Consider the following 54,765-nt stretch of genomic DNA (forward strand, 5'->3'; position numbering starts at 1 on the left):
CCAGCAAACCAGTTATATAAAAGGATTTTTTAACAACTTAATAAGAACATACTTGCAACAAACTAACAATTATGACATAATTAACCAAGCAACTACCTAGTGCCAGCCAAGAGGGGTAAGGTTTGATTCAAAAAGATCATAAGATAAGCATGCATCATGGTCCTTTTCCCCTTCCACATTGTGAATCCCTTGGGCATACCTTACCTATACATGGCTTAATTAGACCAAAACCCTTTTCAAATCACAAATTACAAAAAGAAGGGGAAAAGAAAAAACAAGAGATAATGTCCAAAATGAATGTGTAGCAGCCTCCAGTTTACAAACCCAGTGAAGAGTTTTATTAGTACGGTGCAATGGGTATAGACTTTGACCTTTGGTAGCATCCATGACACAGTGGTCATAAAAGAAGACAAGCAACACAAAAGCATAAAGATCATATTGCCATGTACGTAAAATATCAACAAAAGCAACAAAAATACAGTAATCTGGTCACTGTTATATTTGCCCTTCAAACCTAGTATGTGAATATATAGATATGAGCAACATTATTTGACAACCACATACATATACATGGTATGACATCTGAATAGCGATTTTTGCTCAAATTGACAATGTCAAGAGCCACGGTACAGCTTCTCCTCATCCCAGATGGTGTTAATCTATTGGCCCGGAATCACAGAAGACAAAACTTAGTACTGTAACCGAAAGAAACATGATTAAAAGTTAAAACAAATAACTATTTGGACAATTACCCCCATCTTTCTGTCTCTGTGAACAGACACCTAATATCAAACCTAGTTGTGTAACTAAAGCCTTCATGCCCATCAATAAGAAGTCTGGTTTAATATTCTCTACTTTGTGCCTTCACACTGCAAATGCAGAAGACAATTATACACAGATACGTTCTTTCCTAGATTACATTTAAAAAAATAAATAAAAGGACCCTCTTCCCAACTTCCAGACTTTTCTTAAACCAATTCTATCACAAGATTGCAGTAAAACAAAGTAAGATTGCCAGCTGGATATTAAGTCAGCAGCCAAATTTCAGTATGATTTGTGCAACTTCATAAAGTCTCGAGAAATGCAATTTCATCATGTGAAATCACCACAAGGGCTTTGAATGTACAAGCCAAGACATATTATCATTTTACATACTCCTCACCAACTAAATTGGCCTACATTTCTAATATTCATTACCTCCATTTTAAGGGATTAAAAGGATAATACAGCATAAGAACTTATTTCAAAATGTTCTGCACCATTATTGTTGCATCAGCCCCACAACCCTAACAGCTAGAGAGGTAAGAGGCAATCACCAATTGGGCCAGCCACCAACTGCTACCTTAGTGCCTTTCACTAGTTCTTCCTTCAAAAAGCAGTCTTTCACCGTTTCAAGTGGTTAACAATATAATAAAATTTAAAACCTTTGAAAAGTGGTCTAAATCCCACGAACTTATAAAAATAAAAAATGCAAGCATGAAATCAGAACAAGAAGAAGTCTGGTTTTTGTGTACATACATGGTGAGTCATAATAGAATTGACAACAAACCTCATTTTTTTTTTTTTTTTTTTGGTTAACAAATTGAAAAGCACATTTTTGTTTGTTTTTGGCAACTTGAAGCACATTACTACAACTTGGACCCAAAGATTTACAATCACATATTTTGTACTTCCAAAGGCAAAGAATTTTACAAAAACAGATATGAAGCAATTAGAAAATAAATATAAAAATTCTAAAAATAAATTATTCATCACAAGCTCCAATGAAAATAAAATATTAAAAGTTTAGGTAATTTCAATTATTACTTTCCTTTTACAAAATAATGTTTCAACAATCCAAATTCAAATAAAAGAAATGTGCAAAGCTAGTAATCATTGGTGCATTTTATCAAACAGATGGAGTGCAGAAGAAATGAACACAAGAATAGGACATAAATTCCTAAATACCCAATACAAAAATTGTTCAAGATACATCATTCCATCAAAGACTAATCATAATCATCAAAGAGATCAACATGGTATCAGAGGAATTTCAAAAGAGAAAAAAAAAAAAAAAATCAAGAACACGTATGGCAGAAAAATTCACGGGCCAAAAAAATCTGTGAATTTCAAGACTTCCATTTATAATTTGACACTGATACAGTGAAGCATCAACATCAAATTTATGAAAATACATAATTACACAAGTCAGGTGAAAAAAAAACCTAAGATTAGAGAAGAGAAAAGAGAAATAGAGGTTAAAAAAAAATAATAATAAATAAAACTTGTCCAACAAACGTCATTATAAGTCAAAGATCAGATCCAAAATACAAAAAAAAAAAAAAATCTAAAATATCAAACTGGGGTGGGGTACTTCAAATCAAATAAAGAGAGATGAAGAAACCAAATTATTAAGCCCAAACGAAACCAGAGAATGCACGATGATGAATTCTTGTAACCCCAAGCCTTTAATGTTGATTGGCTGATACAGGTTAAACCTTACAAAGCAGAATAGGTAGAGCCATAACTAGTACTTCTAAAATGTGTTTTTTTTTTTTTTTTTTTCTGAAAAGAGGCTATTTGTGAATTCCATTTTATATTTTAAAATTGAAAGAATCAAACATGATCTGAAGAATGTTTGAACACACCTTTTACTTCACAATGATCTCTAACTTAACTTTAAGAAATTTGCATCCTTTAATCTATATCCTCAACAATCAAGTCTTTCATCTTTGTTTCTAATTTACTAAAATCTAAACCTACATGTACTCTATTTTAATCCTACTTATTCAAAACCGTTTAAATAAATTCAAAATTCAAAATTGACATTAAGATGACCATTTTTTTTTTTTTTTGTCAATTCATCCTACAAAAACAAATTCAATGATCAAACAGTTAACGGGGAGAGGCACATTACCATAACACGTAACAATCATGGAAAGCACTAAAAAGACCACCATCCACCACCTACTGAGAAGGGTTTAAAGGGGGCAAAAAAGTAATTAAGTTCAATTAAAACCCCCATAAACCGAGACTCAGCCGCTTCTTCTTCTTCTTCTTCAACAACAACAACACTACTTTCGGCTGCCCAAATGCAATAACAATGCAGTTCATCTTCCGCCAAAAACCACACTCTCAAATTCAATACCAGCAGCAGCGCCGAACCTTGGTGATGGAAACCCCAGCCAAATGGGTCAGAGACCGAGGCCTCGACCACGCTGTGGAGAAGGAGAAGCACTTAAAACCCCTTCTCAACCTCAAGAACTTGCTCGTCTCCGAGCCTTCGAAGTCTGCACCCATCTCCATCATCACCCAGAAACGTGACTCCCTCCAAATCCCATTCCGCCCCATCGATTTCATCCGCAAATACCCTTCCGTTTTCGACGAGTTCCTCCCCGGCGGCGTCGGAGTTTTGCCCCACGTCCGCCTCACCGGCGAGGCGTTGAACCTCGACGCCGAACAACACTTGGTTTATCAGAGCGATACTTATAAGAAGCAGACAGCCGATCGCCTCTTGAAGCTCTTGATGATATCAAAAACCAACAAAATCCCACTTAGCATCATCGAATGCTTGAAATGGGATTTGGGTCTTCCTCATAATTATGAAAAAACCATAGTTCCGGAGTTCCCTGACTATTTTCGAGTCGTAGGTGGCAGAGACGAAGAAGATGGTGTTTTGGAGTTGGTTTGTTGGAGTGATGAGCTTGCGGTTTCGGTTATGGAAAAGAAGGGTTCTATTGCATTCCCCATGCAATTCTCGAGAGGTTTTGAGATGGATAAGAAGGTGAAGAAGTGGGAAGATGAGTGGCAGAAGTTGCCTTACATTTCTCCATATGAGGATGCTTCTCATCTTCTGCCAAAGAGTGATGAATCGGATAAGTGGGCGGTCGCGGTTTTGCATGAGCTGCTTCATATTCTTGTGCCAAAGAGGACTGAGAGGGATAATTTGCTGTTGCTTGGAGACTATTTGGGGCTTCGGTCGAGGTTTAAGAGAGCGTTGCTTCAGCACCCGGGTATATTTTATATGTCCACTAAGATTGGAACCTACACTGTGGTTTTGAAGGAGGGTTACAAGAGGGGTTTGCTAGTTGAGGATCATCCGTGGATGCAAATGAGGAATCGGTATATTCACCTCATGAACATGGTGAAGGAAGGTGGTAAACCGGCGGTTAGTGTGCCGGGTGGAAGTAATGAAAAGAAAAAGCAGACAGTTATTGATGAAAAGGAGAGAGCAGAGGAAGATGAAAGTGGGGAAGAATATGAAGGGACGTTGTCTGATTCATCTGATGCTGAGGTCGAGGATGCTAGTGACGATGAGTATGATGATGATGATGAAGATGAAAACGAGAGTCGGAGAGGTGTTCGAAAAAATGTTGCAGAGAATAGAGGAAGAAAAGCTAGGAAAATGAATTTGGATGTGAAGGGGCCTTCTAGAAAATCTGAGTATGATGATGATGATGAAGAAGATGGAAACAAGAGTCAGAGAGGTGTTCGAAGAAATGTTGCGGATAATAGAGGAAGAAAAGCTAGGCAAATGAATTTGGATGTGAGGGGGGCTTATAGAAAATCTGAGTACAATGATGACGAAGAAGGAAACAAGAGTCAGAGAGGTTTTCGAAAAAATGTTGCAGATAATAGAGGAAGAAAAGCTTGGAAAATGAATTTGGATGTGAGGGGGCTTTCTAGAAGATCCGAGTATGATGATGATGAAGATGGAAACAAGAGTCAGAGAGGTGTTCGAAAAAATGTTGCAGATCATAGAGGAAGAAAAGATTGGAAAATGAATTCGGATGTGAAGGGTTCTTCTAGAAAATATGAAATCGAAAGGGAAGCTGGAAAAAGACCTCGAAAGACGAAGGAAGAAGTTCCATCAAGAACTAAGATGCATGATGGGAATAATGCCTTGGTGAGTTCACGTGAGAGGTCAAGTGTACCTAAACGCAGAGGGAGGTCATTGCCAGACAAGAGGACTTCTACATAGTGATGATTCTGAGAACTTGCTGCAACAACATGTAAGCAGGTTTGCTTCATGTTAACGATTGTCTTTATCATGAGTTTGCAAATTTAGTTTACTTGCTTAGAATGTTTTGATATTGTGATTGAGTTAATTGATTACATCTATAGTAGAGCTTCTATAAAGATACATACCTACAAACGTAGTGGAAATAAAATATGATACAACGAAATCTTAATATCAAACAGAAAGATAAGTAAAAAAGCAAGAGCGGAGATCCTATAGAAACCATCAACTTGAAAACCTTTTCTCTTATCTGGTTCCCAACACATCTTATCGTCCCCACTCCCCCTTGATTGAGGCACCATAAATCGTATCTTGCTTAGCCCTTATAAAATTGACATCCCAATGAAGAAAACCATCGGTAAACTTTAATATATCAGCTACACTATTATAATTACTTATCAAAAAATAAATAAATAAGCTACACTCTCCTCCTTCTCACGGCTAATCTTAAATAATTTTGGAAAAAATCTTGCAAGAGAATTCTCCCCACATTACCGATCATGCCAAAACTTCACCTTAGATCCATCCCCGACCTCTACTTGAATGTAACATGTGAAAGTGGGCCAACCCTGTCTAACATTCTTCCACAAACTTACTCCATAAGGGCCAGGAGTTGGTTTGGAGCACCAACACCCAACCACCACCCCCCCCCCCCCCCAAAAAAAAAACATCACAACCATACATCACTTCTATCACTTTCCTTCAAAGTGAATCCCTCTCGATCCCAAACCTCCACAACCACTTTCCTAGCAAAACTTCATTGAAATACCTCAAATTTCTGATAGCCAATCCACCTGCTGAAAGAGGATCATAAACCTGATTCCAATTAACCAAATGAAATTTCGACTCATCCCCCAAACCACTCCATAAGAAATTTCGTTGGAGCTGTTCAATCTGGTTAGCCACCTTATTAGTAGTAATGGGAAATAAAGAGAGGAAATAGGTCAGCAAATTAGATAGAATACTTTTAATTAAAGTGACTATACCTCCCTTGGATAAGTAAACCTGTTTCCATCCCGCCAATCTCCTTTTCACCTTCTCTTCCATATTGTCTTCTCTCTAAATTTGGCACCCAGAAGTATATCTAAATATTTCATTGGGAGCGAACCCTGCTTGCAGCCTAAAACATCCACCAACATCTCAATATTAGAAGAAAATTTTATTTGTCTAAAGGTGGGAGGATTACCCTTCTATACGTTTTACATTCTTCTGGTCATAAAATATGGTGTAGTGGGAAGGGATAAAAGTTTGTAGGTAGGATATGTATGAAGGGCGATGCTTTAAAAAGTTATTTATTTCTGTTTAAAGATAAAAATAAGCTCATCCAAACAATCCAATGAAATTCCTGAATTGGAAAAAAAATTAAGGGATGGTGGAGAACAAAAGAACAAAAGCTAACCTCATTTGACACATCAAATACTCCATCCTGAATCTTCTTGTAAATGGTAGCAGCTGTTTTTATGAATGCCTGCATAAAAATTATTTACTATCTAAAACTGAGAAAGGTAACGGCAAAAATCCAAACCTCAATTCACATATATTGTTGAAGATTCTGAGGATTTTGTTACAAGGCACTTTCCAACATATCAGTAATATTTATTCTTACCTCAACATTCTGAGCAGTTTTAGCAGAAAATTTTATTTGTCTAAAGGTGGGAGGATTACCCTTCTATACGTTTTACATTCTTTTGGTCATAAAATATGGTGTAGTGGGAAGGGATAAAAGTCTGTAGGTAGGATATGTATGATAAATTTAAGTAACATTTAGTAAATTGGAATATGGCATGTACAATTATTCAGTCTACAGGTATGGGCCTAAGAAAGTTGAGCGCTTTAATGAAGCTTAGTAGGAGAAATTGTTGTGGCTATGCTGAGAGTAGCAGAGCCATCTTTTGAGACATACTACTGGTGTGGAATATGGGGAAACCTGAGGAAGTGGTCATCTGTAATGGTGAGATGGCCACTTGGTTTATGTTTGTGGAAAGCCATTAGCAGTGGTTGGGAGTTGTTTTTAGGATTTGTTCAGTATGTAGTGGGGGAAAGTAGCTGGAATCATCTTTGGTATGACCCCGCAATTCTGTTCCTGATTTTATTTCTAGTATTATATACTTATGTTGAGGTTCAAGGAAAAGGGATAGCCGTTGACCCCTCACCTTGAATTCTCGGGTGAAATGATTTAAGTGTCAAGGCTTTGGACATGTTGCTGCCAAATGCTCCACTAGGCCCCTTGTCATGTTTGAACAAAAGAAGGAAGGTGATGAGGACGACCTAGAAGAAGAAGTCTATGAACCTGACCTTACCCTTGATGATATTGATGATATAGAGTGTGAGACACTCGACATGGTTGCATTCAAATGATACCACCTCGTAACAAATCTCTTGAGAGTAGTCTTGAGAAGGCAAAGAGTGAGAACTCCATTTCCCATTTCTCCCAATTTGCATATGATAGTCCCATCACTAGAGGCAAAAGTCCATTTGGGGTCAAGCCTAGGCAACCTTTAGGTACACTTCCTTTTTCATACCAAGATAGAACACTTGACTCCATAGGAACATGTAAGCATCCAGAGGTCAGTAGACAATCTCAAGAAAGTAATAATCCATATAAGAGTCAGGCTAATTCAAATTATAAGAAATTTCAAGAATTTCAAGTTAGGGATTATGTCATGGTTTCAATAAGGCAACTGCAAGCCTGTAGTACTAGACCACTCAAAGTGTCAAAAAGGGTTGAACCAAACACGTATTAATAATTTTCCAACTGATTACAAAGGTAGCTCCACCTCTAATACTGAGAATTTGGTTACTTATAAAGGTCCAGTAGTCTATCACTTTCCCCATGACCTTGTTAAAGCTCCTTTGACTCATCTAACACCACAAAACATCTTACCAGCACGTAATGATAATATTGATGCTATTTTGGATGAGCAAATTATTCCTGATTCGTTTTGTGGAAGGGGAGACCAGAATCGGACTGTACCTGGATAACTAGAGAAGAGTTGCTGTATTATCCAAAGCTATACTTGCCAGGGTCGAGTCTTTCCCACCCCAGGAGAGTTGATAAGGACATCAAGATGCACCAAGATTAGTGCTAATTTAAATTTCAAAATTTGAAATTTCATTTATGTCAGTTATCTTCTTTTTTTTTTTTTTTTTGAGAAACAGCACTGTGGTGCAATAGATTAAGAAATACCCGCTAAGTTAGCATGGTAAGAAGTCATTACACCAGATGGAATATCTTTTATCCATATTACACAATTTGTCAAATTAAAAGCTAATTGAGCCAAATTATGTGCAACTGTGTTGCCCTCTCTCTTAGTGTGAGAGTAGGACAATTTTGAGAACCCAGAAGATATATCTAAGGAATCCTGTAGCAGTGAACCAAACGGGGCTAGTCCAGTGTTCTTGAAATTCAGCGCCTTCATCACCAGTAGAGAGTCTCCCTCTAGAACGGCATCTTTAATATCCATCTCTCTAGCAAACTCAAGGGCTTTGTTGGCAGCCAAAGCTTCGATTTCTACTGGCTGGAGCTGTTGTGAAATCCGGGCAGCCATGGAAGCCATAACAAGTCCCTTCCTGTCACGAATGATTACTCCCAGTCCAGAACATTTGTCCTCGGCAAAGATGGCACCATCAAAATTGATTTTAAACGTTTCCTTGTCAGGAGGTTTCCACCGTGCCCTTCTCCCCGGTCTACTGGGGAGTGGTGCGATTTTCAGCACTTAGAACTCAACAAAGCTGTCGTGAGCCCACTGTGAGATTTGGTTAAGGGGACGATGGTTTTGTTGAGTTCATACCTGGTTTCTTTGGTGCCATATGGTCCAAATATTGAATGCAAACAGTACCGGATTCCTTTGATGATAAAAAACCAAGGCCAGGAGCTCGCTGAAGCTTAAAAAGCTCCGTTGGCTCCGACAACTCCACATGCTATTTTCTCCCCAAACTCCGCCCAGCATTTTGCAACTCCGCATCGCGTGCAAAGCGTCTTCAGTTTCTTCCTTGCATCGATCATAGCACTGCTCTGTAATAATTGTTCGCCGGAATAGATTACACTTCGACGGGAGAGAGTTACGGCTAGCCCTCCAAATTAGATTTTTTATTTTATTTGGGCATTCAAGAGCCCAAATCTTCTTCCAAAGCCCTATCTCACGGTCTTGATTCACATCCACCTGAAAACCAACTTCATCTTCTTTCCAGAACCGGTAGCCGGTTTTACAACTATACCTCCCATCATGCTCCCACGGCCAATACATAGAGTCCTCCGTGTCTTTTTTAGCCAACGGGATTTTCTTTATTTCTTCAGCTTCTTGTGGTGCAAAAATTCCATCTATCATCGCAGTGTTCCATGTTCTAGTTTCCTCATTAATTAAGCAATCCACTGTGGCTTCTTCCATTGTTTCCACCATTGGAGAGAGTATCTTGGTTGGATGTTTTCGGGGCAGCCAATGGTGTTGCCAAATTTATATGGACTTTCCATTCCCCACCCTCCAGCAAGCACCATCTAGGATAACATCCCGGCCATGTAGTATACTTTTCCAAGCGTAGGACCCGAAACTTGTTTCCTTAGATTCTAAAAGAGAGTGATTAGGGAAGAACTTTGCCTTGAAAACTTTGTAGAAGAGGGTTTCCTTATTGTGCAAGAGCCGCCACCCTTGTTTCGCCAAAAGGGCGTCATTAAAATGAGCCAAGTCGCGAAAACCCATACCACCTACCATTTTTGATTTAGTCAATTTGCTCCATCGGATCCAATGAATTTTCCTTTTATTTCCCCTTTGCCCCCACCAAAACTTCTTTATCATTGCCTCAATGTCGTCACAAAGACCCAAAGGTTATTTGAAGCATCCCATAATATAAGCAGGGATAGCTTGGATCACGGATTTGATTAAAACCTATCTACCAGCTTGAGAAAGCAATTTACCCTCCCATCCTTGGAGTTTTCTCCAAACCCTTTCTTTTATGTAATTGAAACTAGCATTTTTTCCTCTACCTACAAAAGAGGGAAGACCCAAATATTTCTCATAAGACTTCACTTCTTGGACTTGGAAGAGATTCTTTATGCTTGATTTTGCTTCATCTGTGGTGGATTTACTAAAGAAGATTGCAGTCTTATCTTTGTTAATTTTTTGCCCTGACCAAGACTCATAATCACCCAATATCTTCAACACATTATGGCAATCCTCAAAGATTGACCTATAGAAAAGCAGACTATCATCTGCAAAAAACAAATGGGTTAGCTTAAGGCCTCGTTTGCACAAGGAAAAGCCCTTGATATCGCCATTCCTCGCCGAGTGTTTTATGAGAGCATGAAGTCCTTCCATACATAAAAGGAAAAGGAAAAGAGATAGGGGGTCTCCTTGCCTAATTCCTTTCTCAGGGTGGATCATCCTAATTGGCTCCCCATTCACCATAATAGAGTATGACACCGTTTTCACACAACTCATCATGAGAGCAACCCATCTAGCACAAAAACCCATTTTCTCCAAAAGCCTCTCCAAATACACCCATTCCACCCGATCATAGGTTTTACTCATATCTAATTTGATAGCCAAAAACCCATGTTTCCCTGAATTATGTTGTTTCATATGATGGAGGGTCTCAAAACCAACCATAATATTATCTGAAATTAGTCTTTCCTTAGCAAAGGCAAATTGATGTTCAGTAATTGGGGAAGGTAAAAATTTCTTCAACCTATTAGCTAAGACCTTAGAATAAATCTTATAAAAGACATTGCAAAGACTAATAGGGCGAAATTCAGACATATGTTCAGGATTAGCTATTTTAGGGATAAGAGTAATGAGTGTATGGTTAATGGGTTCGGGTGGGATACCTGAATTCAACCATGAGAGAATGGCTGAAGTAACATCATGCTGCATCGTCGCCCAAAAGTGTTGATAAAACAACGGAGGCATACCATTAGGACCCGGTGCTTTTAGAGGAGCCATTTGATTCAAGACTTCCTTCACTTCCACTTCTGTAAATTCTTTCATCAAGTCCGCATTCATCTCATCGGTCACCATGCATGGGATTTTCTCAAGAGAGTCAGCATCAAGAATCGGATTGGAGGTGGAAAAAAGATCTTTGTAGTAACTCTCCATCACGTGCCCTATTTCCTCTTGATCGGTCAACCAAGCTCCATTCCGGTCTCTTATTCCTCTGATCAAATTCTTTCTAAATCTCTTTGTAGCCTTACTGTGGAAGAAAGCTGTATTGTTGTCCCTTTTGCTTAACCACAACACCCTAGATCTTTGACACCACATCCTTGATTCCCGGTGTCAGTTATCTTGATTGAGAATTTGGTGGAGTGCGTTTTTATGTTTTAATTACTTCCCTTTATGTACTCTTTGAAAGCTTATTTATTTTTGGCTCCAATAAACTTGTAAAGGAACTTGGATGAATAAAATTTTGAATTGGAAAATTTCCAATTATTGCTTAGGTGCTGATTCCTAAGTGTCTTTGCTTGGTGCTGATGCCAGGCAGCCCTTGGTGTTGATTCCTAGGGCTTTATCTCAATTTCCCCCGTTTATTCTTCATTTGATATTGTATGGCATAAAAATATTTTTGCCATCTAAAAATGTCCCCTCAAGATTGTTTATGCATGCATTTTTGGTTTTTTCTATTTTTGGCTTAACATATGGTTAATTCACAGCTTTTAATTGTGTACCACTACTTAATCATAGGCTGCCCCCCAAAGATAGAAATCATCTCAATGTTCTTGACGCCAAGTAATTCTCTTTCTGTGCAAAATTGCAACCTAGGAATATACAACAACAAAGTGTTAGTCCCAAATTTTTTTGACTAAATTTTTGTAGTCACTTGTGTTCCACTGTAGTTCACCCCTTTCTCTATCTGGAGAAGGAATGTTATTTTGATCTCTCAAATTGGAATACACATCTATATAACAGCACATACCAAAAGGAAACCCAATAAAATATAAAATTATTCGCACTCATTTAAAAGAATTGGAACACAGCTACTCCTGGTCTTGGGTGCTCCTTCTGTATTGCTTTTTAGTAATTTTGCTGATTGTAAAGATCAGCTTCTAGTGGAAAACATCTAGGAAACTGGCAATTGTCCATATCTTAGGGATAGGATACCTTATATCTTAAGCTAAGTGGGCTCAAGGACTGAAGAGAAGAAACAGAAGTTTTGTGGTTTGCTTTGAATTTTCATGATTACTCTTGAACATGCTATGACCAATTTTTAATTGGAAATGAACATTAGACTTGTAAATTCTGTGGTGAGTTTGAAATTATGTTGGTGGATTGACTGATCTGCAGGTTTGATCTTTTCTTATTATTAAGATTTGGTTTAAAAAGTATTTTTGAAATTCATTGATTGTTTTTGTTGTCACAATATTGACATGTGCTGATATAAAACAGTTATAGACATGTCTAATTGAGTAAAAGCATTGACTTTGGGTTATTATTATTATTAAGAAACCTTGGCATATCATGTGTAGGTGATGTTATTGCCCAATGTTGACATAGTATGTACTCGATTTTGTTATAACCAATGTGCTTTAAACGTTAATTTACTTTTGAATAAGCATTAAAGTAATAATTTAGAAGTTTAAACTACTTGTACATAATGGTTTTTTTTTGTTTTGTTCTAGGTTATGGTTGGTGGTGATCACTCAGGTCATTGTTGGGTGTTGGCTTTCTTGGCAAATGTTGACTGATGCATGATGCAGCTTGAAATAGAGGGTGGTCAGATCAGGCATTTACTGGTATGGTTATCTTGAAGAAGGGGAGCCAGTTCACATATTTGAATTTCAATTTTGGTGACTTCACCGAAGCAAGCAGATCAGAGGATTATGCTATCTCAGAGAAGCCATCTTCTGGGAAAAGACTTCCTGAAATTCCATAAGTATTGGTGGATGCTAGGGCTGTTTTGCATGATCTTAGTGATGAAAAGCATGGCAACTAGGAAGTCAATACAATTTTGGAGGGCATCTTGCAGGTTTTGGGTTTTTTAAGAAGTTATGAATTTTGTAAATTTTTCCTAGAATGGTTGAGATTCTTGCTCATGAGGCAGCTAGAGCTTCTTATGTTTTTCAGACAATACATTATTGTTCGTTTGTTGTTGTTGTTGTAAGAAGTAGAGCTTTTAAATGTGGAGCTTTAGTAGTAGAGCTTTTACGGTATAGAGTTTTAACTAAAAATCTATTTAGCATTTTGAGTGTTTAACAAATTACAGTGAATATTGATTTAAAATTTTGGATTTTGTAGTGTTTCATTGTAAAAGGTCCAAATCTCATCTTTTGCCTTTAGTGTGTTTGGCACTGTTGCGTGAAGTAGAGCTTTAACTAAGTTTAGTAGCGTTTAGGATATAGAGTTTTAATTGAAAAGCTCTTTAATGTTTTAAGTGTTTGGAAAATTATAGTGAATAGTGCTTTAAAGTTTTAGATTTATAAAGTATAAACTGTTGACCTGTTGAAGTCTTCACTAACTAAGACTTTGTTTGAGTGGTCTCGTAATTGGGGTTTTGAGGTATTATGCATGGTACTTCTTTACTTGATTATCTTAATTCTGTTAACTTTTCCCATTAATCTGTTTGTATCCCCTTTTTTTCTTTTTTTGTGCAGTGAGTTTACTATTGTAAACTCATTGCACTTTTCTTATCAATAAAGTTTTTACTACCTATCAAAAAAGAACTTTAAAGATCTTGGATTGCCAGTCATCTCAATTTTAGACTGAAAGTATTTTTCGGCACAAAAAGTGACGAAATTACCAAATGCTTGGCAGTTTATGCTTTAAAGAACTTTTAAAGTACTTTTCTAGTAATGCTTACACAAACCCTCTAGAAATTGTTCTTGTAAAGCTTGTGTTATGCCAGGCGAGGGATGCGAGTATATAATTATAATTACGAGGTTTAATGCGATGGGGGATGCTTCTCCATAAAATTATATGTCGAAAAATGCGTGCAGCTTTTTTGTTTTTCTCTTTTGGTTTTATGTTAAAAAAATAAAACATTTATTTCATAAGAAGGAAATTACAAAAGCAGATAATAAAAAAAAATGGAAGGTCGATGCTCTGGAACAACTAGCTTGCATCCAGTAAGTTCCTGACCTATAAATAGTTCATATGGATATATGTTTCTGCCCAATCATTTACCAAATGAACGGATGGCAGTTTACCTTTGAAATGGTAGGAGTCTTTAAAATGTGTTTCCAACACTTCAAAATAAATAAATCTAGTGGGACTGCTAAAGAAACTTCTTTGCCTAATTGTTTTTGAAAACTTGTCTGAAAAGCCAAAAAACTTATCCCTGTCATTGACTTATACCTGTCATTGACAATGTATAAGTAATAGACTTTCTTTTGCCACCAAGAAAATCCAAACCAAATTAATTTAGGACTTTGAGGTAATATCTAACAAATCTCCACCTTAACTCAAATTTACAAAGAGTCATAAATTGAGATAAACTCTATAACAGTTCTGTGTTTTCAACACTTCAAAATAAATAAATCTAATGGGACTGCTAAAGAAACTTCTTTGCCTAATTGTTTTTGAAAACTTGTCTTAAAAGCCAAAAAACTTATCCCTGTCATTGACAATGTATACTTTTTCTTAGTGTATAAGTAATAGACTTTCCTTTGCCACCAAGAAAATCCAAACCAAATCAATTTAGGACTTTGAGGTAATATCTAACAAATCTCCACCTTAACTCAAATTTTACAAAGAGTCATAAATTGAGATAAATTCTATAACAATTCTGTGTTTCCAACACTTCAAGGGACTGCTAAAGAAACTTCTTTGCCTAATTGTTTTTGAAAACTTGTCTTAAAAGCCAAAAAACTTATCCTTGTCATTGACAATGTATACTTTTTCTTAGTGTATAAGTAATAGACTTTCCTTTGCCACCAAGAAAATCCAAACCAAATCAATTTAGGACTTTGAGGTAATATCTAACAAATCTCCACCTTAACTCAAATTTTACAAAGAATCATAAATTGAGATAAACTCTATAACAATTCTGTGTTTCCAACACTTCAAAATAAATAAATCTAGTGGGACTGCTAAAGAAACTTCTTTGCCTAATTGTTTTTGAAAACTTGTCTTAAAAGCCAAAAAACTTATCCCTGTCATTGACAATGTATACTTTTTCTTAGTGTATAAGTAATAGATTTTCCTTTGCCACCAAGAAAATCCAAACCAAATCAATTTAGGACTTTGAGGTAATATCTAACAAATCTCCACCTTAACTCAAATTCTACAAAGAGTCATAAATTGAGATAAACTCTATAACAATTTTCCACCTTAACCAGAGAGCAACATAGTTCGTCAAATTTCTCTTGGCATAAATTGAGCCACCAAATACAAATCTCCAGCTTGATGAGACTTCTCTCAAGCTACAAATGTTTCAAGTGCTAAAACTAAATAAGAACCCAACAAAAATACAAAGTGCAAATCACCCCAAATTACCTCTAAATGCACCAACAAACACCAAATGCACTTGAAGTTGAAGATAGAGCCAAATCCAAATTAGAGCCTAACAAAATGCATTAAACTTCAAGAAAACTCCAAATCTACTGGAAGATGGTGCCAAAAGTCTGTCTATTAATTCTCTCCCAATCTTTCTTTAACATATTTCTCCCCAATAATCAAATCCACAAACCAGTAAGCAAAATCTCCAGAGAGAACAAATCTAAACATCTAGCAAGTGAACCTTGGCTTTGATACTGGTTTAGTAGAAGTTCATATAATAATATTGATTGTGAAAACTATTATTGACATTAGAAAGATCACCAAAACAAATAATGGGAATAAAGGAAAAAAGAGAATACCAAGGATTTATGTGATTCAATAATAGTCTACATCTATGAGGGACAACGAAGAGAATATTTCACTAACAAATTGGGAGAATACAAATATGATATAGAGGTAATCTCACATAACCCAAAGCCCTTATACTCCCAAATGGCACTCTCCCTCACAAATACAAAGATTAGGGATTGCAACTAATGCTTTGTTTGTTTCAAAATAAAATATTTTACTTGTAAAACATTTTCAGTAAAATATTTTCAGGTTTTTGGTGTGACGTGTACAATTTTTCAAACAAAAACTAGCGGCACAGTCACTGGATCTGCCAATGCCAAAGGTTCGGTGATCAGATTGTTGTTCCAACTGCCAGACCAATGGCTTCAGCAATCGGACTACTGGCACCTACCATTGGGGCAGAAGCTTCAAAGACTAGAATGTTGCCATCAATTGCCTAGCACACTAGACCAATGGCCTACTGTGTGTTTTTGTAAAATGTTTTACCAAGTTTTTAAAGATAAAACGTTTTACAACTTTTTATAAATGATTTTACGGTCAACGAAAAAATATTTTACAAGTTTAATTACATTTTACATGTAAACAAATGCCTGAAAATATATCTCCAAAAAAAAAATGCCTAAAAATGGAAAAATATTTTATAGAAAATAGATAGTTTACTTCTAAACAAACAGAGCAAGCAAGACACAGAAATTCTCTACATTGCACAACAGCATCAAAGAGATTTCTCTCCAAAACCAATAAACTAAAGCCAAATACAAAATACCAAACTACAGTATCACACACAAACCAATATTCTACTGCCTAAACCAAATAACAAACTGTAGCACCAAATAACATATTCCCCAAGACCCCAACCAAATACAAATTGCAAGTTTGCAACACCACCAACAGACAGCTTCTCACCAACAAATCCAAAGTCTATCCATGGGGGAGGACCTTTATGCCAAAGCCACAAAATCTAATATGCTCTTTTGTTTTTTCTTCTAATGTGGATTTTTTTTCCCATTAAGATGTTGATATGGCCTTTCTTTAAAAAAAAAAAGAAATTAATTATATTTTAGTGACAAATAAATATTCTATTAGCCACGTCATCAAATTTTGTTAAAGAGACAATGACAAGAACTGAAGTGAAACATTATCCAAGAACTCAAGGATGAAAATAAAAGATAAGAATGCACAAAGGATCAAAATGAAACTTCCCCTTTAGGGTACAGTCCTAAGAGATAATCATAGGATAGGATAGGTAAGAAAATTCTGAAAATCCATAACTTTTAAATGAATAAAAGGAGTGTATAATCCTATAGGGACATAAAAGAACCATATCCCTTTCTGCGGATCCCATACTCGAACAACTTTCAAGATAAGAATAAATTGAAAACATGGGATCTTTCTTTTAATTTACATACATGTGAAATTTTTTTTTTACTGTTTTTTTTTTTCAGCTTGAAAATATATCATTAAAGTCACAACTTGAAGCAGAGGCTTTGAGGTTCATTGGTAAAATATAAAGTAGGGCACTATTTTATTATTGGAATTTGTAGCTTTAAAGTATAATTGGTTAATAAAACTTTGGTATCCTTGAAGCCAAATCTGCCAATCATAGAAATAGAATCCCAAAAATTTCCTTTATGTTGGCCCTTTTATAGGGCAAGCCCACGTGACCTAAGATCTCCTCTCAAATGTAAAATCCCCAACCTCCGAACCAAAGTAAACGCACCACGTAGAAGCAAAGGACGCATTATACATCAAATCAATGGCAACTCAAAGGAACAAAAAATTGACCTCTCTTCTTGTCTTCTTATACTTGAAGCCCCTACATGTATGTTAATGTCATGGGGACTTTTCTTTTTCGTAATCTTTATTTATTTATTTACATAATTATCACATCTTCATTTGCATTTAAAGTCCGTTTAAATACAATTTATTTTACTTAAAATTAAAAATTAAAAATTAAAAACTGAAAATACTGTAACAAAATAATTTTTAAATGGATAAATAATATAGTGGGACCCATTTTAAATGAAAATTTTATCGAAAAAAGAGGTTTGTGGGTCGCGTACAACAGTACAGTGCATGTGAAAGCTAACTTCTCAAAAAAAAGAAAAGAAAAAAACCAAAAACGCAAACGCGGTCATTTTCATCCATATCCAAACGCTACCTTACTGTTATTTTGATAATATGGATTCATTAAATGATAAATAAGTTACTCAAATCTTAAATATATAATGCAATTAAAAATATACTTGCATGGATATAATGATCATTTGCATTGTTATATGGTGAATTGAAATAATTTTCTTTTGAACCCAATAGAAGGAAAAATTCTATCAATTAAATTTTACATTAATTATAGTTACAAAATTGATCGTAACCTAAGATTACAACCTTACTCAATAAAATAAACATTATTACATATTTTGAAAATGTAACTGTTTAATTGTATGTTCTTTATGCTTTTATTACACATGTCAAATTTTGTGTTAATCAAATAAATGTGATCTATAAGCTTATATTTTATGTATAATTTTAAACTACAAAAACTTGCAATTTAAACAATATGTTGATGACATAGCTATTAATCTTTAATTTTTGAAAAATTATGCAAGTATGAAGGATATAAGAAGAAAATATAATCTAATGATTGATTTGTCAATTTTCACCTCAAATAAAAAAGATATTGAGTAAGGTTGTATCTTAAGACAACAACCAATTTTGTAATTAAACTTTGTCTTTGTTGTAATCAAAATAAGGATTGAAGCATACATAAATTAGTAATTTTATGATACGTCTTCAATTTGTAAGTTCAAAGATTTTTGGGCTAGTTATGAGATGAGATTGGAAGTTGGTTCTTATATCATTTGGCAGAAATATGAGGATGGAAATTTGGGATCTTTGCCACAATTTTTAGTTTTACTATTCAACAACCTATCGATCAAATGTTATTGCTTTTAACTAGACCAATGATTGAAGCTTGTATCTTTCTTTATACGTTGGGAGCAATAGTTGGTGCTCAAGTGTAGTGTTGTTTAGAAGGAAAAATATATAAGTTTATAAAATAAAATAAAAATTGGGTCTTTTAAGAAACAAACACACACCAACATAAGCCTTAAGTACATGATCTAAACACATATATTAAAGACTAGGTGGACTTCCTAAAATAACCCCAAAATTTATCCTTAATGACAAATTAAACCTTAAACTTTTAAGTTTGTCATTTTAAACGCCAAACTTGCTTTTTTTTTTTTTAGAATCAACACCACCAAACTTTATAATTCATGTGACAATCTAAACACTTTATCCATATATATATCTACTAATTAAAATTCATTAAATATAATTGTCACTCTTTCTTTCTTTCTTTCTTCTTTTTATTGATAAGACGTTGTCACTCTTTCTTACATGTGTTTAAAAGTCTCTCTCTCAAAATAAAACAACACTTTTTTGATGTCCAGTCTCTCTAATTTGGAGAAGAAGACAATCACCCACAGCCGAACATGGCCTTTTTGGATGTGATAACTGCTAATAAGAATTTTCCTTCCACTAAATAGGGACTCGTTTGTGATTTTTAACAAATATGGACGAGGTATTTAAATTGTCATAATTTATAAAATTTAGGGTTTAACATGACAAAAATAAAAAGTCAGCATTAAATTTGTCACCCCCGATATAAATTTAGGGTTTTTTTTTTTTTTTTTTTTGGGACTTTACCCATAAAATTATTCAGTATTGATTCCACATAAAAATTAGGGATTTATTATGTGGTGAAATTCTATAAAAGTTTAGATTCTTATATTGTTTTGTTTAGCAGAACAATAAGAACTGAGGCACAGCTATGTTATAAGGCTGTCGCAAATTCTAATATTATTTTGCCACATTGTTACCATTTAACAACTTATTGATAAAATAATATACTGTTTAACTGACCAAAATTTGCATTTGTCGTGGAACTTTTGGAACTAAATTTGGCAAATCAAAGAAAGTTGGCTGCTGTTCCTCATTGATGAAAATAAATTGTAAATGTACTCTTAAATAGAAACATAGAAATTTGTATATTTTTACTTGAAAATAAAAGTATATCATGTCAAACACTAGAGGGTGACTTGGATCGGCCTTAAAATTCATCATTTTGCATAAAAATAGCTACTCTAAAGACTCAACCCTCAAACTTATTCTTGACATCCCGAATATTTTACCATTGTAGCATGAATTGTCTCCCTGCTATAAACTGTAAAATTATGATTGGATATCGGGTCACTCTTACATAATTTGATCATTTCAGCTAGCAACCACTTCATTCATGCATCTGCACATCCTCAAGTAAGAGGAGGTGGTGACTTGACCACCTCATAATAATAACATTACGGCTATATGTTTTTCATTATCATTGGATATCTCACGTTTGTAATTGCATTGCTGCCACCAGCAGCCGTATGGCTTATCTAGATGTCAATGTAGCATCTCAGAATTAACATCAGTACTATGTGTCTAGCTTGCTGTGTTATTACTAGCTAGATATTCCTTACACTATACAAACAAGCAATTTTTTTTTTTTTTTTTTCTGTTCTTTTTTTCGCTGCACTAACATCATGTGTCCTTAGAGAATACCTTTTGATGCCACCAAACAATCCTCACACATGTTGAGAGCTGTATGAAAAATTCTAGCATTACTAATATTGCTGGATGTTCAATGATCTAACTACTTCCCTAAAAGTAAAGCTATTTCGATTCTCTTTGTATATATTGCCAAATTCCTTTTCTATATCGTCTTTTATAATCTCATTTCATTTACTAATTACGTTAAATTATTGCTAATTAAAAGGAAAACATACATGTTCTAACAATAAAAAGACTCCAACAATTGTTTTACAATTTATGTTTATTAATCAGCACGACCATGCATGCAACAGGGAACTGAGGCTGCAAACATGCTCAAATTGGAGGCATGGATTCAAACAAAAAAAAAACAAAAAAAAAGCTATATAATTGAAATCAGTTTTATATTCTGAAATAGGATTAAAAAATTGTTTTCACTGATTAAAAGAAAAATTACAACTTTTTTTTTCTTTCTTTTTGATGGTTTTGTTTAATTGAAAAAAAAAAAAGGAACAAAACAAAACATATCACATTCACTCGTTTCATTTTGAAAACCAGATGCTCAAAGATATTCCATTCTCCAAGATGGGACATTGAAAAGAAAATAATTTGGGATTGAAAATTTAAGGCAAAATGGTTTATCTAGAACTTGTGCTATGAGCACCACACAGCCAAGATGTCTTTTATCAACAAAAACAAAACAAAAAAAGCCACACAATCTGAGATGTCATAATCTAGGTGCTGCATAAAGTGATTTATTTTTAATTTTTCCTGCCGGACAGTTCCTGCATAAAGTTACTTCAATGTGGATCATCCCCATCCATTGCTTTAGTTTTTTGGAGTGTAGAGAGCCCACTTCTTCAATGGTCATTGCCAATAATGCCCAACATGAATATCTTTGCGATTGTTTAGCTGTTGAAACTTGAAACATCAAAAAGAACATCAGTTCTAAGCTTTTGATTGATTGACGTATAAAAGTACCAATAGGACAATTGATGACAGAGTAGCACCCTATCAATCTCCATAAATCGACAATTTATTGCACATACCCGACCGCTGCGTGTGGTGGTGGTGGTGTGGCAACGCTAGGTGGAGTATGGTTGTTTTTTAAATTGGAAAAATTACATTTTATCCTTCTAATCCATATCTTTCTTTACTTGCTCCCTAAACTATGAAAGTTGACACTTCCTCCCTTAAATTACTACCATGTAACACTTTGCATCTCATCCAATGGATAATAATTTAGGAAAATAAATGTACATTCTCATAGTTTATAAGATAAGTGTAAAAGATGTGTAGTTTAAGAAGGTAAAATGTATATTCTCATAGTTTAGAAGGTAGATATAAAATATTATAGTTTAAGTGGCATAAAATGTGATTCTCATAATTTATGGACTAAGTGTAAAAGGGGTATAGTTTAGGATGAAAAGTGTAATTTTCCCTTATAATTTTAATAAAAATTATAAATTATATGTAAATTTTACTAATGATCCTTTAATAAATTTTTTTTTTTTTTAAATCTTGACTTTATTAAGTTTATATATATATATATAAGAAATACAAAAACTCATTTAAAAATTTATGGTCTCATTTTTTTTTTTTTTTTTTTTGTATATAACTCATTAATTTTAGGAGTATTTAAAACATTTTTTTCCAAAAAATGTAAGAAAATCTTCTTACTAAAAACGTTTTAAATTTTAAAACTTCAAACACATTCCATTTTGCATTTAGAAAAGTTAAGGATATTGGAATGCATGGGTATATATATATATATATATATATATATATACACATTAGAAGAAAAAATGTTATAATTTTTATGGTTCAGAATTAATTTGGAACATGTTCTACTTTGTCCCATAAGTAAAAAAGAAAAGTTTTTCATTGAGTTTTGTCACTATTATATTTCTCTTATGTATTTAGTATATGTTCAAACATTTAAAGTGATATTTATTATTTACTTCATCCAAATTTAATTGATTTATATACATGAGTTTTCTAAACTATTGCCATACTCCAATATGTAATATATAATTATTTAAAAAATATTGATTTAAAATGTTTAAAGATATCTAATTATGATTAATATAATTTAAAGGATGATTAAACATGTGTTGTGAAAGAATTTTTTTTTTTTTGAATTATGTAAAATTGAGTTTATGAAATTTTGTTATATACAAAAAATATATATATTATAAATAATAAAAAGACATGTATTAAGTAAGTATGCACATATGTATATGTGTCTGTGTGATTTGGATTTAGAAATTATATACATACACACACGTGCGCTAGTTTAGGATATTCAGTTGGTTATGTATTTTAACAATTTGTGCCAACTTTTAAACCTCACAAGCATCAACACTTTTTTCCCCTTAAAGAAAAAGAAAAGGCTAAATCAATCAATTTTTCTATTAAGAAAAATGTTGAAAACTTGTTTTTTTTTTTTTTTTTTTGAGTAAGACATTCCTTTTGTTTTGACTAGGAGAAAAAGTTAATGGATGAATGCATTGGTTTAAGAAATATTCTCAAAAGATTTTATGGAAAAAGAAAAAAATAATTTATTTATTTTACAACTTTTTATATTTCTCATAAAACTTTGTATTAAAACTTTCTTACAATTTTTCAATAACAAATACTATCAGAACACCTGTGAACCATACCCACTAACTAATATCCTAGGAGTCCTTTTAATTTTCTTACTTTCAATTCATTTTTACTCTGAATGCATATCTTTTAGTGGAGCAGATGCAATCGGAAAAGCCACGTTTAATAAAAGTAGTCTTTATGTCATCAATTAGTTGAGGTATGGTTTGGTACCCACACCACACCGTTCTGTAGGCCACTTGGTAGAGCCAAGTTTAGGCATATGAACCATGCATCTTTTGTCATCAATGTACCAAAGTTTAAATTTCTGCTTTATTTTTTTTTTTAATTTTATTTTATTTATCATTGTCCCTTTTTTGACTAGACAAGAACATTATGTTACCCAGGTAGTCCCCGATCAAATTAAAAAAAAAAAAAAAAAAATTTAATATATAGAAGTAGAGATTTAAACTGTGAAAAGACCATGAAGTACCAACTAATAAAGTTACAAGGCTCTGAACAATTTTAGTAACACTACGTTTCAACATGAACTAAGAGCTATATTTCCCTCTTTGATGTAAAATGACCTTAAGATGCATTTGCTTGTTAAAAATGAGAATGAAACTGTTTCATAACCAAATGCATTTCTTATACACCTATTGTAAATAAATAATTTCCTTTTTACTCAGTTTGGTAGCATCTAAAGGGATTTTGTGGGTCATCAATCGTCATTCAATATCTTCAAAGTAGGGTTATGTTAAGAGTGGTGTGGATGTGGTTCACCTTGAGTTATTTTTGAATATGGAAAAACCATTTTTAAAAGGAAAATTATTGATAAGTAACCATTTCTTCTTTTTTTTTTTTTTTGATAAGATAAGTAACCATTTCTTATTAAACAAAAGGTAACAACAAAATTGGTTTCAATCCAATTTTATTAATAATTTGTTCTGGAATGAAGTTGTAATCAGTTTCAATCCATAACTTTTAAAATTCAAAAAAAAAAAAAAAAAAAAAAAGGTACTCAATTCATGCATATGGTCATTGTCCCCCCCCCCCCCCCCTCCCCGAGAAAATTCTGGGTGAGATGGGCTTATTAGCCATTATCTCACTGACATGTGGAACCCACGCACGTAATACCTTCTCCCCCCCCCCCTCTCCCACCCACACCTAAACTCTAATCTTGTACGATATGGCAGTACCTGAACAATACTAGAACTTACCACTACTCAAATCCACAATTCCCATACTCATAGTTGTGATAAGTTACAAGAGTTTTCTACCACTAATCTACGCCCTCAGTAGTACCCGTATTTAGCATGGCCTAAGTAGCATTTGCATTAATCAAAACCGAAATGTAAAGCCATTGGATGTTTCAGCACAAATTGCATTCAACATCAACTATTGCAAATTCACACAACTAGGAGTTTCATAATCCAAGTTCTCATCAACACTAATGGCATTCAACTTATCACATTTTAGACACTCCCTTGGCATTGGACTTGTCATTGCCCCCACCAACTTTCATCTTCTTTGCTCGTCTTTGTCCTTAGAATTAAGATTAGGGCTTACATGTAGTCCACCAATGCATTTCCAGCAGCCATGGCATTAGGTAAATCACGATGCCCCTGCCTTCATAATTTCATTTGTGCCTAAAGTTGCAAACCCCACAACATAACTTGTGATTTGAATTTTTGTATGTGCTAACAAAATTTAAAGAAACTGTTATTTAAGATGATGTCAGCATAAAGTTATCTTTACCAACTCTTTAATGTACGATTTTATAATACGATACGATTCATACGATACGCACACTATATCGTACGATTCATAAGCACTTACGATACGCCGATACGATACGAAACTTTTTACACACAATACGATACGTATCGTACGATACATATCGTGTATTGTACAATACTAACAACTATAATTAGCGTACTATAGAGAGAGAGAGAGATATATATTTATATAAAAGGTGAATAGTTACTTTTTTTTTTTAAATTTTATGAACAGGCGAAAATTTACTAGTTACCATTTGGCAAGTTTGAGAGTACAAATTCAATCTACCACAAAAGGCCTTCTTCCATCACAAATTATTTTTATATTGCTTCTGATGTATGAAATGTACTAACAAGTGCACATTTGGAGGTGGTATATTGCTATATTGCTATATTTTAGCTCCTCAAACACCAAAATGATGCTCCAACAATGGAGCTAAATCTATTTTTTTTAACTCCATTGCTACAGTGCACATCTATAAATAAATGTGCACTATTCATGAAAGCTAAAAATATATATATATATATATATATATTATTTTATTCTACCGGTGATTAAAATAATTCTACTTGCACATTTCTTTTTCATTCTTTTATCCGTGCCTCTCTCTCTCTCTCTCTCTCATTTTCACTCTCATCTCATCTCTGACTCTAAACTCTAAAACTCATCTCTCTTAATTCACCCTCTTAACTCTGGTGATTAAACTCTGGTCTCTCAATTCACTCTCTCAATTCCGGTCTCTCAACTCCCACCAAAACTTGACGTCACCGACCCACCAGCCGTCTTAGCCGCCCATCTCTCTCAGAACCACGCCGCCGATCACCTCAGACCCATGTCGCCATCCATCAAAAACCCACGCGGCCGATCACCTTAGACCCACGCCGTCGATCAGAGTGCTTGCTCGTGGATATTGGGTAACTGACTGGGAAATCCATGGAGCTCGTCGACATTGTGCTTGTTTGTGATTGGTGATTTTTTTTTTTTTTTTGTTTGTGATTGATGATTTTGTTTGGTTTGGGTTGAAGAAAAAGATTGGAGATTTGGGGTTTTTTTTTTTTTTTTTTTTGCCTGCTGTGGACTGGTGGTGGCGGTGGTGGTTGTGGCTGATGGTGGAGGTGGTTGTGGTTGGTGCTGTGGATTTTTTTTTGGGTAGTGGGATATATTATTTTATTGTAGTGATTATATTATTTTATTGTAATGTTTATATTATTTTATTATGTTGAAAGTTAAAATAGATTTACTACTGCACCATGTGTATAGATAAAATAGATAAAATAACTTTTGGTAAATCTAAAAAGCTAAATTTTTAGCTTCATTGCTATAGATGCTCTTTTATGCATCGAATGCATGATGTATTTTTTAGCACATTCGATGCAGCTATTGGCCCATTGCTTTCAAATATAGCTTCGAGCTCTCTGACAGATATACTCATATTAGTCATATACACCCATAACTACAACAACCGACTAAATTATAGTGCTTGCCCACACTCTTGAAAGTTGAAACGATCACAAAAAACAAAGTCACTATTTAAGGTGCAGCAAAATGTAGGCCATGCTTTCTTAAAACATGTAAACAGTTGCATGGGGAGTGCTACATTTTTTTCCCAAGAAAATTGGTTCCATTACAGTTAAAAAGCACCCCACCACCCCAAACACAAAATTCAAAGTATCAGTACCCATAAAGCAACTAACCAACAAAAAACACATCCCAAATCCCAAAATTAACCCCATACATTTTTCTTTATGGTTTCTCTAGCAAACATTATAGATGTTACCATTTACCAATAACCTGTTGCTTTCTTCATCATTGTCACATTCTTCACCATTAGATGGACACATCTCTAACCCAGTGAGATTCCTAGCCTTCAAAGCCTCAGCCTCCCAATTTGTACGTACCAGTACAACATAAAGGACTGAGAATACACAGGCTACCTGAGCAGAAAGGAGGCCACACCACAACCCACTAAACCCAAACTTGAGCCAGAAGGCTAGTCCCACAGCAACAGGAGTGCCCACAAAGTAAAATGACCAAAAATTGATATGGGCACCCACGGCGGGCCGCGCTGTGCCACGTATGATGCCACAGCCTGTGGTTTGTGGACAGTTGCCAAGCTCACAGAGCCCCATGATAGGCATAACTGAGGCAACCAAGGCTTTGACTTGCACATCATTTGTGAACAACCCTGCCCATCTTTCCCTTAGGATCACAGTCCATGTCACATTGATTATGCCGATTACACCAGCAGACCCCAATGCAACCATTGCTGCTAGTTTGGCTTTGTATGGCCTACCAGCTCCAAGTTCATTCCCTACCTGCAGACCATGTACTGTAACAAATTAAGAATTGATCCGATGATAACACCAAGGATTTCATCATTTACTTAATCATGCATACAGTCCAAACATTTTGGGACCCATGAATGGGATATATGTGGGAAAAGGCCAACTTTTGTTGGATACATGCTTTTCGTATTGTCAAACATTGAAGGAGTTTGAGCTTTAGTTAGTAAAAATGTAAAATGCGTTACATCTCTCTACTACCTTTGTCCAATCACATTACTTGTGTGACTTATCCAGGTCCGTATATGTGATGCAATCACATAACGGCCAAAACTAACGTAGTTCAAGCGTTCAACCCACTTCCTTACCCACACCCCCCCCCCCCTCTCCCACCAAAAATAAAAAAGGGGTAACGCTGGCTCCAGTGATTGATAAACACATCGAACATGTGTCTACATCTTGTCGACTTTGCACACTGGAGCACTAGAGATAAGTTATTTCCATAAAATGGCATAAGACAAATGCCATCTATTAAAACTTAATAGACATGTAAGTCTATTTTGATTAATAATTTGATGGTTAAATATCAAATAAGTGTGAAATACTACTCCAATAATGTCAAGTATTACCCGATTAATAACATAATAAAATAAAATAAAAATCATACATGAAGTACTAAAATAAAAATTTTAAATCATAAAGTCAAAATAAAAACAACATGAAACTTTAAACCCTAAAATATGTAGTAGTCTTTTAGGTTTTACATATAGATGTCGCCATCGAACCAAGACCCGACCTCTCTCTTAGCTAGAAAAAATTTAAGCGAAAATAAGAATAAAATACAATAGAGGTGATTGAAGTACTTACTCTGGCAGAGACACAGCCAGCAAGGGCCATGGGGACAGTGTACATCATGCTAGTGGTCTGAATAAGAATCCCAGTAGCAGCTACAGCCAGAGTTGGATTTGGCAAGTACCCAGCCATCACAGTCACAATCTCATACCACCACCACTCCAAGCATATCCCTAAACAGCTTGGTACTGCTAGTTTCAACAAAGGTCCCAATCCACACCACATTCCTTTCAAATCAACCACGCTATTAATATTATTCCCCACTTTCCACTTCATCTCCCCTCCTTTCCACCAAACATACCCTCCCATCAAAACCACCATATTCAAGTTTGTCAGCACAGAAGCCATAGCCACACCTGGCACCCCAAGATTCATCACCCTAACCAACACTATATTCAATGGTACATGAAAAGTCACAGCCAATAAGGAGCAGTACATCATGGGCTTAGTCACACGCTGTGATCTTAAGAAAACTCTTAGTGGCTGCAACAGTGTGTTTGTCAACAAGTCTGGGAGAGAGTAGATACAGTATGTTGCAGCCATTTTAGTGATTTCTTTGTCTTGGCCCATGAACAACATGATGCTTCCTAGATTGACCCACAAAAAGCTGATGGGTATTATGGCCAACAAAAGTATGAGGATCATGCGCTGGAGGGAGAGAGACAGTAGGTCCCAGTTTTTGCTACCAAAGGCTTGGCTACACACTGGTTCAAGTCCTGAAGTGAGACCCACTAGAACTGAGTAGCCTGTGATGTTGGTGAAGCCGATGGAGAGAGCTCCTCCTGCTAGCTCTAGACGGCCCAAGCGGCCTAAGAACAAGACTGACACTGCTGTTCGAAAAAAAGCCATGAAGTTTGAGGTTGTGGTGGGCAAAGCCATAGACCATAGCTCTTTCAGCTCTTCTACTACCTGTTTGCATTATTATACATCGAAATGAAGCATACACAGAAAGAGAGAGAACTGAAAGATTTGAAGAAAAAAAACTTTTTTTTCTTTGTGGGTTTCTTTTACCTGTGAAGCAGAGGGGGTTTTGCAGGAAGAGAAATCGGGGTCTTTCTCTGCCATTTTTTTTTTTTTTTTTTAGGAAATGGTATCAGCAGGACCTCCTAAAATGGCATACAATCTGCAAGGAAGATTCAATCAAACAGTAAACCAAAATGAAACCCCCAAGTTTTGATTGCTTTCTGAAATGGCATGTAGTAGTCTACTTCAGTATAAAAATAAACAAACAACATAAATCCAGAAGTGCTTTCTTTATAATGTCATTCTAGATAAAAATTTATCAATATTATAGGAACCAAGGTTTGTAGTGTTTATAAGAGCAAGAAATCCATAAGAAATTAAAGATTGTACAAAAAAAGTTCCGACCTTTTCACTTCCTATTTCCTTCTTGGTTATTCTTTGACTGTGGGAGGAGGTAAAGGATATAAGCGCAGTTAAGAAGGAAGATATAATGAAGATATAATAAGGAAAAAGCTAAAAAGAGTTGGTGGGTTTGAGTAAATTCAAGTGCCAAAGGAGGAAAGGAAGTAGACTTGTTTCAAACACGCTCTGTTTTTGCTTATATGCAATCTTTATGTAGTAAGTAGTAACATAGGAAAAAAGGCTAGGAGAAAGGAAATTAAGCAAAAAAGTAAGCGAGTACTTTGATAATGGCGGCGACTGAGACCTATATTCCTATAGTGTAGGTTGGGCTGAGGAGGTGGAAGAAAAGTTTGAGAGAGAAAGGGACAGTGAGAATGGAGGGCAGAGTGCGTTTAAAGAAGTTTCGCTTATAAGAGAGAGAGAGAGAGAGGAGATGTCAGTGGAAACAGGACGCAGTTGCTTTCCTTTTACCTTGGTTTTTAGTTTTCACTTCGTTTTCTTTTTTTCTTTTTTCTTATAAGAGAGAGAGAAGTTTTTACTTTTTATTTTCACTGGTAAATATACTCATACACTTCTTTCTCCAAAAAATAATAATAATAATAATAATAATAATAATACTCATACACTTCATGGTATAAAGAATCGCCACATCTCGGTTATCACCCACTGCTTCCACTATCCATACTTAAAAGGAAAGTGGAGGTTCCATTTAGGTTGTAGACCATTGGCAAGAATCCAAGGGTTTTTTTTTTTTTTTTTTTTTTGAGAAAAATTCAAAACTAACTTGAGGTAATATTAAAGTTCCAGTTAGCTCAATTGATAAAATTTTTAATAGTCGAATAAAAGATTAGGGGTTCAGTTTCTGCTGCTTACATAAAAAACCGATTGATATCTTGATTTGATGATAAAGAGTTATTATTGGGTGCGAACACCATAAGTTGAATCTCTCTAAAAAAAAATTAAAAAAAAAAAAAAAAAAACTTGAGGTAATGCTTGCTATCATTTTTCTTTCTTCAAAAATATCCAATTTAATCCCTAAGTAAATGTCACTTTACTACGTTTATTTTGAAGTAAATTTTTTTTCAGAAGATGTTTACTCATTTTCAAGTTTTTATTTGTAAGTAAAATATAGTCAAACTTGTAAAATATTTTGGTTGGTCATAAAATTATTTATAAAAAGTTGTAAAACATTTTACCTTTAAAATTTTAGCAAAACATTTTATAAAAACACATAGTGGCTTCCTTCACCCCCATTTGGTGGCTAGGTCATCAATTCGATGGGCAAGTTCGTTGATGCCAACAGTCTGGTGGCTAGATCCGTTGTTTTGAAGACTAGTGCTGATGGTTCAATCATCGGAGCCATCATTCTGACGACTGGTGTCGAAGGCTCGATAACTGAAACTGTCGTTTCCAATGGTCGGAGGCACCATTCTAGCCATCAGTGATGGTGATTTGATCACCGAACACACCATTCCTATGGCAGTCACCAATATTTTGATTGCCAGAGCTATCGTTTGGGTTGCCAGTTCCAGCAATTCGATCACCGAACCTCTAGCACTAGTGGCTCTGATGGCCGAGTCACCGGTTTTGGTAGTTTACTTGAAAAAATTTACTTTTCATACCAAATACCTTAAAATATTTTATTGAAAATGTTTTACATATAAAATATTTTGCTTCAAAACAAATAGAATGTTAAACTATTCATGTATATAATTACCAGAATGCAATCATTGTGACATATGCAGGCAAGATAAGTTGTTCAAAAGAAGCATAAAACAGAAAACTTAAATCAGTGGAGTACTTTCAAATGGTATTATGTATCACCTGTGCTTAGGAAGTAAATTTGATATTTTTAAAATAAGTCTTGATAGTATATGGTATTAGTCCAAAGTTCAGAGGTGATTTTTGAATTTTACCTTTGATTATATATTTGTCCTTCAACTTTTACCCTATATTTCAAGATAATCTCTAACCTTATAAACGATTTGAGTTCTTAATCTTTTAAACATGCGTCAAAAAATCCTTGACGTTAACTAGGGATGGCCGAGTATGACCTGGCAAAAGAAAACACTATACTATAATCAAGCACTACTACTTATATGAAGCCCTAATCATAGTTAAAAAAAACAATTAAAAAAAAACATATATATCAGTTGTTGTAAAAGAACACATGCTACATTCGTGAGGAACAAAATTAGGGGATCTCACAAATGAAATATATATATATATATATATATATATATATATATGCTTGTAAGTTGTAGCTATAATTTCTCGATGTATTCCATTGGTATAATTTGTCAGTGTTACATATTCGAGCTTTGATTATTGTACCACGTTTATTTTTCAAAATTGACTTGGATAGATGACTTGGTTGTGTCTCTTTACAGTTCTAAGTTACTAGATTTTATGGTTATTATGTTATATTTTTCAATTATAAATAAATAAATAAAACTCATACAACTGCTATTGTACCCGGGTAGCTTCTTGGACCAAAAATCGGCATAGTCTTGGAGTAGATTTTACTCCAAGCTGGTATAGAGGGATTCCCACATCAATGATAGTATAAAGTGATTTGGTTCAACCCTCGATGGACAAAATGAGGAAGCAAATAGCTAGACATGTATAGTTACTAAATTTGGATCGAATGTTGAGCAAGTCTATAAGTTAGGTCACTGGTTCAACCAGTAGGTCAATGATTGAACCATAGGGTCAAATAATTTTTTTTTAATTATATATATATAGTAAATTTGAGAAATCATAACATGAATATATAAATTTAAAAAAGAAGAAGAAGAAAGGGCATATGTCTAAATTAAACTCGCCATTATAATTCAAATTCAAGGTTTCACAAGCAATAACATTAGAAATTCTATAAAACTCAAAAATAGAATAAACGAATGTCATAAGATCGGAACAAAGTTTTTGCTAAATAAAATCTTGTTATAGGTTTTAAATTTTTGTATATTAAAAAAAATGCAAATATCAAACTGCGTGAACAAAAGAAGTGAAAAAGAGTTAAAGACTTAAACTTAAAGCAATAAACAAATAAAGTACGAAAAAAACGTAAACAAAAGAGGAGAAAAGAAGGTTTAAGCAATAAACTATATAACTTATACTGATATACTTATACCTATACCTATGTACTAACTGACTACGTGAAATTGAAAATTGCATTTTTTTTATTAAAAAAAAAAAAATTAGGTTTTCTCTTATTTAAATTATCATATTATCACACATTAAACAGTAAAAAATTCAATGGAATGGATCTATTAATGTAATTTTACACAATTCACAAATCCAATTGGGTTATTAAAACCCAACTAGGTCACATGGTTTGCTCAAAACTTGCCAGGTTTTACCGGTTTTGACTGGGTTTTGTGCACATCTAATCCAATTGATGACTCAGATCGGTTTATGTGCCAGGTCACCAGGTTACCGATCCGACCGGCCAGGTGGAACTGGGTTTAATAACACTGTAGGCAAGGAATACCATCAAAATTATTGTTATAATCACTTCAAGAGATAGGTTGGGCTTTAAGTGGATCTCTTCTCTTGAAGAGACAAATTTCATAGTTAAGTGGACCCATCATTTAAAGACAAGATTCAAGAGGATCAATTTTTTCATGGGTCCGATTAATGTATTGCCCTAATCATTCATTTTATGAAACTTTTTATGGAAAATTAAAAAAGTTGTCAAAAAAGTTAGTCACTGTTTCATTTTTCCATAAAAAGTTTTCTAAAACAGTTTATATGTATGTACTAAGGACAAACATTAATAAAACCATTTTTTCATAATGGCCTCCTTAGTATTAGCCAGAGCAGCACAAGCTTAAGAAACTTATAATAGCTTATAGTAACTTATCTCTTTAAGAGACAAGTTCCAAGCTAGGACTCGCTTCTTAAGAGAGGAGGTCCAAAATATGCTATTTACCCAAATAAATTCTGAATAGTTTCTATTTTGCCAAATAAGTGAAATAACTGAAGTCATGAGTTGAGCATAATTTTATTTTTAACTATACATAGCATAATGATGAATATAATTGGACATATGATTAGTACATAACATGATAAGGCCATTCTTTTTTCTTTTTTCTTTTGACCAATCTTCAAATTGGGTGGAATGGGCATCTAAAACCTTTTTATTCCATAACTTAGCCTCCCAACTTAGATTTTGGATTAATATTCCTTATAAATGTAATTTTTCTTTTCTATATTGTAAATAGAAAAGAAAGCAATGTAATTTTCTCTAGATTGTAACTAGGAAGAATAGCTGTTCAGGGATATTCCAACGGAGCACCGTTGAATCAAGCCCGACGCCACTAGTGCCGACAAAAGATTCACCTGCAACGAAGGATTAAGACCCAACACTTGAATCGGGCTTGATTAATGTAAGAAATAATTATTTAGGAACGGTTATTTAAAATTTATTCCTAAAGAGTATTAATTAATGTAAGAAATAATTTTGTCATTACATCAGCCCCATACATGTCATCTTTTTTTATTGTTCTCAATATAATTAATCATTTTTTTTCACAAAAATAGAATGCAAAACAAAACCAAATAAAAAAGTTATTTTTCAAATATGATGGCAATGGGGCGTGGCGGGGCCGAAGGATGAGATCTTCGTCCCCACCCCGCATGGATTTTTCTTACCCCATCCCCGCCCCGCCCCGCCCCGCCCTGCCCCGCATGACTGGGAAAATTTCTTGCCCCATCCCTGCCCCTTAAGGCTCCGTGAACACCCGCCCTACACCGTAAAACTTTATTTCTTGTTAATTTTCCTTACAACTATTACCATTTTTTCAAATAAATTGACATGTTTCAATAATAAAAATATACTTGAAATTATAAATAAATATATACTATCAAATCAAACTAATTTTTAGCAAAAACTAAATAATATTATCTAAATGTTTAACAAGACAATATGACAACAAAAATCTCATATTATGACACAATAAAATAATCCAAACTCCTAATACATAACAAAATAAAAATTGCCTAGTTCTTCAAAAAGAATCTCCACTTTCTTCCATCATTGTGACACCACTTTCTTCTTCATCATCATAATCATCCAGGATATTTTGGAATTTATCTTCAATTCCATCTATGGTAGATGAAGAACCTAAAAAAAGATAAAATAAATTCAATCAAACAATTGAAAAATATAATAAAGAATGTAGCAACATAAATCATTGCGTAATTAAACTAGTAAATTTAATTACCATTAATTTCAGCCCATAACCAATTTTGATCACACATTAATGCCTCCACAGTCTTTTGATGAAGTTTACTACGATATGGACTTAACAATCGACCACTTGTGCTAAATGATGACTCTGAGGCAACAGTTGACACTGGAATGGCAAAGATATCCCTTGCAATACGTTGCAAAGTAGGATACTTTGGCCCATTAGATTTCCACCATGCCAAAATATTAAAATCCACAGTTCTTGGCATTAAATCATCCTCAAGGTAATGGTCCAACTCCAATTTAATATTCCCACCCCTTTTTTTCTGACTAAGATATCTTTCAAAGTCCATAAGGGAGTCATCAACTTGCGGATCCTCTCCCACACAAGGGCCATGAGTACCTTCCTACCCATTCTCCCAGAACTGTAGTCACGAATCATTTCATAACAAATATCTCTAACCCTTTGAATTTCATTATCAGCTTCATCACCATAAATTATTGCAAAATAATATTCTAACAATTCAATCTTATATCTTGGGTCTAAAATGGTTGCCATAGCCATAACACCATGAATCACATTCCAATAACAATCAAATTTTTCCAACATTTTAAATGCCATACTCCTAATCACATCATTTGCGCTTGTAAACCAAGAATTCAAAGCTATTTTTATTTCACACACCTTAGGAAAAAAAAGATTAGCTGTAGGGTATGAGGTACCTGAAAATAGCTTTGTAACCTTGTGAAACACTGCCAATCTCTCACATATATTACTTGCCATCTCCCATTCTTCCTCCGTTGGAATGCACTTATAAGATGACTCACATATGTTCAATCGATAAAAGACATTTTGATACTTTATAGCAATAGAAAGCATGAGATAGGTAGAGTTCCAACGAGTCTTATAATCAAGGGCTAGTTCTTTGGTACATTCAACATGTGCTTGTCGAGCTGTCTCTTCGAACTTCTGCCTTTTCTTTGTTGATGCAGTCCAAAATCCCACACTTTCTCGAACCTTTTCAATGCATGATCCAATTACATCCAAACCATCCTGAACAATCAAATTAAGAACAAGTGCTACACAACACATATACAACATTGATCCATGCATAATAAGTGCACCACGTTGAAACTTATCTAAGATAATTTTTATAACTACATCATTGGTACTACAATTGTCCATAGTCACAGTAGATAACTTCCTATCAATATTCCACTCCAACAAAGTATCTAGAAGGACACTAGAAAGCACTTCTTTCGTATGTGGAGATGGCACATAAATAAACCTTAAATGAGAAATTTAAATAATTAGAACCAACAATGATATAAGTTCATAAAACATTTGAAAAGAATTTAATTGAAACATAAAAATGAATATATACTTTAAAAAAAGTACCTCATAACTCGGCTTTGTAATCTCCACAAACCATCAATGAAGTGTGTTGTTACAACGATAAACCCTCGCTTTTTGTTTTGTGAAGTCCACATATCAGTGGTAATAGAAATTATACCCTGATTCTTTTCAATTTCATGCTTTGATTTCTCCATTTCTTTCTCATAGATGCTCAAAATGTCCTTCTTGATTGTGTTCCTAGAAACCATCAAGAACAATGGTTGAAGAGAAGTTGAATATTTTTTAAAACCAATGTGGTCAACTATAGAGAGGGGATACTCATGCAAGATGATCATACGAGGAAGTTCATTTCTTGATACATTTTGATCAAAATTATAAGCATTCACACTAGCCATTGAATCCACTTTATTTTGGTCCCTTGCCAAAAATTTTTGATTCATATCCCTAATGTCTTGAAACTTTTTCCTCGGACTTATTTTCACGTGGTCATGCAAATGTTTAGTGCCATAATTGGATCCCCTTACTAGCAATTTCTTATAATAATTGCACTCAGCCTTGTCTTTCTCATCAACTCTCTCTCTCTTAAAATGATTCCAAACAATTGATTTGTACTTCCACTCTTCTTGAATTATTTCATTGCTAGGCTGGACTGGCTGGACATCCTTTGGCATATTCAACAGAGGTGATGATGGGGTTGCATTATCTTCATCTACTATCAAAGGAAATTGATTGCTGCTAGATGGATTGGAGCTACCAATGTTTTCATGTGAAGTCATTTTTTTCCTGATGTTAATTTAGCAACTTAGTAATGGACAAACTATATTTCTCCAGTAGAGATAATATAAAATAATGGGAACGAAAAAAAAAAATTAAAACAAATCTCCTTGGCAATGTTGTTAAACAATTAAAATATATTTAGCAACGTCGTTAAACAATTAAATTAAAAATCATAGCACCCGTAGCACATACACAAATGGGTATTCATATTTCATTGGCCTAAAAAACACTAAAACAAATCTCCTTTATAGTAAGTAGTTAGTAGTATGCATTAGTTAATTCCTCCCATTTTGTGACTATTTCATTGAGAATGGGACAAAGTCTCAAACCTGTACCTTATATTTTTTAATAAAAATACATAAAACAAAATTAAATTGTATATAATTTTTGCGTGGAGAACAAGAACGAACAGCTAGAGCTAGTAGCCTAGTACATGATTGATGCCATCATATTGGCAATCAAACCAATAGGGAAACATATCCCTGACCCTCATTATCTTGTTCTCCAAAAATTAAAAAACAAAAACCCAGCTTGTAAAATAGATATGGATTTTAACAAGCATAAAGAAGCAGTGTTGTTAAGCAGCCAAATGCCCACACAAAATTACAAAAACAATGACACAGACACATATTTAGAGCCACAGACCCGTACCTCATTAAAAAAATTATATTATGTTCGTGATGAAAAGTAAGTTAAGAAAGACCGTATGAATCATGAATGAAATCAGCAATTCAATAGTATATAAATTTGTTTCTAATAAAGACAAAAAAGAAGAAGTTAAAATTGGTACCTTATTTCCAACTTTGCTAGAGAGAAAAAAGAGGTAGAGCCACGTTAGGTAGAATAAAATAAGCTGATGATATTTTTATTTAAATAGTAAGGTTTTAGGGTATGATAAAATTACAATTTAACCCTTATTAATGCAGGGCAGGGTGAGGATGGGGCGGGGTGGGTCTAATAAGTGTAAACCCAGCCCAGCCCTGCCTCATAGTGCGGGTCTAAAATCTCGCCCCACAAAGGGGGAAAACCTGCACGGGGCGAAGCAGGGATGGGCGGGTCAAGCGGGGCGGGGAAAAATTGCCATCCCTATAGATTTGATTTGAATTCATACATAATTTTTTTTTTATCAGACATTTTGCTCTATGAAACCACCACATCATATTTGAAAATTATGGCTATTTTAATTCATTTTAGTTATTACTTATTAAAAAAAAAAAAAAAGACATCATTTAATATATTACCATAAAAAATGTATTTATTTTTTAAAAAGAAGCTAATTATCTAATCATGTATGATACAAGTTGTTATTTTTATTGCCTTCAATGTCAATTAATTATTTGTTCCCAAAAAGAGAATATAAAACAAAACCAAAAAAGGAAGTTATTTCAAACATATAGTTAGATTAGATTTTAATTTATGCATTTTTTTTTAGACATTTTCCTTCTATGCCTTCAAATCTTATGATCCAATAACATCTTATGCTATCTTCATATTTTATGAAAAAAAAATTATATTAATTAGAGATTAACTTTTGTAAGGACATGGTGTAAAGCTCATGTTTTACCACTCCAATCCCAACATGCTACATCATCTTATCACATATTTAAGAATAAGTACAACCACACTCAATCAATTCTAATACTCATATATAAATCTAACAAAATTAAGAGTTTATTGAGATGTTATTAGATGTGGTATGGTGTATTGAATTCTAAGTGAAATGCTAATGTGAACTTTTTTTATTAGATGGTGTAAAACATGAGTTTTACACCCCATCCTTACCGAATTTGAACTCAATTAATTAATTCTTGCTACTTATCTCAAAAATAAAATCCTACACTCTATTTTCCATGGACATTTGCTATTATGAGCCAATGATTTAATAACAACTTAATTATGCATGTAATTCTTCTCTTTTGGTAGTTATATTATCTTTGGATATAGAAAATTTTTAAAATCATCATTTGATATTTATTCATAAAATATTTAAAGCTCGTCTATGATTTCTTATAAAATTAAGGAATAATTTTTGGTGCACTACCATAAGGTTTTTATACACTTAAAAAATATCAGCCTCGTTGCACGCACTCTATGGGTGCTTTGAGACTTTTTTTTTTTTTTTTTTTTTTTGATATAGTGCCATATGTCATAATGTTCCATTCATCTTCATTTGAGGTTACACATTTGTCTACTAATATTACACATTTTCAAACTGCTTATACAACTAGGAATGTCATGAGACTAACTCAAAAAAATGAACACCGAAGTAGCATTAAAATCATATATTTGTATGTGATTTGTTCATTTTTTTTAACTAATCACATGACACTTTTGGTTATATATTTATATTAGCAGTTCACAAATGCATAATTTTAGTAGAAAAATGCGTAAAACTCAAATAAAGATAAATAGAAAATTATGAATAAATGATTGATTACCATTTATGTATGAGAAATGATATATACACAACATTTTTACAACAAATTTTAAGTAGCAGGTTGTTACTAGTTATTATTGTTGTGATAAAAAAGTTTTCAATTTCAACATAATAAACGGATCTCAAACAGACCCTTAGTGTTAAGTTCAATTTTAAACTAATAACAACTAATCATTTATGATTTGTTGTGAAAATATTGTGGACGTAACACCTCTCTATTTGTATTCCTTCACTATTATTTCCTATTTTTTTGCTTTATGATTTAACTTGAAAACAGTTTTAATTAGAATCAATACTTCACAATTTTCTCAATTAAACAGTTTGATTCTTTTTTTCAATTAAACTGCTACTCCTAAAACTCTTAAACTCACATTTTCTTTTCTTGTTAAGGCTCAACTCCCCCATTTCCATTACTCTCTCTCCCCTGACAGTTTCTTTAAATTTTTCTACCTTCTCATTTATTTTTTCTTCCTTTTTTATAATTTTTTATTATCACGCCAGGAGTGAGCGATGATAAATCCCTTTTTTTTATTTTATTGAAAATGTAATATGTTGTCTTGGAAAGAGATTCGTGGCAACCAAGGGATCAATAGATGTAGCCTATGACCTATGATTTTTTTTTTTTTTTTTAACTGTAAGATGACCTATGAATTCTAAACTCTTATTGATGATTCAATTGAAAAAATTATCGATAGCTATCATTGCCAAGGGTGCGCGGTGATAACTCCCTTTTTTTTTTATTATTGAAAATGTAATAGGTTTTCTTTGAAAGAGATTGATAAAGAGATTGATAGAAACCAAGGGATCAATAGATGAAGTCTATGACCTATAGATTCCAAACACTCTTATTGATGATTCAATTGGAAAAATTATAGAGAGCTACAACAACTTCTCGTTGGACCTCTGCTTTGTACTTTTTTTTATTTATTTTTAAATTGCCTAACAATTTTTATTATGGTTTTGGTTTATATTTTTAGGCTACTAAATTATTCATGTTTCACCAATGGTGTCTATATTTCTTTTTATATTTTTTATTTTTTTTTTGAGATAGATAGAATTTAACTTTAACCTAATCTAAATGTATATTGTGTGAAGTTTCCTCTTGAAGACTTGAACTCCAATCCTTACCCCCCCCCCCCCAAACATCCCACAAGTACTTATATTTATAGATTGATCATCACGCCAAGGTGTGCGGTGGTGGTGTCTATGTATCAAAATAGAACTTGTATAAACATCTTTTATAAATGGTAAAAGCAAATTTCTGTAATTAATATTGAACACATCATGAAACGGTGATAAAAATGTGTTGTTTGGGATATTCATAGTCTATTAGTTTGGAAATATGTAGTATAGAATCTAATCATATATATAAACAATGAACATTACCCCAATGATTTGGTTTAGTGGTTCCTAAGGTCTTATAATATCAATGAGATCATGGGTTCAAAACTTCTTACTAACATATTGGGGTCGCCACATGGGATTCCTCTTTGTAATAACCATGTACATGTGAGACAAGGAGATAGTCAGATACTCGAAGAGGTCTGATCCCTAAATACGTACCCTCATTTGTCAAAAAAAAAAAAAAAAAAAAAAAAAAACAATGAACATGAAAATATATAACATAAAATCTAATTATATTCCCAAATAAATGTACAAAATGTCTCCTCAACTCAATTCCCTCCTAAATCAAATGTAATTAAAAATCATTTCTTTGCTCCAATATTTTTTTTATATATTATTTTTGGGTAAACTACGAATTTGGTCTCTATCCTTTACATCATATATCAATTTAATCTCTAACATTTTAATTGTGTCAATCTAATCCCTAAACTTTCAGTACAAAGGTTTCTCCTCAAATACCTCCTACATTACAAAAGAGTTTTCAACATAGAAAAAACTAAGAAAAACATATAATATGAGAAAGAAGCATGCAGTAATAATTTCTTTTTTGAGAATCTGCTTCTCATTTTTCTATTAAATTAAGAAGAAGGCTTATCAACCAATACAAGAACGTTAATGTCTGGTGGAACATGCTCCATCCAGACTGTTAAACCCGAACAAAACCTAGCATATATTTATACTTTCATATTACTGCATGCTTCTTTCTCATATTATATTTATACTTTCATATTACCACATGCTTCTTTCTCAAAGAAGGAGGTCGTGATTTGGTGGTTCACTTAGTGTGCGTTTGCCTAAAAATTATTAGGCGTTTTGCATTTTTTGGCTGGGTCTCACGACACTGTTCACGACCCAGCCCAACTTCAAAAAATGCGCATAAGCAAGTTAGTTGTGGGTCTCACGACATTATTTATAATTTAAAATTTATTTTGTTACAGTGTTTTCAGTATTAAATTTTTAGTTTTTAGTAAAATAAGTGATATCAAAACAAACCCTTAGAGAAGGAGAATCTTTGCGTTTACACGTTTATGTTCATTAACGCTTAAAAATAGTGTCAAAGGCTTTACTAGTGGCATGACTTGAGACTTTGTCTTAGCTAAGGAAATAGTGGCGTAATTGGGGGACGACGTGTCCTTATTTACCACATCACCCACTCAATTAAAACATTCAGGTGATCATGACTCACAAACATAAGGACTAAAATTCAAACAATACCTATGAAATTATAGGAGAGTAGATCAAAATTTTGAAACTATAAAGAACAAAATCAAAACTGACCGAAATTTGGAGGATGTAATTTCACAATTTAGTCTTTTTATTAAAAAAAAAAACCAAAATTTCACTTGGCTTCTTGTCAGTGTCAATGCTTGATTTTCGTTTTTTTTTTTTTTTTTTTTTGGTATGTCATACTTTTCCATCAACTAATTGATGATATGGACTCTGCTCCTAATAATAACTCTTTATTATTAGAGACTTTACTAATTGGGCTAACTAAAACTCTCAACATATGTCACTTATTCAAAATAATACTAATAGACATTTATCATCTCATAAGTCTGTCAACATCATCATAGGTCATTTTTCTTGAATTTAGCATTTAATTTAAATCTTTCTATTAATATTCTAAATAATTTTAATAATTTTATTCACTAACCAATGGTGGTAGCCAGCGTTGACGACAACGGTTGGTGTTGAAGTTAGAATAACCGAAAGGTCGGAATGGCTAGCGGTTAGGACTTTTAGGAGTTTAAAAAATCTAACTGTGAACTGACTAACCTTTATATATAAATAATTTTTTTTTTTTTTTTATAATAAAATTTCCTACGTAGAAACTAGAAAGACGTCGTTTTGAGGGGTACAGATAGAATATTTTAGATATGTAGTTTTTTTTTTTTTTTTTTTTTTTTTTTTATTATTATTATTGATGGTGTCACAAATAATCCAAGTCCATAACTCGTCCATATGTCTCGTCCAACGAAAAAAGCTACAATAGGCGGAGAAAATTGTAAGCGTACTGGCGAACCTCGTCCATATATGGACGAGCAATACCTCGTGAAATCTACTCATCATTTATGAAGGACAAGCCTTCCAAGATGGTCTCGTCCATCTTCCACTAAAAGTGGACGAGCTCATCGTGGAGGTCTCGTCCATCCTTACTAAGGATGGACGAGTTCATCGGCCCGTCCGACCTAGGTAACTTTCACAGCGGTTATGGAAGTTACCCCCAATTCTCCGGACTCCTCGACATTGGGAACGGTTACTAAACAGATAACCGTTCCACACACACACTATATAAGGCTTCTTCAATGAAGGGTAAGGGGATTCAGACAATTTCATTTTTTGAGAGAATACTTCTTCGTTACAGAAAGTTCAAAGTAATTAACTTGATCATCGGAGGATTTTTGGCCGGTCCCCACCGGTCCCCTCTGATTCTGTGTTCTTTGTATTACAGGAGATAGCCCAAAGATCAACGTTCGAATCTTGTCAACCCACTGATATCCAAGGAATCATCAATTATTATTATTATTATTATTATTATTATTATTATTATTATTATTATCATCACTAAACTAGGGTTTTTAATATGTTTGTCATTGGCTCTCAAGTTCTATTGACCTAAGGACAGGTGCTTTTCATGCATGTTGTTTATTTTTGTAATTTTTTTTGTTAGTCCATGTTGCTTATTTTGATCTACTGCCACTCATTGTTGTGCGTTTTTGTGTATAAATTTTGTGTGTAGTGTAGTGTGAGACTGACTTTAGGGATCATTTGATTTGTACATAGTATGTAGTATTGAGTTACCTTTGTTTCCTTTTTGATAATTTGAAAGTATTATTTCAAAAGGCCAAACCAAAAGCCCTACTATCGAGAAGGAGACAATGCTCAAACAGAAGCTGGCCGGCTGCTTCTCTAAAATGATCTTTACAAGATTTGCGGCTGCAAATCCAAAACAAAACACCCCCACATGCATAGAAGAATTTAAGGACCAACTAGCCTGATCGAGTTGTTATTTGTTCTCATTTGAATTCACTATTGGCCACCACTTTTTTTACTCAGCATTAATAGTTTGGTTTTAATCTGAATTCATTATTAACATCACTTTTTTATTAAGTATTAACAGTTTGAAACGATTTTATTGTTAAATTGTTGTGAAAATATTGCATTTGCCCCAATTTTATTCCCAAGCTAATTCGTGAGAGTCTATTAGGATTCCAACTAAAGGACAGAGACTGTACTTGAGTTAAGTTTGTTCTTGATACCAGCAAATTGTATTGGAAGCGAAGAAAGGAACCTCAATTACACAAGAACCAACTATCTATAACCTAAATAAGTGTGATGTATATGTTGGATAAATGATTTATTGACCTTTCATAAGGCATCAAAAGTAAACTTGTTGAATTTCCATCTTTATTTATTACATTACATGAATGTGACGGGGATATTTTAGCATTTAGAAATAGTCATGGTTGCTACTTTATGTAAAAAATAATAAAAATTAAGTTACAGTGCAAATTTCCACCGTTTGATTTTGATTTTCGTTTTAATTTTCTAAATTCACAAGTTCAAAATGGAATTTCCTAAGACTTGGATATATAGGTGGTTTTGTATTTTTGTTCTACTTCTATGACTATCCCAATTTACTAGTTTGTGTCAAACTTCCTAATTGTTAATGTAATTTTACTATACTATATGATTTCCCTTTGGGATATATATTTAATGGATTTTGACAATCTAGTGGATTCGGTATGGGCGTCAGAACTAATTATTTTGCTTTCATGTTGGATGGCTTTTTGTGATTGTGAGTGTTTGTGTTTGCAAAATTTGTTGCTTAATTATATTTGTTTTGACCTGCATTATAAGTTGTATGTATGTTTAATTGGCTCATTAAATTTGTGTGGTCACATGTGGATGCCATATTTATTTGAAAATTGATTAAATTCAACCTAAAGTGGATATTGATTTTGGATGTGTGCTTTTCACATTGGCGTGCTTATTCTCAAGGACAACAATTATGAATTGTTGCCCACACTTTAGTACTATAGCACCACATTCTACTTTAGTTCCTTCAAGTTACACTTTACATTGAGCCATCTATAATATCTTCATAGTGAGCAAAAATATATGTAAGCCTTCCCTTTCTCTCTCTCTCTTTTTTTTTTTTTCCTGAAGTAAGCCTTCCCATTTCATTGTACATAATTCACTTATTAAATTATGTTGAAGCTATGAGTAAGTCAGCAAGTGTAGCTAAGGTTAATGACAAAAATGAAAATCCACATTTTTCATGATTGCTAATCAGATGAATCAGACTTGAACCGAACATAAGTATTTACCTAATTTATTTATTTTTTATATAAAAAATGTCCAAGGGTACTTTTAAAGTATTTTTATAATATAAAATCATTTATATACTAATAAAATTTGTCACTATTTAAACACAAAATATTTTTGAGATAATAACATATATAATAAGAATTAACCATTTATTTTAGAAATTCTTTTATAAAAAATTAAAAAAACTGTCAAAACAGTTAAATTTTTTTTTTTTTTCATAAATTTTTTTTTAAATAATTTATTAATGTACGCTCAACAGGAGCACACGTTAATAAATTTCATAAAATAAAGAGAATAGCAGTACATATTCACGATGAGCATAAGAAAGTGGAGTCATTCTTATTATCTAGTGGTTCCAAACCAAATTATAGTGATTTATCAGGCTGAATAGGCTAGCCCCATGAAAATGATACATGATTTAAGTGATTTATCAGGCTGAATAGGCTAGCCCCATGAAAATGATACATGATTTTACAGATACAGAGTAGTACTATTGTATGCTACAGAAGAATTATTAGTACATGTCTTTAAAGATATACAATTAAACAGCAAGAAAACAAAATAGTACGTGTAGGATATAGGTTGAGCCACACATCACACCAGACATTTAGCCGCCTGTGTTTATTCGATTCTGTGGTCCTCAATGTGTGAACTCAAATGTGTCAGTACTTATTATGGGCGTCTTTACTCTTGATAGCAACGGGAGGCTTGTCCAGTCCTCTCAGTGCGTTTTTTTTTTTTTTTTTTTTTTAAGAGAAAAACTTATTTTGACAGACATAAAAAAATCCTCCAATTTTATATTATTTTCAGTCCTTAAGTAATAAAAAACTGGTCTAAACACACACGCACAGTTAGTGAGACTATATAACAAACACTTTTTTTTAATTTTTTAATTTTTTTTATTTTATTTTCATGATTTATTTCCAACTAAATGAAAATTAATAGATTCTTTTAAGTTAAATTACATATTTGATTTTTCATTTTATATTTGTTTCAAAATCATCCTAACATTCTAAAATATGTCATTTTATTCCATTTACTTTCAAAAGTATCATTATCATCGACTAATAGATAGAAAATGGTTAATGGCAAATGGAATTCATATTTCATGTCATGATCATAAGTTTCACATCATAAAGTGACTTCTTTTTCATAAATTTTAGTTACTATGTCAAATATTTTCATTTCTCAATAATAGTAAGGACTTTTATGTAAATATATTTTTAAAATATAAAGACCATTTTGAAGTAAATGTCAAAGGTTGGGACCAAATAAACAATTTAAAAACTCTTTTATTTATTTAGACCATGTATAGAGCTAGGACTTGATTCAATCATCATCTATATTTTGAAAATTGGATAGTCTAAAAAACTTAAAAATATAAAAACTTAAGGTTTGAAGGTTAGATTGGATTTGCCTAGAGATTGAATTGAGATGACGTCATAATTTAATAAAGTATAAATAAGTAGAATAATATAGTAATTACTATAAATTTTCACTAAACAAATCTAAAGCATATTTTTACAGATTTTTTTGCCACCATGAAAATTAAAATATAAACTTGTCAAAAGACTCAAAACCCCATGAACGAGGATGTACAGTGACAAACATGGCCCAAGCCCAAAGATGGACTCATGCACATTAAAAGAGTTTGAGGAGTATTTGCATTGTTATGACTTACTAGTCGCTAACTCGTGCGATGCATGGAAAAACTATTAATTATTAAAAAAAAAATCCAATAATGAATGAAGAATTTAAGCTATTACTTAAATAAATAAAAATAATAAAATAAAAAAAAAACAATGAATGAAGAGTTTAAGCTATCACCTATGCAATTTTTTTTTTGTGCATTTCAATTAGACTTTAGACAATAATAATATGGTTATTACTTCTACTATTTTTGGGTTGAAATAAGTTTTTTTTTTTTTCTTGAATTGAAATAAAGTTATTTGTTTACTATTTTTTTTTAATGTCGGAATTTATTTACTGTTATAGTTAAGCTAAAATATTTAAAAATGATTATCTAATTATTTATTTAAAAGAAATATTTTTATAAAATGATGTAATGGCAGTTTTGTGAATAAAAAGGCATGTGATGGCATTGTAAAGGAAGTACCTTCCTAGAAACTTCTTTTCTACCCCTCCCAAGTGTCATAAATGTCATCTCAAATTTTTTTTTTTTTAAACTCTTTTCATCCCTCTTCTTAGACTACTCAAGCATCTGCAAATCTATATAACACTCCTCCTTCATCTCATCTTCTTCGCTCAACTTTTTTTTTTTTTTTTTTTTTTTTTTTTTTTTTTTTTTTATAAATCAGTTTTCTTTTCTAACGTCCACACCATCAAATCCAAAAGAAGCTACTCAGTGAAAACAAATTCTTCATTTAGCTCAAAAATTCATATTCTGTTTGGAATGACAAAATTTCAACTTGAATGCCGGTACAGGCCGAATTTTGGAACGGAATAAAATAGTGGGGTTACCTATACCATGGTTTTGAAACTCAGACCGTTCAAAGAACTGGAGAAGGAATAGGTTCAAGATTTTCAAGGTCAGACCGAGGTCGAACCATGATGATATCATAATTAATTTAATAGTTATTTAAAATATAGATAAATATAATAAATTAACATAAATAGAAAAACTAACCAAAATAATTTAAATAAATATAAAGACAATCATTCAAATGTATTTTCTATATCATAACTTTCATTATGATATATCAAAAATCAATGGATTATTATTATTAATTGTTAAAAATAATAACAATAACAATAATAATAATAATAAAAAAAATTATTAGTTTACATTATACTATCATGATAAAATAGATTTATATTATAAAAAAAATGAATGTCTATAACGTTATATATTGTAAACTTTTTTTATAAATTTATGTAATATTATACCGATTTAATCTATAACATAAATTCTAATTTACAATAACAGTACATGAGTGGTTGTTGAGAAGACCAGTACATGAACTTAATATACGAATATGTGGGTTTGTAGTACCAATAAATAATGCAATTAAATATTTAAATGTCCTATAAAAAATGTAATTAAATGAAAAAAAGTTTTAAAAAATTTAAAAGCAAATGAATGGTTGAAGCGTGGCCACATGTCTAACTTTTTCATGGGGAAGGGGTAGCGTCTGCCATATTGGTAGACAGCTTTATTGGAAAAGAAAAAATCTAAGACTTTTGATTTCTTTTGGTTTTGGGCACCAATGATAGAAGAAGAAAGGAAACGCCAAAGAAGCAAAAGAAGAATAAATGCAGAAGAACGGAGAAGAAGGAAAAATTGGAAAAGAGAAAGAGTTGATCGGGTTTTTATAAGGAAGGGGAAGGAGTATCGGGGAGAAATAATTATTAAAATTAGAATTTTTGTTTTATAATGTTAATGTTTTAAAAATAATGATGACGTGGAAAATTGTGAGAGTTTCAAAAGTTTCGGTTTTATATATATCTATAGATGATGGAAAGCAACCAATAAGGAATGGCTATAAAGAAGAAGGTAAAGTGAGTGTATGATGTAGGAATCCTAGATGGAATGATAATTAAAGATCACTTATTATTGCCCCTCACATATTCTTCTTCTTTTGAACTATTATGCTCTACTTGCCTAATTAGATCAATAAATGACCTATTTATAGGCAGCTATTAAAGAGATGGGGGAGTGTCCATAAGGGCCACCATAACATCTCCCATCTTCAGATGGATGTAATTTCTTTGGGGTTATCCCCTATTTAATGAAATGTCCTATTATCTTGACTATCAAAAAAAAAAAAAAAAATAAATAAATAAAGAGATGGGGATTATTTTATTAATAATATGACATGTCATCAATCGTAATTATCAAATTGTTAAAAAAAAAGTTGACCATTGATTTAAGTTTTTATCACCATGATAAGTTTATATCAAAAATACCATGCAAAGATTTTATTTATATAAATACGATAAGATTTAAATCTATAATTTTTATTTTATTATAACTTGTCACATCCTCCCTTAAAAGTTACATAGCTTTTGAGGGGAGTTGTGGTGTGCTTTTTGTGTTAGAACCCCTTTCCCTCTCCCTTGTGTGTGTGTGTTTGTTTCTAAAAAAAAAATAATGTTTACTTTATGATGATTATTTTTAATCATTAAACCAATTAATACACAAATTATAATTATAATAATAATTATTTTTGTATAAGTAGAGAATTAGAATCAGCCATATTCAAAAATAACCAAACAAAATAGGAGTCAAGCAGTTCCTATGGCGAAAGGGAGCATGATTTTTCAATTCATATTTGCTTTATATTTTTAACCTTTCAATGTCAACTTTTGAGGGAGAATCAACCACAACTTTTTTTTGTTTTTTTATAAATAGAAATGATACAGTAATATATTGTTAAATTGAAGCCAGAAATTGCCGTTAAATGAGGGCCGAATCAAATCCTTATTCGGTTTAATAATTTAATCCTCATTCTCTTTCTTTTATTTATTATTATTTTTTTTTTTTGGGGGGATACCAGCTAGAAGAGGATTATAGGGAATTCTATATTTTTAATTTTTTATCCTGTGCGCAAAAATCCTCTCAAGATTAATTCTTAGAAAAGAACTTAGGGTTAATATATGATGAAGTTATTGAGAGAAACATCATGGCCTACCGATTAAACCATCGACTCTCAAATTTTGTGGTGGTATCAATGGAGGTAGCATAAGCTATAACACTTAACTTGGTGGTCAAAGTAGCCTTGCACAACAATCACAATAGAGGGACAAAATGGGCTTCTGCCCTTTTCAGGTAAATTAATTAGCCTTTTGCCCTTCTTCCCAAACTAAATAAGGAAATGCCCCTCTTTTGAAAATCGAGTATTTCAAAATCGATTATACCCTATAGTGACGTTTTTAAGGACCTATAGTGACGTTTATAAGGACCTATAGTGACGTTTTGTAACTTGATATCCATGAAATCGAGTTATAGGCGATTTTTATTGCCTATAACTCGATTTCATAGATATCAAGTTACAAAACGTCAATATAGGTTCTTAAAACGTCATTATAGGTCCTTAAAAACGTTACTATAGGGTTCCAGAATTTTTTTTTTTAACTCGATTTCCAAAAAAGGGACATTTCCCTATTTAGTTTGGGAAGAAGGGTAAAAGACTAATTAATTTGCCCAAAAAGGGCAGAAGCCCATTTTGTCCCACAATAGAGTTATTATCATGAGAGATGCAAAAAAACTTAGCAGAAGGACTCAAATAAGAACATTGGCTTGTGCATTGGGAAGTCATTTAGATAGTTTTAGATAATTAATATTTATCATTGTACCATTTGGTTGAGTTGGTACCTCCGCAAGCATTGGGGGAGGAGCGGGAATAGTGAAAGTTCTATCAAGCCAGCATTGGGAAGTCATTTAGATAATTTTTGATAGTTAATATCTACCATCGCACCATTTGGGTGAGTTGATACCTCTCCAGGCACTAGAGGAGAAGAAGGTAGGTGTGAGTTCTACCAAGCCAACATTGGGAAGTCATTTAGATAGTTTTTGATAGTTGATATCTACCACTACATCATTTGCGCGAGTTGGTACCTCCCCAAGCATTGGGAGAGGTTGGGGAGGGCGTGAATTCTACAAAGCCAGTATTGGGAAGTCATTTGAATAGTTTTAGATAGTCGTTATCTACCATCATGCCATTTGGGCAAGTTGGTACCACCCAGGCACTAAGAGCATTCTCATCAGGTATGCCAAATGCCAAATATTTGGCATTTGGCACACCAAACATAAAAAATAGCCCCTCATGAGTCATGAGGTGTGCCAAATGCCAAAAAATTTGGCACACCTCTACAGTACCGTCTCAAATATGAGACGGTACGGACATCAATGCTATAATTTTTTTCTTATTTTATTCACTTTTCTCTCTCCTCCCAACACATCTCTCTCCGTCTGCAACACAGCTCTCTCTCTCTCTCCTCTCTGGTCTCCATCTCTCAGTTGCTCCCTATTTCTGCGCCTCTTTTTTTTTTCTTTTTTTTTTTTCTGAGAAGGCGATTCCGATCTGAAGCAGAGCTCGCCGATTGAAGCTCGCCAATCTAAACCTCTGCTCGCCGATCTGAAGCTCTGCTTACCCAGGGGTAGTCACCGATATTTGCTTGTCGTCCTCCATAGTCGCCGATCTTTGCTCGTTGTCCTCTATAGTCGCTGTTCTTTGCTCGTCGTCCTCCACAGTCGCCGTTCTTTGCTTGTCGTCCTCCACAGCTCTCTCCACCGATCTCATCGCCGATGGTTGGTTGAGTTTGGTCATTGATTGATCTATTGGGTTGGGGTTTTGTTGAAGATTTTGAGTTTTTTTTTTTTTTTTTTTGGTTGAGGTTTTTGGATTTGGAATTTGTTGGAGGATCCAGTGATTGTGGTTGTAGTTTGTGGCGGTGGTTGTTGTTGTGGTGGTGGTTGTAGCGGTGGCTGTTGGACTCGGTGGCGATTGGGCTATGCATTTGTATATTTGTTGTGTTTTGGGTAAATATATTATTTTAATATGTAAGAAATATTATTTTAATGTATAGAATTGAAGTATAGAACATCTGATAAATGGTATGTTGTAAAATGATTTTTTTTTTTTTTTTTTTTTTAATTTTGTTTTATTTTATTTTCATGATTTATTTCCAACTAAATGAAAATTAATAGATTCTTTTAAGTTAAATTACATATTTGATTTTTCATTTTATATTTGTTTCAAAATCATCCTAACATTTTAAAATATGTCATTTTATTCCATTTACTTTCAAAAGTATCATTATCATCGACTAATAGATAGAAAATGGTTAATGGCAAATGGAATTCATATTTCATGTCATGATCATAAGTTTCACATCATAAAGTGACTTCTTTTTCATAAATTTTAGTTACTATGTCAAATATTTTCATTTCTCAATAATAGTAAGGACTTTTATGTAAATATATTTTTAAAATATAAAGACCATTTTGAAGTAAATGTCAAAGGTTGGGACCAAATAAACAATTTAAAAACTCTTTTATTTATTTAAATCATGTATAGCGCTAGGACTTGATTCAATCATCATCTATATTTTGAAAATTGGATAGTCTAAAAAACTTAAAAATATAAAAACTTAAGGTTTGAAGGTTAGATTGGATTTGCCTAGAGATTGAATTGAGATGACGTCATAATTTAATAAAGTATAAATAAGTAGAATAATATAGTAATTACTATAAATTTTCACTAAACAAATCTAAAGCGTATTTTTACAGGTTTTTTTGCCACCATGAAAATTAAAATATAAACTTGTCAAAAGACTCAAAACGCCATGAACGAGGATGTACAGTGACAAACATGGCCCAAGCCCAAAGATGGACTCATGCACATTAAAAGAGTTTGAGGAGTATTTCCATTGTTATGACTTATGATGGAAAGCCACCAATAAGGAATGGCTATAAAGGAGAAGGTAAAGTGAGTGTATGATGCAGGAATCCTAGATGGAATGATAATTAAAGATCACTTATTATTGCCCCTCACATATTCTTCTTCTTTTGAACTACTATGCTCTACTTGCCTAATTAGATCAATAAATGACCTATTTATAGGCAGCTATTAAAGAGATGGGGGAGTGTCCATAAGGGCCACCATAACATCTCCCATCTTCAGATGGATGTAATTTCTTTGGGGTTATCCCCTATTTAATGAAATGTCCTATTATCTTGACTATAAAAAAAAATAAAAAAAAATAAAAAATAAAGAGATGGGGATTATTTTATTAATAATATGACATGTCATCCATCGTAATTATCAAATTGTTAAAAAAAAAGTTGACCATTGATTTAAGTTTTTATCACCATGATAAGTTTATATCAAAAATACCATGCAAAGATTTTATTTATATAAATAAGATAAGATTTAAATTCTATAATGTTTATTTTATTATAACTTGCCTCACCCTCCCTTAAAAGTTACCATAACTTTTGAGTGGAGTTGTGAGTTTATATCAAAAATACCATGCAAAGATTTTATTTATATAAATACGATAAGATTTAAATCTATAATGTTTATTTTATTATAACTTACCCCACCCTCCCTTAAAAGTTATCATGGCTTTTGAGCGGAGTTGTGGTGTGCCTTTGTGTTAGAATCCCTTTCCCTCTCCCTTGTGTGTGTGTGTGTTTGTTTCTCAAAAAAAATAATGTTTATTTTATAATGATTATTTTTAATCATTAAACCAATTAATACACAAATTATAATTATAATTATTTTTGTATAAGTAGAGAATTAGAATCAGCCATATTCAAAAATAACCAAACAAAATAGGAGTCAAGCAGTTCCTATGGCGAAAGGGAGCATGATTTTTCAATTCATATTTGCTTTATATTTTTAACCTTTCAATGTCCACTTTTGAGGGAGAATCAACCACAACTTTTTTTTTTGTTTTTTTATAAATAGAAATGATACAGTAATATATTGTTAAATTGAAGCCAGAAATTGCCGTTAAATGAGGGCCGAATCAAATCCTTATTCGGTTTAATAATTTAATCCTCATTCTCTTTCTTTTATTTATTATTATTATTATTTTTTTTTTTGGGGGGATACCAGCTAGAAGAGGATTATAGGGAATTCTATATTTTTAATTTTTTATCCTGTGCGCAAAAATCCTCTCAAGATTAATTCTTAGAAAAGAACTTAGGGTTAATATATGATGAAGTTATTGAGAGAAACATCAGGGCCTACCGATTAAACCATCGACTCTCAAATTTTGTGGTGGTATCAACGGAGGCAGCATAAGCTATAACACTTAACTTGGTGGTCAAAGTAGCCTTGCACAACAATCACAATAGAGTTATTACCATGAGAGATGCAAAAAAACTTAGCAGAAGGACTCAAATAAGAACATTGGCTTGTGCATTGGGAAGTCATTTAGATAGTTTTAGATAATTAATATTTATCATTGTACCATTTGGGCGAGTTGGTACCTCCGCAAGCAATGGGGGAGGAGCGGGAATAGTGAAAGTTCTATCAAGCCAGCATTGGGAAGTCATTTAGATAATTTTTGATAGTTAATATCTACCATCGCACCATTTGGGTGAGTTGATACCTCTCCAGGCACTGGAGGAGAAGAAGGTAGGTGTGAGTTCTACCAAGCCAACATTGGCAAGTCATTTAGATAGTTTTTGATAGTTGATATCTACCACTACATCATTTGCGCGAGTTGGTACCTCCCCAAGCATTGGGGGAGGTGGGGGAGGGCGTGAATTCTACAAAGCTAGTATTGGGAAGTCATTTGAATAGTTTTAGATAGTCGATATCTACCATCATGCCATTTGGGCAAGTTGGTACCACCCAGGCACTAAGAGCACTCTCATCAGGTGTGCCAAATGCCAAATATTTGGCATTTGGCACACCAAACATCAAAAATAGACCCTCATGAGGTGTGCTAAATGCCAAAAAATTTGGCACACCGCTAAAGTACTGTCTCAAATATGAGACGGTACGGACATCAATGCTATAATTTTTTTTTCTTATTTTATTCACTTTTCTCTCTCCTCCCAACACATCTCTCTCCATCTGCAACACAGCTCTCTCTCTCTCTCTCCTCTCTGGTCTCCATCTCTCCGTTGCTCCCTATTTCTTTCTCAGTTTCATTTTTTTTATCTCTCCATCTCTGTCTTTGCGCCTCTTTCTCTCTCTCCTTTTTTTTTCCTGAGAAGGCGATTTCGATCTGAAGCAGAGCTCGCCGATTGAAGCTCGCCAATCTGAACCTCTGCTCGCCCAGGGCTAGTCGCCGATCTTTGCTCGTCGTCCTCCACAGTTGCCGATCTTTGCTCGTCGTCCTCTACAGTCGCCGTTCTTTGCTCGTCGTCCTCCACAGTTGCCATTCTTTGCTCGTCATCCTCCACAGCTCTCTCCACCGATCTCATCGCCGATGGTTGGTTGAGTTTGGGTATTGATTGATCTGTTGGGTTGGGGTTTTGTTGAAGATTTTGAGTTTTTTTTTTTTTTTTTTTTGGTTGAGGTTTTTGGATTTGGAATTTGTTGGAGGATCT

At 33.3% G+C, this 54,765-nt stretch overlaps 3 protein-coding genes and 1 pseudogene across 4 annotated transcripts; 1 reads left to right on the forward strand and 3 right to left on the reverse strand.

The window, feature by feature from the left end:
• Positions 1-2,955: 2,955 nt before the first annotated feature.
• On the forward strand, positions 2,956-13,044 carry LOC115975427 (protein WHAT'S THIS FACTOR 9, mitochondrial-like). 2 transcript variants are annotated; one of them, XM_031096200.1, is made up of 2 exons: positions 2,956-4,999; positions 12,606-13,044. In XM_031096200.1, exon 1 carries the CDS (start codon positions 3,083-3,085, stop codon positions 4,958-4,960), a length of 1,878 nt encoding a protein of 625 aa, XP_030952060.1. In that variant the 5' UTR covers positions 2,956-3,082; the 3' UTR covers positions 4,961-4,999; positions 12,606-13,044. The 2 variants fall into 2 exon arrangements, with proteins under 2 accessions (XP_030952060.1, XP_030952059.1); XM_031096199.1 differs by having other exon boundaries at positions 2,959-4,991.
• Positions 13,045-26,239: 13,195 nt separating this feature from the next.
• LOC115975428 (protein DETOXIFICATION 54) lies at positions 26,240-29,297 on the reverse strand. The gene is made up of 4 exons (XM_031096202.1): positions 29,235-29,297; positions 28,878-28,989; positions 27,882-28,775; positions 26,240-27,047 (listed from the first exon to the last, which is right to left on the reverse strand). The coding sequence occupies exons 2-4, from the start codon at positions 28,929-28,931 to the stop codon at positions 26,487-26,489; spliced, it is 1,509 nt and encodes a 502-aa protein (XP_030952062.1). The 5' UTR covers positions 28,932-28,989; positions 29,235-29,297; the 3' UTR covers positions 26,240-26,486.
• Positions 29,298-34,243: 4,946 nt separating this feature from the next.
• LOC115963526 (zinc finger BED domain-containing protein RICESLEEPER 3-like) lies at positions 34,244-36,558 on the reverse strand. The gene is made up of 6 exons (XM_031082552.1): positions 35,825-36,558; positions 35,588-35,714; positions 35,149-35,479; positions 34,829-34,968; positions 34,460-34,751; positions 34,244-34,359 (listed from the first exon to the last, which is right to left on the reverse strand). Exons 1-6 carry the CDS (start codon positions 36,556-36,558, stop codon positions 34,244-34,246), a joined length of 1,740 nt encoding a protein of 579 aa, XP_030938412.1.
• Positions 36,559-36,961: 403 nt separating this feature from the next.
• Positions 36,962-37,062, reverse strand: LOC115978458 (annotated as a pseudogene).
• Positions 37,063-54,765: the final 17,703 nt, after the last annotated feature.

The sequence above is a fragment of the Quercus lobata genome, chromosome 2, assembly GCF_001633185.2.
Source record: "Quercus lobata isolate SW786 chromosome 2, ValleyOak3.0 Primary Assembly, whole genome shotgun sequence".
NCBI classification, from domain to species: Eukaryota; Viridiplantae; Streptophyta; class Magnoliopsida; order Fagales; family Fagaceae; genus Quercus; species Quercus lobata.

Coding starts and splice junctions, on each gene's coding strand:
- LOC115975427 (XM_031096200.1), top strand. CDS start 3,083: ATGCAGTTCATCTTCCGCCAAAAACCACACTCTCAAATTCAATACCAG.
- LOC115975428 (XM_031096202.1), bottom strand. CDS start 28,931: ATGGCAGAGAAAGACCCCGATTTCTCTTCCTGCAAAACCCCCTCTGCT. Junction 28,776..28,877: donor AAACCCCCTCTGCTTCACAG/GTAAAAGAAACC, acceptor TAATGCAAACAG/GTAGTAGAAGAGCTGAAAGA. Junction 27,048..27,881: donor CTGGCTGTGTCTCTGCCAGA/GTAAGTACTTCA, acceptor CATGGTCTGCAG/GTAGGGAATGAACTTGGAGC.
- LOC115963526 (XM_031082552.1), bottom strand. CDS start 36,558: ATGACTTCACATGAAAACATTGGTAGCTCCAATCCATCTAGCAGCAAT. Junction 34,969..35,148: donor GGTTACAAAGCTATTTTCAG/GTACCTCATACC, acceptor CAACCATTTTAG/ACCCAAGATATAAGATTGAA. Junction 34,360..34,459: donor GTTATGGGCTGAAATTAATG/GTAATTAAATTT, acceptor ATCTTTTTTTAG/GTTCTTCATCTACCATAGAT.